The sequence below is a fragment of the Lactuca virosa genome, chromosome 3 (genome assembly GCF_052849685.1).
Source record: "Lactuca virosa cultivar CGN04683 chromosome 3, Lactuca_virosa_CGN04683_v6, whole genome shotgun sequence".
Classification (NCBI taxonomy): domain Eukaryota; kingdom Viridiplantae; phylum Streptophyta; class Magnoliopsida; order Asterales; family Asteraceae; genus Lactuca; species Lactuca virosa.
In genome coordinates, this window is record NC_136428.1 from 125,761,356 (window position 1) to 125,833,444 (window position 72,089).

At 35.8% G+C, this 72,089-nt stretch overlaps 3 protein-coding genes, 1 non-coding gene and 2 pseudogenes across 4 annotated transcripts; 3 read left to right on the top strand and 3 right to left on the bottom strand.

Moving 5' to 3' along the window:
• Positions 1–1,454: 1,454 nt before the first annotated feature.
• Positions 1,455–1,561, bottom strand: LOC145168275 (small nucleolar RNA R71). The gene has a single exon (XR_013741842.1). It is a non-coding gene; the product is annotated as a small nucleolar RNA R71 (small nucleolar RNA).
• Positions 1,562–12,937: 11,376 nt separating this feature from the next.
• On the top strand, positions 12,938–19,562 carry LOC145164011 (uncharacterized). Its single transcript, XM_079082743.1, has 4 exons — positions 12,938–13,238; positions 14,130–14,377; positions 14,477–14,780; positions 19,129–19,562. The coding sequence occupies exons 1-4, from the start codon at positions 12,938–12,940 to the stop codon at positions 19,560–19,562; spliced, it is 1,287 nt and encodes a 428-aa protein (XP_078938869.1).
• Positions 19,563–23,620: 4,058 nt separating this feature from the next.
• Positions 23,621–27,816, bottom strand: LOC145164012 (uncharacterized; annotated as a pseudogene).
• Positions 27,817–57,986: 30,170 nt separating this feature from the next.
• LOC145164013 (uncharacterized) lies at positions 57,987–60,262 on the top strand. The gene is made up of 4 exons (XM_079082744.1): positions 57,987–58,287; positions 58,384–58,437; positions 59,458–60,108; positions 60,207–60,262. Exons 1-4 carry the CDS (start codon positions 57,987–57,989, stop codon positions 60,260–60,262), a joined length of 1,062 nt encoding a protein of 353 aa, XP_078938870.1.
• Positions 60,263–64,459: 4,197 nt separating this feature from the next.
• LOC145164014 (uncharacterized) lies at positions 64,460–64,900 on the top strand. Its single transcript, XM_079082745.1, has one exon. The coding sequence runs from the start codon at positions 64,460–64,462 to the stop codon at positions 64,898–64,900; it is 441 nt and encodes a 146-aa protein (XP_078938871.1).
• A 2,132-nt stretch (positions 64,901–67,032) lies between these two features.
• Positions 67,033–72,089, bottom strand: part of LOC145164015 (uncharacterized) — a 10,946-nt pseudogene continuing 5,889 nt past the window's right edge.

The following is a 72,089-nucleotide window of genomic DNA, read 5'->3' on the forward strand; positions in this document are numbered from 1 at the left end:
TCCAATCCTATCTAATAATTTATTCTATGTTAAATTATGTATGACCATACATAGCTCTACATGAATTAGTTTAATATTAGTAAATTTGGAATTGAATTACTAATAATATTTAAATTGGTAACCAACGAGAATTGTCATAATTAATAATTAAACCATTGAGGGAAGGTGGATTCGAACTAACGGAAGTGTTTTTGTTAATCAATTGAATTGTGTTAAAAAATTAAGTTTATCTAGACTTGCAAAATTAGATAAAAACCTTTTTAATTATTGTTTGATTTTAGATTAATTTAGAGTAATTATTTTAGCTATTTAAATCCGTTCCCTGAGTTCGACCCCAACTTACTTAAACTACACTACAATCCGACTAGGTACACTGCCTAGGTGCATATTAGTTAGGATATAAATTTAAAATTAGTAGGTACTTTTGTGCACATCAAGTTTTTGGCACCGTTGCCGGGGAACAACTATTTTATTTGTTAATTTATTTGCTTTAGGTTAATCGATCCTTTTTGTGTGGTAAAACTTGCAAAAAGTTAATTTTCAGATTAGTTTTTGTTTCATTTCCAAACTCATGACATGAGCCTTAAGCTCACGACGTGAGTTAAGTAGTTTTTCATTTTTTTTCTTCGTTTTTCTTTTCTGTTTAGACTTTCTGCGACAACACGAGCTGGTGACTTTTACCACGTCGTGGTGACAAGTCAGTAGGCTATTTCTAGTTAGCTTTTCTTCAGTTTTACGTTTTTATTTTTGTTTTATTGCAGTAGTTCATGACCAGAGGTTCCAACCCGCCTTTGGTGCCACCACTTGAAGATCCAAAGTTGGCCCTTCACAAACAGACGAATAAGAACGCATGAGTGAACCAAACACCAAAGAAGTCACCTTTCAAGGACCTCAAATCAGTTTTTGGAAAGAAGACAGGAAAGAAAGTGGGAGAGTCAAGTACATCTTCAAAGGACAAAAGCAAGATTGAAAGCTTTGATTAAATATCTAACCCACAAGAATCTGAAATAGAATCTGAGCCTGAATTCGAAATAGAAAAGAGTGAACCCGAATACGAGCCAGAAAACGAGATGACAAACATTGCGGATATGTCCATGGGAGCATACAAAAAGCGGATAAGAGACGATGCTGGTCCTGGTTTAGTACAACCTACAATTCCTGCAACTGCCACATTTGAGCTGAAAGGACACATCCCTACTGCACTTAAGGATGTACCATTTTCTGGAAAGGATCATGAGGATGCGTAGAAGCATCTAGATGAGGTGAATGACATTGCAGACTATTTCAATGTCCCAAATGTTCCTAGAGAGAAAGTCTTGCTAAGGATGCTGCTGGTTACTTTTTGAGGAGCTGCAAAAGACTGGTTGAAGGCACTACCACCTGGTGCAATCACTAGTTGGGCACAGATGCGCGAGAAATTTCTAGAACAATTCTGCCCACCATCCAAGATAGCTAAACTCAAGAAGGCAATAGCCAACTTTAAGCAACAGCCAGGGGAGTTGCTTTATGAGGCATGGGAACGATATAAAGGGTTACTCAGAAACTGCCCTCAAAATGACCTCAACATACAACAAGAAGTGTCTATCTTTTATGACGGAGTGAATGTCATGACGGGGCAACTCCTCGATTCTCAAGGACCACTTACAAAGAAAAATCTGGGTGAAATCAAAGAGTTAATTGAAGAGTTCGCAAAACATTCTCATGAGTACCACAATCCAAGGAATGATGGAGTTAAAGGCATTGGGGGTGGACATTCTGAAGACATGGCTGCTGTACTAGCTATGCTTGACACTACGAATAGAAGAATGACAAAGATTGACCACTCAATTCATGCTATTAGAGTTGGATGTGAAAGATTCAATGGTCCACACTTGACCAAAGACTACCACTTAGATGATAACGGAAATAAAAAGGCTCAAGTTTGCTATTCTAGTGGGGATAAATATGATGAAGATTGAAGAAAACCAAAGAAGGAGTGGTTGCCATATGATGAATACAAGAAGCAAAAAGAAGAAAAATATTGGCAGAATGGCCGAGGATTCTACCAAAAAGAGCAACCACCAGCTGAAAAGAAAGTTGACTTAGAGACCATGCTTACTCGTTTTATGGAGGCTTCAGAAAAAAAGACATGATGAGATAGATGCAGCTGTAAAAGTTCAAAGATTGATGATGAAGGATCAACAATCCATGATGAAAGACCAACAGGCTATGATGATTGACCAGCAAGAATTATTAAGAAATCATCAAGCATCGATCCAAAATCTCGAAGCCCAACTTGGTCAACTAACGACTTTGGTGAATGATAAATTATCTCCAAAATTTACCGATAAGAAGACTCAATCACATGTCATGATGATCGAAACCGAAGAAGAGGCTATTTCTAAGTTCTTAGAAGCACTAGAAGTGGAGCCACAACTGTCCGAACCAAAGTCGAAAAAGTCGAAAATCGACGAGAAAAATTATGATGAAACACCGAACTCACGACGTGAGCATTCTAAGCTCACGACGTGGGCTGGGTCTGAATAGAAAAATTCAGCAAATCTTCCGGCTTATCATCCTCCTTTACCGTTTCCATCCTGAGCTAATATTCATCCACTGGAACAGGAGCATTTGGAATTTATAAAGCAAGTGAAGGGTATTCCAAAAAATACTCCTTTCATTGAGTCGTTATCTAGAGTTCCTGAATATACAAAGTTCTTACAAGATTTAATAGATACTCTTCACCAATTAAAGAAAAATTCCAAGGTGATTCTTAGTGAGCAAAGTTCTAAGGTGGTATTGGGAGAGTTACCAAAGAAGATGGGAGACCCTGGACGCCTTACTCTTCCGTGTGAATTTGGAAATAATTTGAAGACTTATGCTTTAGCTGATTCTGGGGCTAGCATAAATTTAATGCCTTACTCATTTTATCAAATGCTCAATATTCTAAAGTTAAAGGCTACAAGAATGACAATTCACATGGCCAACCGTTCAGTGACACATCCTAGGGGCATTGTGGAAGACATCTTGGTAAAAATTGGGAAATTCATTTTTCCAATTGACTTTGTGGTTATGGACATGAAAGAAGATAATAATGTTCCAATTATTCTTGGTCGCCCTTTACTAAATACTGCTCGAGCCTTGGTTCACATTCGCGAGTCCAAACTAACTTTGAGACTTGGAGATGATGAAGCAACTTTTGGAATAGAAGATGGTTTTCAAGGGAATGATGTTCAAGGTGAAGTCTTCAACATTGATGAAGAAGATGAACTTGAAGAGTTGGAGAAGCTAATGGAAGAAGAACTTATGACAATTCAACAAGTCCAATACACCAAACCGAGAGCATCCGTTCCACTGGTGTTTGAAGTTATTGCTTATAAAAATCCAACTTCTTGGGTAAGTAAGGAAAGTGAAGATTTATCGAGTGACGAGGACGAGGTTACTTCCGAGGAAAAGAGTTTAGCTGTGGATGAAAAGATGGTTCCTGTAGAGCTGAAGAATGAGGAAAAAGTGGAGAATAAATTTCATGAAAATAAAGGGATTAAACGAAAGCTCGAAGAAAATGAGGTGAAAGTTAAAAAAGAGAACACTAAAAAGGCGTATATTCAACGAGTTCAAGCGTACAAAAGGAGATGGAATGAGAAAAAGATTCAAATGGTGATGGACACTCCGGAAAACTCAACGTGAGGCGACACGGAGTCCGGCTCATGACTCCAACAATAAGAAGCGCTTCTCGGGAGGCAACCCGAGCTCGGTTTGAAATTTATTTTCGTTTATGCTTTAGTTTAGTTTTTTCATTTTTAGTTTTTTTAGGATAATTAATCATCTAATTGTCTTCATAATTTAATTGGTAAAAAAATCAAGTGTAGGGTACTTTCAATTTAACTGGTAAAACAAATAAGGGTTTTAAAAAAATGGAATTGTTAATTAGGCTGTGTTTTACGCCCAGATAAGACTCACTACGTGAGCCCAAAAAGCTCACGATGTGAATCCATATTGTAATACGGGGTGGGCCAGATTTATGTGATCTCATTTTTTTATGGCCCAACTTGTGTTCAAATCGAATTGGCACAACTATTAAGCCCAGACTGACTCACGACTTTTGAGCCTGAAAAGCTCACGACGTGAACTTTAAAATCATGTGACCACTGATTAAACAAATCATAAACACTTTGACTCCCATTTTTACCAAACTCACGAAGTGAATTCATCTCCTGGTCCCCCCACACCCGTTTTCGGCCATATCCTTCACAAATAACCTTTTTGCTTACGTAATCTTCAACTTAAGGTAAACCACTCCTACCTTTAGTGTTTTATTTTGACCAATTTGTTTGATTTAGGAGTTAAGGTTTGTGATATGTTTGAATGTAGAAATTATTGCCCTAAATATGTGATTCCTCTACTGCATGTTGCTTAAATGTTCTTAGAATTGACTTATAAGTAAACCCCAACACATATTAAGGCCCGATTTTCGCTGTGAACTGCGAACTCACGACATGAGCCTATGCTCACGACGTGAGTCCTGGGTGTTAGACTCACTGTTTCTGCTAATCTGCCTAATATTTGGAATACTTTGTTTGGTGTTCTTTGTTTATTCTCTTGCATAAAAATGGCTCCAAGGCTAGATGTTCAAGTTTCTCAAGGAGGGGTTGCTAATTTACACCAGTTTTATACATTTCCAACAAACATATCTCGGGATGTGCTTACTAGATAGAACATTAGGTTGGGTTGGCTTTACAACCGGGAATTTGCAGTAGCACCAACTATCAACTGGCACAAGCTTAGGGAAGTCGGACTCCTTGACCGGTTAAACCCATTTTTTACTAAAACTTTTGCGAAAAACGGGATTTCATTCACATGTAAGGGGTGGAGTAACTTATTTGCAATTCCAGAAAAAGTGTATAAGGAGCTTTGTGTAGAGTTCTTTTCCATAGTAGTGTTTCAAGAGAATATTCAAGACCAGAACTTCCCGCATGCATTGGTTTTTCGGTTGGGAGGGGAGTATAGGGAGTGTAGTTTGGTGGAATTTGTTTGGAGGATGGGTTTATATGAAGCCCATGAAGCGATGGCTCCCGTTTTTTCTGCATTTTTGCGGGAAGCTGCACGTACATATTTTGAGGGAATGTTGGGACACGAGTTTTGGGGCCATATTGCTTTAGGTATTTTCAACTCGGGCGTGTCTCCAGAAAGTAACATCAAGTCCCCAATTCATCGTTTGATCCATCGACTTATCACATTCTCCATTCATCACAAAAAACATGGGGACAAGGTGACCAAGATAAATCTATTTTTCCTATGGACTATTTTGCAGCCAGGAGTATGTTGCAACATTCCCTACTTCTCAGCCCGTTATTTAGCCGAGTACGCGGTGAGTTCCCGACCCGGGAGCCCGATTTGTGGTGGCCACTTTCTCACCCGTCTAACAAGATCATATGGCTTGATCATTCCCGGAATTACGAGGACACTTACTTGTAATGAAGGGAATGAATTTTCTTTAGGATATCTTGAGACCATGCGAGTTGTGGTCAATATGGGTTCCCATTGGAGGATCCTGAATAATGATGATGAGGGTGTCGAGCAACCACCTGAGGAACCCGAACAACAACCAAGGCCTAGGAGAAGGAATGTTAGATCCCGAGGAGAGATGGAACAAGCACAATAACTCCCTCAACAATTTGAGGGCGGAGTACCTACCGACCCGTTTCAAAGTCGGGTGGGTACATATCTTGATAATCTTTGTAGCGGGGTGACTTATAATACCCAAATCGTTGAAGCCATGTTCTCCCACATGAATGCGGTGAGACCACCTACGGTGCCTCCCCAATGCCCGTATATTCCCACATGGGAGGAACTGTGGATGACCAGAGGAGATGGAGTCGGGACGAGTGGAGCAAATGAAGATGAAGAAGATGATTAGTTTATCTTTTTAGTTTATTTAGTTTCTTTTATTTATTTTTAGTTTGTTTATTTGATTTTAAGTTTATTTGGGATTGTAAGACTTTGAAGTTATTATGTTTCTTTTACTTCCTTTGGTTTTTATTTTCAGATTTTGCTAGTAAATACGGGAAGGGATGTCGAGATATGAGTGCGTATACGTTTAGCCGGGTATTTAGAGTCGAGACCACAATCAAAAATAAGTGCGGAGTTAATCGAGAGAGAAGCAAGTTAGAAAAAAGAATCACGTTTAATAAATTTAGAAGGGTCTTAATTTATTAAGACAATTGGTTGAAGTGCGCATATTGAAAGAAGAATTGGAGGAAATTATTTGTTGTGCATCCAGTTCTCACGACGTGAATCCTTAATACTCACGTCGTGAGTCATTAATCGATGGTTTTCCAGAATGCGCATTTATGCGACTTCATGTCGTGAATTCTAATACCTCACCTCGTGAATCTCTAATTTCCACAAAATTGAAGACCATTGTTCCATATTCAGTACATGGGTCACCACCATCCTTCTTGGACATATTATGAAGCTTTTTATGACTTATTTTCTCAATTATACACTATGGCATATGCTTTCCCACATTGTTCTTTATGCTTTGGAGATTTTTCTACACCACGTTTGTTGAAGATTGAAGACTTGATTCCAAATTTTTGTCGGCATATTTGCGTATCTCATTTGTTAAAGATCCAAGTTCCATATTAGAAGAAGTTCGTATTCAAGATGCACAAGTTATCCACACATTTGAAGTTCGATTAAGCCACTACTATCCCAGGGGAGTCTGTTCCTTTTTTCTCCATTTTATTGCTTTTAAATTATTTTATGCATACAATGAGGTTATTGTATGTAATAAGTATGGGGTAGGGGGTAGAAAAAGTAAATTGCTAGAAAATTAGTAAATTTAAATTTTTAATAGATTTGAAATAATAATCTTAATAGATTTGAAATAATAATCTCATAATTAAATATAGTAATAATTTGAACTTAAGTTGCTAGTGTTATATAGGATGATCCGATGAGAGCTCAAATGTTTAATTGAGCCAACATATGTTATAGTATATTTGTGGCTTCCCAAATCTTAGTGAAAAGTCATGAGTTATGAAAAGGTAATCTGGTAGTTTATATGGAACAATATGTTTTGCAGCCTGTACCGGAAATCTATCCAGGAAAGCTTATGTAGTCATTGCACATAGACTAATACATTTAGCCAATAAAGGTTGAAGTTAAGCTCTCTTGCTTAAGCATGTAGGATTTGAGTCAAAAAAAAGTTAGGTACATGTGAAAAAAAGAAAAAAGAGAGAGAAATTACCAAAAAACTGTAAGAATTTTGGAGCTATCAAGTATGAAGATCAAAAGATCAAAATTCTGAAGTGAATCAAAAAGTTGAAGATACCAAAAATCAAACAAAAAGGTGGTGAATTCAAAGAAATAAAAGATCAATTATTCAAAGAAGTGAAGAATTCCAAGAGCTCCATTATGGTTTCAAAAATTGTAATTCTTCTAGATTATGTATGCTTGGGTAGCTTCACCAAAAATACCTTGAGGTTAAGAAAGATTTATGAGGATGGATTCGGAGGATTGCAAAAATGAGTGTCGTATAAGCTAAGGGGTGAAGGTTCATAAGGATTGTGAGTAGCTAGGATTGGGGAAGTTTTTAGGAACCTTAGACACAAATATGCGCATTGAGGTCTTGGTATAATGGCTGAGTTCAAAATGGATTGTCTTATGTGATACTGGTGATGAAAGTTTAACTTAAAAGATTAGTTTGGCTTGGGAGCAAGCAAAAGATAAGTGTGGGGTATTTGATATTGCCATATTTATACATATTTTTAGGCAATATTTAATTACATTTTGATTAATATTTTGGTTATTTGCATAGATAAATGATACTTATAAGGTTAAATTATATTTTGCAACCAAAAGAAGACATTTTGACGAAAAGGGACTGGAAACGTTAAAGATCGGAACTTTGGAGGATTAAGACTTAAAAGATGAAAATTCCAACAAAACACGTATTCACTTAGTAAGAAGTAAAGGCTCACCACGTGATTGTGGACTTTCCAGAAGATAGACATCGCGAAGCAAGAATCCTTGTTGAATACAGATAATTACTTGACTCACGACGTGAGACACTTATCCTCACGACGTGAGTCGGGCGAAATACAAAACTATATAAATCCTTGAACTCTACGACTTTTAGGAGGTTGGCTGGTTAGAAAAGGTTTCCAAAAGTCGAAATCAGAGGGTTATAAGGCTAAGAAATTGGGTATAAAACCAAGGAAGAAGAAGAAGAAGTTCATAATACTTTCTAGATATGTACTTTACAATGTTTTTTATTATTACTTGTGTTAGTTTATTTGTTAGTATGAGTAGCTAAATCTAGTTGCTTCTGTTAGCTAGATGAAGCTGGAACTCATGGTTTGTTTATAATAACTTAGAGTTTTCTTGTTGGTTAATGTCTTGTGTTTGATTGATTATACCTAGCATGCTTAATTTGATACTGGATTGCTTTAAACTCTTATTCTGTGTAGTTAGTGACCATTAATCTTCATGAATTTGAATACCTAGTAATTTAGTGAACATTAGATTATTAGAGCTAAGATCAAACCAATCTTAGATAAGTAATTGAAATATTGAATGTGCTAGAGAACTCATATTATGACCATAATTGTGTTTGTAAACTCAATCTTTCATAGCTCAATCCTATCTAATAATTGATTATGTGTTAAATTATGTATGACCATACATAGCTCTACATGAATTAGTTTAATATTAGTAAATTTGGAATTGAATTACTAATAATACTGAAATTGGTAACCAACGGGAATTGTCATAATTAATAATTAAACCATTGAGGGAAGGTGGATTCGAACTAACATAAGTGTTTTTGTTAATCAATTGAATTGTGTTAAGAAATTAAGTTTTTCTAGACTAGCAAAATTAGATAAAAACCTTTTTAATTATTGTTTGATTTTAGATTAATTTAGAGTAATTATTTTAGCTAATTAAATCCGTTCCCTGAGTTTGACCCCGACTTACTTAAACTACACTACAATACTAGGTACACTGCCTAGGTGCATATTAGTTAGTTAAGTTAGTTAGGATATAAATTTAAAACTAGTAGGTACTTTTGTGCACATCATATGTGCTTGTCTGTTGGTTGTTTATGAGTTGTGAGTATGTCGACATATGTGTGTGTGTGGTTGAGTTGAGGTGGTCCTGCTTTATGCTGAAGGCCAACAGAACCAGGGCGGCCTGGATAGACTGAAGGCCTTGAGAGGCGGTCCAGTCAGGCCGAAGGCCCGGCGAGCGGTTCAGATAAGTTGTAGGCCCTGCGAGGTGGTCCAGACGTGCCGAAGGCTCGAGAGCGGTCCAGATAGGCTGTACACCTTGCGAGGTAGTCCAGTCAGGATGATGACCCAGTATGCGTGTTGTTATGTTATCTGTTTGAGTGTTGTTACTTTGGGGGAACTCACTAAGCTTTGGTCTTATAGTTTTGGATTTTGGTTCAGGTACTTCGGATGATCGCGGGAAGGCGAAGGCTTGATCGTGCACCTCCTCACATTCTATTATTTTGATTTCTGGGATACTCTGATATGAAACTATTTTGAAAACATTTTGTAATAAGTAATGGTTTTTGGATGCTTGAGAATGTTTTAAATTTTTATGAATTTTATGGATGTTACAAAAAAATATGATATTTTTCCTTATGTGAAAATCGTATTTGTGCCTTGTAAAAAGTTTTGTATTTGTACGCCTTCAGCTTAAAAGAAGAATGTATGTGCGTAGTACATATCGAAAAGCATTTATAAAATTAAAGTTTCTATAACTTCTAAACTTATAAAAAGTGTGACTTGTCATTTGATTTTATTATCCAAATATGAAGTGTATAAGTAAATAACCATACTTATAAGTGTAGTGTATAAGTAAATAACCATACTTATTAATGTAGTGTATAAGTAAATAACCATACTTAAATGTGTTTTGCACTAGAATTTCACTATTCGATGTTATAGTGAGCCCTTATAATCGAGCTATCGATTGTAATGCTGCTCGCCACAACGCTTCTTCGGACGTCGTTAAAATGTTAAGACAATTGTCACCCTTGACCCGTCGGTAGTTGTGGTTGTAGCTAGCAACCATAGGTGGGGGTTGTCAATTCCATATAGATCTATACACAACCCTCCTGCTCATTTAAGATTTAGCGATTATAAGGTCGGGACTTAGCGTAATGGTTGAAGAAATGTATCACATAACCTGTCGAAAGTATGTTATTCTAGGTTGTAAATGAAATCAAAGTTTTTCCATGTTCAGTGTATTTTACTAAATGTGTGTTGGTTACCCAGTGTGTAATAGTATTACCCAATGGATAATGGTACTATCCAAGGGGTAATAGTTTTATCCAATGTGCAAACACAAAGTTTTAATCTTTCAAACTTACACTTTTGGTAAAAATGTTGGTTTGAGGTTATCCAATGTGTAATTGTATTATACAATGGATCAAAGTATTATCCATCATACAGTAGATCTAAACTTAAAAAATTATGCATATAAAGAAATGAAACTTGTGTACTTCCTTTGAAAATATGAATATATGTATATATTTTCATAACTAGAACAATAACATGTATGACGTAGTATTACCCAAAGGTTAAAATTTTTATCCAACATATATTAGATCTAGACTTAGAAATCTTATCTAACATGCATATAAGAGGGTAAAACTTGTATACTTTATTTGAAAATACTAATATGTGTAAATATACTCTTATAACTATGATATAATCATGTATGATGTAGTATTACACAAAGGTCAAAAGTTTTATCCAAAATATACTAGATCTAGGGCCTTTGTGTAAAGTCTTTGTCCAAAATGTAGTTTGTTAGCATGACATGTAACCTCCCCCGAAAGTGTAAATGAGTGAAAACTAGTAGAAAAGGGGGTATGAACTCACATTGATGATTTTTCCTTAGAAGATGATGAGAAGATGAGACAAGAATCAAGTCTTGAAAGATAACACCTTCTTGAACTTTAAGATCTTGCCTGGGGTTTTTGGTTCAAGATTATGAATAAGATAACCAAAAGAGGATGATAGAGGGATGATAGAATCTCAAAAATATGAAGAAAACTTACCCAAAATCCTTGATAAACACTTGCCAAAAAGCCTTGAGTTAACTAGGGTGTTCTTGGATAGATTAGAGAGAATGAGAGTGAGTTTAAAGGTGGAATGACGGTGGGAGGGCCTTTTGGACGTAAATAAGAAAGAGGGAAGGAGGGTGGTGAGTGTTTTGCATGAGGAAGGGGCAAGGTAAGCCCTTTCCATTTGTTTATTCAAGTTAAGGTTTTTTTATTATAAAAATCAAGGTATGGCTTCTTGATTATTTTAATATAAAGAGATCATGATGATGTTGGGAAGATATGGAATGGTTGGGAGAGATGGGGCAAGATTTGTCTCTTATTAGTTTTATAAAAACTAAGCTCTTTTATAGAATGCTTGGTATTTTTATAAAAGTGTGGTAAAAGTGTTGTGTAAATTGAGTAATTTATAAGGTATAATAACTACTAAAAATCATGTTGTTTAATATTATTAATAATAATATTAAAAGCTTATAATTTAATTGTTTTCCCAATACGCTGTATAAAATATGAGCGTTAAAATGTGATAACTTTCGTTTTCTCGATGTATGACCTTTTTCGGAAAAAAAATAATCGGGCTATAAAACTAAATACTAGGTCATATTATGTTCCATACGTTTACGGATTTGTGAACATGTATACATCGTGTTATGAATATTATTTATATGAAAAAAATATTTGTGTGATTTATCAAATTTGTACGCAACCGTAGGCTATTATTCGGAATTAAGGCGTTTACTCGATAATTGATTCAAAATGACGTATGTAGTATTATAATATCCAATAATACATTAAGAAAAGTTATGAAATTTACATTTCACTATTTTAACCTAATTTACGCTTCAGTTTACTTTTGTCGACCAAAATTGATGGATGTCACATCATCCCCCTATTAAAGGTATTTCATCCTAAAATTAGTTCTAGATACGGGGCTATTAGGGATTTGGAAAAAGTTGGGGGGTACTTCTGTTTCATTTGATCCTCGCGCTCCCAAGTAAACTCAGGTCCTCGATTAGCGTTCCAACGGACCTTTACTATTGGAATGCGACTTTGTTTCATTTGTTTGACTTCCCTATCCATGATTTCGACTGGTTCTTCCATGAAATTCAGACTTTCGTTGACCTCGATCTCGTCTAACGCAATGGATTTTTTTACATTAGAGTAGGTTTAATTTTTGAAAAAAATATGTAGATAGTATAAGTGCGCCAAGCCCAATTTTTGTTTATGTTGTTCGACTAAGGCTTTTAGTGGCACTAGGCTAAAATATTCATCAACTCCACCGGCCCACTATAATTATTTATTGTTGTCTTTTTTCAGCCACACATCAAGAAAGAAAGAAAAAAAAATCAATTTTCCTCTTGCCATTTATCTTCCTGTCTCCTGCCAAGAAACAACAATTTATTCCCCTCTTCTGTTGCCACTCTCATTCACCAAGAAGAAGCCGCCAACTACAAAACCTCATTAATTTCAAGCTTATGGGCCACAAAAGACATTGAATATGTGGATTATTCTTTGCTTTCTTTAAGGTATTTTTGTAACCTAACTCTTATTTTTTATTTTTTTTATGATTACAAACCCTAATGTCCTAGATGTATGTCGATGTGATTATGTGAATCACATGATTATAGTTACAACTTTTAAACCTTACAATATTAACTTAGTTTATAAATTATGAGTTTCAATCTTTAATTCATGACATTTTTTTATGTTTATTTTTAAAGTTGGAGTATTAATACAATAGACTTGTAATTTATGAAGTTTTATATTTTTAGTTTTTGTTTGTTATTTGTTAGATTAGATGTTTAATTTTATATAGCTTGTGAAAAGTAAATAAGTAGATTAATTGATATCGTGTGTATTTCGAATTTGGACAGAAATATGGTAAACTATTTCGACAAGATAACATCAACAAAAAGGAAAACACCATGTCCATCTTCATCAACATCGAAACCTAATATTGGTACTTCTGTTCCACTTCCTCAAAGTAAATCCAATTTTACACCGCCTATTAATGTAGTTGATTTGGATATTCTTCCTTCGGATCCCTCCAAAAGACCAAGAATCTTGAGTTATAATGTTAATCAAAGAATTGAAATAGGACTTCGATACTGGCTTAAGGGACCTTGTCAACCACGCGGCCATAAATTCCCGAAAACAAAAATTGGGAATAAGTTTAGAGGTTTTGTCCATGCATGGTTTAATCAATATGGTGTTTGGCTAGAGTATAGTATCAAGTAGAATAAAGCATTTTGTTTATGTTTTTACTTATTTAGAGATCATATTGGAAAACAAGCCGGTAATGATGCATTTGTTACTAAAGGGTTTGATGGTTGGAACAAATCGAATAGACTTTTGACGCATGTCGGTGGGGTTAATAGTTTTCATAAAAGAGCCTTAAAAATTGTGAAGATCTAGTGAAACAAAATCAATCCATTTCGTTTGCCTTTGATAAGAAAGTGAGAGTGCAAGGAAAGAGTATCACATTCGATTAAACGCTTCCGTTGAGGTGTGTAGACATCTACTTAATAGCTCATTATCATTTCGTGGGCACGATGAGGCGGAAACGTCTTTACATAGAGGATAATTCTTGGAAACAATTTAAGTAGTTCGGAGCATTCTTGAAATTCGAGATGTGCCACCAAAGTGAAAAGAAAACACCTTCCATCCAACATTTAGCCTTGCCATAAAGCCGGAAAGAGGCAAACCAAGACACCCAATCATCAAAGGAATCAATCACAATATCATACAGGTTCCACCATCTAAAAAGTTGCAAACAAAGAACCTTAGAAAGATGACAATTGAAAAACACATGATCTCTGTTTTCAATGTCAAAATCACAAAGAAGGCACTGTATTGACGAAACATCCAAACCCCTATTTGCTAGGTTACTCCGAGTAAGGAGTTTATCCAAACCAAACACCAAGAAAACACGTTAACCTTGATAGGAACCAACTTGCACCAATTGGTCGCTGAAGGAGATGACAGAAGTGACTTCAAATCAATAATCAAGTGGTTTCACCGAAGATTCGAAAAGATATTGTACATTGCTTTTCGTAAGAAATACTTAAAGCTATCATCCAAGAAATTGGTGATGATATGTTCGCATTATTAGTTGAAGAGTCGAGTGATGTCTCAAAGAAAGAAAAAATGGTCTTGGTTTTGCGATATGTTGATAAACTTAGGCTTGATAAGGAGAAATTTGTAGGTGTTGTTCATGTAACGAACACATCTTCAAAATCTCTTAAATATTCCATAGACTTGTTATTTGATCAACATGGATTAAGTATGGAAAAAGTAAGGGGACAACATTATGATGGGGCAATAAATATGAAAGGTGAATTTAATGGTTTGAAAGCTTTAATTTTAAAAGATAATCGTTCAGATTTTTATGTGCATTGTTTTTGTCACCAACTTTAGTTGGTGGTTGTATCGGTTGCAAGAAATCACACTGGTCTTGGAAACTTTTTTGACATGTTTTCCCTTGTTGTGAATGTGGTTTGTGCTTCTTACCAACGAAAAGATATGTTTCATGAAGGTTATAAAAAGAGAGTGCAAGAAGCAATTGGTATCAGTGAAATTGAAACTGGGACAAGATCAAAACAAGAGCTTTCACTAATACGAGCTGGAGATATACGTTGGGGTTCTCATTATAGAATAATGTCAAGTTTGGTTTATTTATTCTCGGAGGTTCTAAAAGTCCTTGAATATGTTGAAAAGAAAGGTAAAAGTAGATTTAGTCAGAGCCTAGCACATGGTGTTACTTTGTATTTCGAAAATTTAATTTTGTGTTTTACTTACACATGATGTTGCACATTTTAGAACCTACAAATTTGTTTCCTAAATCTCTTCAAAAAAAAAGATCAGGACATAGTTGAAGCGATTTCCTTGGTAAAGATTGTCACACCCCGCTAAAGCGGAAACACGGGATGAGACAGTACAACGGGTCTCATAGCAAAAGTTAACAGAAAACACCAACCATAGTATTAAAAAGAATTACAAATTTACAATGGGGTTGAACAACTTTTAAAAGAAATTACAATGTAATTGAAATACAACACATGCGAATGCTCCTAAAAGTGATGTGTCCCTAAGTGCCATCTTATAGACGAGTTCCTGAAAAAGCATGTAAAATGAGCGGTCAACTACCGAAATAGTTGGTGAGTTCACATATTAAAAATAATATTGGTTTCATGAATCGAAATCAAAGTTTTGATAAAAGTTTCCATAAATAAAAATATATTATAAAAATGAGTAAATAAGTTTGCATAAACAAAGTTCGTTGTCATCATGAGAGATAAAGTATGTTGCCCAAATGAGATGCAACGTTCATATTCTCATGGGAAATAAAGTTCGTTACTAAAACGAGTAAACAAGTTTCATTGCTATAATGAGCAATCAAGTTCGTTGCTACAAGGAGTAAACAAGTTCGATGCTACAAGGAGTAAACAAGTTCGTTGCTAATACAAGTAAATAAGTTTGCATTAATAAAAGTCTGTTGTTATAATGAGAAACAAAGTTTATTGCTATAATAAGTAACAAGTTTGTATGTATATGCGCAAAAAATGAGTTCACAACCAATCCTATGACTGATGCCCTATCAAGATCTATGGTTATCGTTCCATAGATGAATATGGTATCATGCACTCAAGCAATCGGGCGAGTGAGAAGTTGTCAATTCCTAGTAGCGCTATCCATAATGACCATTGGCTCAAAGAGTTAATGGTTGGAGTAAAGTGGAAGGGACTTAAGACGATAAGGCCTCATGATTCAAGTTGCATAAAGATACATAGCAAAAAATAGCAATCAAGTTTGATACAAATCAATTTAAATACAACGAAACAATAAATAGTTTTTCGGACATGATTTTCCACCCCAAAACTTAAAACCGAAAATAGGGGGAGGCGTGAATACTCAAAATGCCTTGAGATAATGCAAATGGTGCCTTGAACTACGCTTCACTTGTACCACTATTGGTTTCTACAACGATGTTACACACTAATGACTCTCTAATCGAAATCTAACACTAACATACTTAATTTCTACAATAAAATTATGCCAATATTTTGTCAAAATTTTGATATTGATAAGTTACAAACATTTTTCTGTGAAATTTAGATTTCTATGAATCAATTTGTTGTATAATAAATTCAAGTGGAAATCCCCATTATTGAAATGTTAAAATTTAACTTTTTAGGTGGTGTTTCAATGATTAGTTATTCAAAAACTAAATCAATTTAGTTCCAAAATTTTCCAAACTTTGCATTTTAATTCTAACTGAAGTCAAAGATCCCAATATAAATTTTCTTGAATTTTCGATTTGTCTAACTATTTTTTTTACCATTTTAATTTCTTGAATAATCATAAAATCATGAAAAATAATAAAAAAATAAAAAAAATTACCAAACTTCAAATTTTTGTTCTAAAATAACTAAAGGGTTTCCAGATAAGTTTTCATGGATTTTTGATATGTATAACCATTTTTCCAATATTTAATTCTCTAGATAGATATAAATTCATGAAAAATATCAACCAGTTACGTAAATTCCCCAAACTTTGTGCACCACTGATATGAAACATATATAATCAGGGTAACATAATAAAATGTATTTTGAAACAGCTTAACATGATTTGTCTGATTTTTTTGTATTTATTCTATCAAAATAGAGACAAAATGGAAATCAGTTTCAAAAATTCTCCAAACTTTTTTTCTATTGTTATTACACATATGAAAGCTGGGAAAAATATAAAAGTTGGTTTCCAAGCAGTTTAAATATTTTATTTGTTTTATTTACTTAAATAAGCATTAATTCGTGAAAAATTATTAAACAGTAGGTAAAATTCACTAAACATCTTATTTATGATTTACATGTAATATAAGATATTCTGATGAAGTTTCATAATTTTTGGATAAGTGTAGCTATTTTTCATCAATTTAATCACTTATACATTCATTAAATCATGAAAAATAAGAAATTGTCTTGGAAAAATCTGGAAAATTTTTCATGGAGTCTCTATGATTTCTAGAAGATACGAAAATTATGAAGTATGGCTTTGGACATTCATAACTGTATTTTACATTTTATTTCCCTTCAACAAAAATAAATGTGAAATCAATAGAAAACAATCATAGAAATGCATGAAACTTCATGAAACGTCTTTAATCAGTGCATAAGTAATGTCAAAAATTTACCAGTGTTTATTGACCAAAAAAATATTTTATGTGAATTATTGCTCTATTTTCTTACAAAACTTACAATAAATCAAGAAAAATGATTTATTTTCTGAAAATTTCCAAATCATCTTATTTTGTTGTTTGGATTCTGGGAAAAATTGTATTTGAATAGAAAAAGGTTTTAGATATTTATTTATGAATAAATCTTTTATAAGCATTCTTAACAATGTACTTTGATAATCAAGCCTTTAAGCTTGATGTTCATCACATGCATTATGATTTGAAAACCATATATGAACTTGTTTTTTTCAAAATGATGTTTCTAAATGAAAAACTTGAATGCATGTGGTTTTGGATCTTTAAAACTTGTAAAACTTAAGTTGATGGATTTGGTTTAGGTTTTGATCATTAGATTTCACCTTCTAACAACATGCATGTTGTTTTCATGTTGTTAGAAGGTGAAATCCTACCACCATCATCATCAAATTTGACATGCATGAGCATGAATGTGAATAATCTCAAAGAAAAGTGTTTATGGAGAAGAAAAATGCGAGAAAACTTGATATTTTAGAAAGAAAAGTGAACAAAATGTAAGGAAATTGATTTTACCTTGAAGATCAACTTCAAATGATAAATATTCTTGTGTAAAATGAGGGATATTTGCTGGATATTTCGTGGGGTTTGGAGCTAATTCATAGAGGTAAAGAGTGGGGGTTTTAGAGAGAAGAAAAGAGAGAAAAGAGAGATTATATCTCTCTCGTCGTCTCTTTGGGGTTATACTCCACCAAAATATAGAGATTCTTATTAACTCATGAAGAATTGAATGTAAAAATCTCTACCAATGATATTGTTTTTAGGTTCGTCATTTGTAGAGGAAATGAAGAGGGAAGATTTTAGAGAGAGAAAGAGATAGGTGGAGTGAATGGGTGATCAAAATGATTAGTATTGGGAATGAGAAATGAGGGGAGAGAGAGGATTCCGAATTTGAGGGAGTGAGAGGAGATTTCATTTCATTTTATTTATTTATTTTGTATAAATCCCTAAATTTTTATACAATTTCTTTCAATTTATATAAAATGTGAATTTTATATAAATTTTGTTTATAATTCTTGGATTTTTAGCTTATAAATGTAAAGTTAATGTTAATGAATTAAATTAATTTCTTTGATTATATTTCCACATTTTAAAAATATTAATTTGATATTATAGTGTTTATAAAAAGTTTTATGGGATTTTAATATAAAACTTTATAAATTTAAGTTTTTAGGACTTTTAGGGTTTTGAGGAATTTTGTAAATCTTTGGATATCAAAATAAATTGAATCTTTAAGACTTCAAGTTATTTTTGTGTTTCCTAACTCTTGTTCAAGTTAGATATAATATTTGTAATTTATTTTTATCTGTTTATTGGCATTTTATGTAGTGATTCCGAGATTCAAGCGAAATTGAGGAATCAAGTATACTAATCCTAGATTTCAACTTTGACTTAAGTTTCTATGAGACTTTGACCTAATTTTTACTTATAGGTCAAGTTCATGATGTGTCTACATGATTCATGCAAAGATGTTCAATTCAAGGAATGACCCGAACATGGATAGTCATTACAGTTAAGTAGTTGTAGAATTCACATACCAATGTGAAATCTATGTACACTATTCTTCGATTCTACTTGTTTCCAAGTTTCTAGTAGGTTATAACTTAGCTTCTAGTTACCAAGTCTAGTATGTGTCGTGCCTATACGTGCAACTAAGTTTATTCAAGTCTAGAACTGTTTCGAATTTTGACGGTTGTCACAGAGATAACAAAGAAAAAGTTTAGAGACTAGGGTTTTGAAAATCTTCTAAAGGAAGAATATGCTTTTTGTGAAAAGTATGAAATTAAAAAAGTGTATATGTCAGAAAATTATGCAAGGATCCAAAGTGAAAATACTGACATCAACAATCAACATTATTATACAGTTGATATCTTTACCATGGTTCTTAATATGCAACTTCAAGACTTTCATGATCGTTTTAGCGAGATAAGCACTAAATTGCTTACAAATATGGCGGCTTTGAGTCCTTCTTACTCATTTTCGCAATTTCACGCATCAAAGTTAGTGAAATTGAGTATGTTATATCCAAAGGATTTTACGGAGGTGGAAATGAGGAATCTTGCACAACAACTTGATTTTTATTATGATGTTGTAAAAGAAGATGTTAGTTTTTCTAATTTGAATGGAATCGCCAATCTTTCTAGAGTCATTGTAGAAACAAGAAAATACATTTCATATTACTTGGTGTATCGGCTAGTAAAGTTGGCATTAGTTTTGCCCAGTGGCGGATGCCTTTAGGCCAGGGGAGGCCATGGCCTCCCTGGTTTTTTAAGTTGTTAATATCTATTTATATGCTGGAACTGTTCATAAGTTATTAAAAAGAAAGACATCTATGGAGAAACCAGAAAGAACAAGCCACCACAAACATTAAAAAAACTAGAATTTTTCAAAATACGTATAATTCCTAATTTGTAGGAAAACGCAACTACCAAAAATAAAAAGTTTCAATTATTAGCTATTTAATAACCTTAATAAAAACTGAAAAACTTAACCCTCGACATCATATGTCGGCGCTAAGCTTCTCACTTCATATCCTTTCCTGTGGGTTTTCTCCGGTCTCAGCATCTTCATGAATCGTTGAATCATGTCCCGCTTTTGATCTCAGCCACTCCGTCTGCCTTAGAACCTACGGGATCCGGTTCACCTCCACACCAGGTTTTCCCTTTTTTTCTTGGTCTTGTTTCTTTTCTTGTTAAAGACCTTTAAGGAATTAGGGTATCCTGTTATAAAAAAAACGTATTGTGGTCTCTTGAGTCTCTCTATGCTAGATTTCTTTTCTATATTGCTTTGGACTTTCCTGTAGATGCACTCTATAGATTTTTACTTTTTACCTAATGCAATGTTTTTATTATTCTTTATATTTGTATTTGTACTTTGTTTTAATGTTTAGTTTTCTAGCTATTAGTTTTATGAGACATAAATAAATAATTAGTAATAACATATTTTTGGGTAAAAGAAAATCACAAAAAGTAAGGATGATTTTCAAAAAGAAAATGGGCTAAAAGAATTAGATCAAACCTAGTCGATAGCATTAAGAGACCGATTTATGTACAAAAAGTATAAGGTTTTTATATGTTATAACTTTATTTCAGACGTACGTATATAATTTGTTTTTGGGTTTTGGTTTCGGCCCCCTTATAGTAAGGGTTGTGTTCTGCCCCTGGTTTTGCACTTTGCAACCGCAACATGGGAAAGATTTTTTTTGGTTATGAAACTTGTGAAGTCGGATTTGAGAAACCGGATCGGTGATGATTTTTTGAATGCTTCTTTGATTTGTGCAATTGATAAAGAAGAATTGGTGAAGGTTAAAAATGAAGTTGTAATTGATCGTTTCCAAGATATGGCAACTCGTAGAGGACAATTATAAACTTATAATATGTATTTGAACATGTTTTTGTAATGTAACTTTGTTACTCTTATATGAATGCGTTTTGACCCGAATCGAAAAAAAGTTATATATTTTTTGTGCCCCCAATCTATAAAAATCTTAGATCCGCCTCTAGATGAATGAAAAGGGACATGAAGAACCTCCATAATTATCAAGAAAATGTGATGCATAATCAATCAAGAAACATACAAACAGTGTTGGTGATAAATAAAAGAAAACACAAGAAAATTTGCAATTGATTTCAGGTTTTTTCCGTTGGGAATGCAAATAAGATTTATGCTTGGCCGCAAAATTTCCATATCCATATGTATCAATGGAAGAAGTAGAAGTTATAAGTCATCTCACAAGTTTTCTATTGCTTAGTTGAGTGAAACTTCATGTATTCAAGGTAAACTTGTTCAATGCGGATAAAATGAAAGAAGATATAATAATTAAGTATACATGTGTTATGAATAATTTCTTTTATAATCTTATAATATGCATATGTTTATCAAATAATCTAATAAACATTATATAGTCTCTACTTTCTGTGGGTGGCTTTTTTCTTGATCGAGGTACTGATTATTTAAACGGAAATTATCAGAAAATTCTCAATATTTTTGGAAAAATTTCAATTTAGTCCTTTTTTTTTAAATAGAAAAGTCCCGATTTTTTTTTATTTTGGCTCAAATTAACAAAAAAGACATTTTTTTTCTTTTAAGAGGAAATGATATATTATCGTGTAAAGTCAAATAATCGGACTTTTTTGTTCAAAATTTTTTTTGGGACTAAAGTGAAATTTTTCCGAAAATATTAGGACTTTTATGACAATTTCCCTTATTTAAAACATATAAAAACATAATCATCGATTCAACTAATAAATGTTTTTGAATCCTACAACATTTGAAAAAAAAAATGTCAAATGTAAGTATTATATTTGAAAAAAAAATGTTGTCGAATTTTTGAAGATTACCTGCAAACCGAATAGATAAACAAAAACCAAAAAAGATGTTACTGAAATGTAAGGGGTTTTTATCTTTAAATAAAAGAGTTTAGCTTTTGAACAAAAAAAAAATGCAATAATTAACCCTATTTTCTACTTGATGATACCCAAACTCCATTCCGTCCCTCTGTCCAATACCTACCCGGATCAACTAAACCGCACAGCTCATAACTGGGAGCTTGCTCGTTGATTTCCCATGCGGTCGCCCACAATCCTCCTTCGTTCCCCTACTCGTGATTCCCAAGTGCAGAAACGGCAACCAAATCATCTGAGTCCTTTATTGATCTTACAAATTTGTTTTCAATCTCACCTGAATCCATCCAAAATCGCTAAAAATTTATTCATTTAAACGGATTGGTGATTTTCATCGGTATGAATATCGAATCATTTCCATAGTAGAAGCAGAGCTGTCGAAGTCTGCATCACTGTTGAAGTGGATATTAATAAAACTGCTTGTTTAAAAATGTGATTTTATTGCATGTTAATTGTTTGTTAAACTGACTGAATGAATTTTTTTATTCGAATTTAATGCCACATTAGTTGTATGGTTTGTTCAGAGGACGATGTTCAGAATTCATTAAGTATTAGAAAACAAAAAATATTTAAAAGAAATAAGTACCCCTCACCAAATATTTGTCAATTCTGACTAAAAAAACCTACTTGCCCAATACAATATGAGAGTTGTAATGGTTCCCAGGCAATCGCACTTTAAGTTGACCTAAATTTGCTTTTTAATATTGCTAGTTAATCTTCTTATGACGTCTTTTCAAAAGAAATTGTTCAACATTAAATATCATGTCTTTGAAAAAAAACGTTTGATGCCCATCAATGTGGAGAACCTTTGTTTTAGTTCGATTGCAGTAAAATTTTTCATAAATTAAACAATTTGCAGTATTTTTCATGATCTATAGAGGATCCATGAAACTACGGGTGCCATTGTGGTTCTCCCAATAGTCATGGAAGAAATATTGAGATGAAGAAGCTTTTATATATATTTGCCTTAATTGGTATGAATAGTTTCGAGGATCCATCAAACTACGGGTGCCATTTTGTAAGATTGCATTATCCATACATATATGTAAATGTACGTATGAGCCTAAACCTTGCTTAGTGCATTAATGGCTATGATAATTTGTTGTTTATTGGTCAACTTTTGATGGTGATTCTTCCGAATTAAGATCTCTACAACTCACGATTGCAATCTCAACCTATTCATTTTGCAATATTCAAATATTATATAACTTGAATAAAAATATCAAGGCAACATGATATGGCATGACATGGATATAACATTAATTGATTTTATGTATAAAAAAAGTCATGTTTGACCTCTGGGACAAAGAGAGTAAGCAGAACGATGGGTACCCTGTTAGCTTTTCTAGTGCTACATATTCTATTCCGTTTAACAACCCAATTGTGTGTAATCAAATTTAAAACACTATAAGCAGGATAATTGAAAAAGAGACAGGAACAACTTTCTATTAAGAGTTAAGATGAATTGTAACTGATAAAATATGTAAATATTCTCTCTATATATTGTTTAATGTTCTATTGGTGTTTGTATTTGAGCCTTCATCTATTTGACATAAGTTATAGAAAACAATTTATTGTATATAATTAATTTACTAATGTTATTTTTGGTACATTTTACATTTACGGGAAATCCAAGTAATGGTAAAACTTGTTAAACTTCACATAAAAGAGTATAGTACGACAAATTTGTTCTTGACTAATACTAGATTTCCAGAAGTGAAGTTCTAAAAGGATAGCAATCTTCACTGACTTATTTGTTAATGTACTACGTAATGATTTAAGAAAAAGATATGAGAACTTTCATAACAAAAAGGCATTTAAACAAATACATATTATCAGGATGCATGTAGCGAACATGACAAAAAAGCAAATAACATTGAAAGTACAATAATATCAAGCCTTCATCAACAGATTTGAAGCTTGGCGCATTGTTGGCCTTTCTTTTGGATTCGAGTTCAAAAATGCTCTTGAGAGATTCAGTACCAAATTCACTTTTTTCTCGACTTGTGGTGAAGGTAGTGGAATACGACTATCTCCAACATTTGATGACACCAGATAATCAGCAGACAATGTTGGTAGTTCACCAGGATGCTTTCCCATTATCACTTCTAGTGCAATAATCCCAAAGCTATACACATCACATTTATCGGTCACGACCATTGTATAAGCAAGCTCTACATCCAAGGATACATGAGATAAGAAGAAAAAAGAGTTATATCAACCTCACAAGATTCTAACATAGATACATATATGTACATATACTTATTCATATATATCACGAAACTTAAGAAAATGTAGAACTAACATCAGAAAATCAATTTACCTGGCGTGATATAGCCATAGGTGTCTGCAATTGCGGTCCAATTGGATGAGTCTAGCTTTAAAAGCTTGGATGTGCCAAAATCAGAAATATGTGCCTCATAATCAGAATCAAGAAGGATGTTGGCAATGGAAATGTCTCTATGAATTATAGGAGGTGAGCAGTCGTGATGCATATAATCCAAACCATTAGCTACAGCCTTTACAATATTTACCCTTTTCAACCAATCTAGTTCTGTTACTAAAACATCACTTCTTAAGATTGATCCAAGGCTTCCCTTTTCAAGGTATTCATCAATCAAAAATGAGTGGCGGGCATGTGCGCAATATCCATAAAGTTTTACTATGTTTCGATGCCTTATGTTTGTTAATGCTCGTATCTCATTAAGGAATCCATTATGATCAACATTCTCACATGATGAGTGAAGTTTCTTAACAGCTACAACATTGTTAGGTTGTAGCTAGGCTTTGTACACAGTCCCATATCCTCTGGTCCCAATAGAGTATGCTTCATCAAATATATTCGTTGCTTTCAAGATGTCATCATACACTACTCCTCCATTGAAACTTGTTATGGAGAAATAATCACCTTCTTTGTCCAATGGTTTCTGTGGAGAAAGTCTCTTTTATTTTCGATAAGCAATGAGGCCACACATGAATAAACCAAGTAAAAGTACCCCGATAAGAGGGAGCATAATTACTAGGATGAGTTGATGATGAAAGGGATCATTTTTCTTCTTCAGGATTTGACTTGGACATAATTTTAGTCCTGTAAAATTTCCACACAAACCTGGATTACCTTGTAAGGATGCATTCACAAAGTTGGAGCAAAGCGGAACTAGACCTGTGAGCTTATTTATGGACAGGTCAATGTCAATCCCACTAGGCAAACTTGTAAAATCGTTAGGAATTGAACCAAATAGTCTATTGTGAGAAAGATTCAACTTTTGTAGATTTTTCAAACCTTGAACTTCAGATGGTATCTCTTCTGTGAGGAAATTCTGAGATTAACAACTTCTGTAAATTGAACTAATTTACCAATTTCGGATGGAATTTTCTCACTAAGCTTGTTATTACTAAGATTCAAGTAGTGGATATGCACTACGAGGAAAAAGATAATTAGCGGCGACAAAAGTACATCAAGGATAGATCAAGTTGACTAATACTTGTTGGTATTGACCCATTCAATCTATTTGTAGATAGATCAAGTACTTCAAGGAGTTCTAAAGATCCGAGCTGTGGAGGTATAATACCTAAAAGTTGGTTATTAGCCAAGGACAAATTCAACATACTTTTCATCTTCCCAAACTCCTTTGGGATTTCACCTACCAAATTATTGGAAGAAAGATCAAGCCTTTGTAGTTGAGTTGAATGTGCAAACTCTGGTGGTATGTTACCACTGATGTTGTTATAGGCCATCACTATGGTTGTTAAATTCTTGCATTTACTCCAATTTTGAGAAAGCTGCCCGTGAAAATTATTGTGACTGATATCAAGAAAGTTTAAGCGTGGATAGATACCAAAGCTATTGGATATATCTCCATTGAATTGATTATGATCAAAACCAGCCCTAATTAAGCTAGGACAATTCCGCAAGCCTCTTGGAATAGGCCAGTGAGTTGATTACCAGTTACTATTAACTTTTCAAGCTTTCCCCCGTGGCACAAATCTTCAGGCAAATGGCCAAAAAAATGATTATGTGACAGCTCAAGCACGTCTCCCTTTCCCAATCCTTGTGGAATCGAACCAGATAATTGATTGTCATGAAGAAACAGACCCTCTATGTTGCTGAGGTTTAATGAAGGAATGAGACCAAAGAGAGAGTTGATTCTGGTCCAGATGAAGGTAAATCAAAGATGTCAAATCACCGAAAGATGAAGGAATAGAACCACTAAGTTGATTATGAAACACAGCAAGATAAATGAGAGACTTCAAATTCCCAAGTTCAATAGGAACGTGACCAGAGAGTTGATTTTGGAACAAATGAAGGATTTTCAAAGAAGTCAAATCACCCAATGATGAAGGAATAGAACCACTAAGCTGATTGTCACTCATTGCAAGACCAATGAGAGACTTCAAATTCCCAATTTCAATAGGAATGGGACCAGAGAGTTGATTGTGACTCATCGCAAGATCAGTGAGAGACATCAAATTCCCAGGTTCAATAGGAATGGGACCAGAGAGCTGATTTTGGTGCAAATATAGGATATCCAAAGATGTCAAATTACCCAATGATGAAGGAATAGAACTACTAAGTTGATTGTGGCTCAAATCAAGACAAATAAGAGACTTCAAATTCCCAAGTTCAGTAGGAATGGGACCAGAGAGTGTTGGGAAATTTAGGGTTTGTGGTGGAGATCTGGATACCAACTTGGATTGTAATATCACTTTACGAACTGATATTTCTACCTTATGCCTGGGTTACAAGAAATTCAGCCTAGGATAATCCAAGTGGACACTTACATTTCTAGACACAGAAAACGTAAGCCAATATGCTAAAGGGTTCTATGAATGTGTGATGAAAAACGAGAGCTAAAGAACGTCCCCTTTCTGGAAAGGAAGAGTTGTTTATATATAGAACACGATTAGGGTTTCATTAGGGTTGGGCCGTCATTAGTTCCTTTGGAAGCAAGTAATATTAATCCGGATTAGGGTTACCAAAACTAACGAGTTTCGTTAGTTTTACCATAATCACCCTCAAGAAATTGAGTTTTCCATTATGTTCCCACATGCAAAATTTGGTGAGGTTTTGGGGCGCTGCCCCTCGACCCTGCCCGCTGACCTGGCAGCGGGACCTTCCCCTTGGACCCCGCTAGGGGCGCTGCCCCTTTAGAAACCTCGGACCCCTGACTAGTCGTCGAACCGGCTTATGAATCGATCTTATACATGCGTGCACTCCGCACAACCCCGTACATATATTAGAGTATAAATCATGAAGTCCCTTAGCTCACTTGTTAGTTCCAGTTACTTAAAATGACATGGTGACACTAAAATCACCAACAGAGAGTTGATTACGGTGCAAACGAAGGACATTCAAATATGTTAAATTACCCAATGAGGAAGGAATTGAGCCAGATATATTGGTTGAGTATAGGTACAAGGTGGTTAGCTGGTGCAGGTTTCCTATTTCAGGTGGGATTACACCAGAAAACTTATTCTCTGAAAAATCAAGATAGATAAGTTTGGATAGGAGTCTAATTTCTGCTGGGATGGGGCCAAAAAACTTGTTGACATTGAGCTGGAAATGAGTAAGATTGTGTAGCAATAAGAATGAAAATTGATGAAGCCTACCCTTTAAGCCAGATGTACTGAGGTTTAGCCTCTGAATGCTCTCATCAGCATTGGAAACTACTCCAAACCAAGAAGTGCATGGAACTGATGCACTAGAATTTAAATGGAGGGGAACCCATGAAGAGAGCATGGATGAGCTGGAAATGAGTAAGACTGTGCAGCAATAAGAATGAAAATTGATGAAGCCTACCCTTTAAGCCAGATGTACTGAGGTTTAGCCTCTGAATGCTCTCATCAGCATTGCAAACTACTCCAAACCAAGAAATGCATGGAACTGATGCACTAGAATTTAAATGGAGGGGAACCCATGAAGAGAGCATGGAGTTGTTTGGTATTTTAAGACTTGATTTCCATTTAAGAAGAGCATTGGTTTCTTCCAAAGAAGAAGAAACATAATTTGGTATGGGGGAGAGTGTGATGGTTAGTAGAGCTAGAGAGAAAAATAAGAAGTTTGAAGAAGACATTATTTGCTTTCCCATGTTTTGCTTTTTGAACAAGGATTATTTGCATGTTCTTATTTATACTTGAGCTACCCTTTTCTCTTCTTTTTTTTTTCTTTTCAAAACCGATAATTTGGGCAATGCCTTATTTTTCCATCAGGAGTGCGTTCAACTTTTAATGGTGTTTCTATTGGAAGACAATTGTATCCTACGTGTAACATCATTTCAATCGATTTGGTACACATTTATATTTCTTTTTACATGTGAAACTGTGTATAGTTGGTTCGAAATGAAACTGATTTCGATTACTATTGTCTCAAATTACGTACCATACAAATTTTTAATAAATTCTGAATTTAATGAATTGTAGAAAACTTACAACCGTGAAACTTATACAATGAATAAGTCTTTATGAAAGAAAAAGAAAACAAGGTTAATATTTGAAGGTCAAATCTTATTCATTGGCTCCTTGCTTCAAATTATGTACTGTACAAGTAACCAAAGCCCACATTAAGGAGAGAGCTTTCTTCGTTTTACTCTTCTGGGCCAACCAAATCCTATGAATTGCTTCAATCACTGGTGAATGAATGAGTTTTCTCTATATATGGTGTCAAAGAAGAAGCTTGAGTCACTTGTAAGTTTATGAAGCCAGACCTTCCTTGGAGGCAAATGTACGTTAGTATATAAATTATATTTAGTTTGTATATTTATTGATTATACAAATAACAGTGAATGGAGAAGTTGCATGGTACAAGTGAGTGAAGCATGCAAACCAGATGGTAGAATCGAATACCTGTGAAGAGCCAATGCAACATTGAGCCAAGCTAAGATTGTAAGGAATACTAATACCACACAATGCGGTGATGGTGAGGTGGAGCATTCACCGCACCAGGAACACCACACCCTGAGGTGGAGCCAATCCTCCCCCATATTAGTGTAACCCTTGAACAAACATAACCTTATCAACAACAAACCAAACTAATACATAATGAAAATATCGAAACGATTGAATTTCCACTTAGTATCATACACTTGCAAATACTCGAGAATCAGGGTGTTCTAAGAATTGAACCCATCAACCCATTTGAATACCAGAAAGTAAAATACATACTAGTTTATTGAATTTCTAGCATAATACAACTTGACACTATTATAAAGCCGTGTGTCCCAATCCTCTCATGATCGTATCAAGGTCAAGTCCACAACCTCTTGAAATGCGGCTACACTTCACAATCACGTAGGTAACTCCTTTCCATGTATATGCACATACATCTATCAAAGGAATTATTAAGAAGTTAAACTTCAACCTGGCTAACTAGCAGAACCGAACACATACCTGGGATGAGTACTTCATGTGTTCCAATCTATAAGTATGAGCTTTCCACATTGAATTCAACTCCTAACATTATATTAGGGGGGAATTGGGTGTCTCATCATTATAGAATTAAATGGACTTTAATCCCATCCCGATTACAGACTTGTGCACTAAGTCTCTTGTCAGACCTTTAGTCAAGTGATCTGCCAAATTTTGTTGCGATTTCACAAACTCAACCGAAATCACACCATTCATGATTAGTTCTCTAATCATACTATGTCTAACACCTAGGTGTCTAGACTTGCCATTATAAACCTGGCTATATGCCTTAGCCAAAGCCGCAGCACTATCACAAAGGATAAAAATAGGTGCTATCCGTTTAGACCACAAAGGAATCTCATAAACCAAATTCCTTAGCCACTCTGCTTCTTTACCAGCACCTGCTAACGCAACAAACTCAGATTCCATTGTCGAGTTTGTAATACAAGATTGCTTCTTGGAAGCCCAAGAAATGGCACCTCCCCCAAGCAAGAATACCCAACCAGAAGTTGAGGAATGGTCCTCCATGTTGGTAATCCAACTTGCATCTGAATGACCTTCTAAAACCGAAGGACTCCCCAAGTAACTCAAACCATAATTCATGGTTCCCTTGAGATACTTAAACACTCTATTCACTGCTTGCCAATGTTGAGCACTAGGATTGCTAGTGTACCTGCTCAACTTACCCACAGCAAACGCAATATCAGGTCTAGTACTTGTCATGGCATACATCAAGCTACCAATAGCCTTAGAGTATTCCAACTGTGAAATGGGAATACCATTATTTGGCATTAATTTCACACTTGGGTCCATAGGAGTACTCACAGGAGAACACTCGGTAAAATTAAATCGCTTGAGAATTTTCTCAATATAATGACTTTGAATCATTACCAATCCTTTGTTCATCCTCTTAATTCTTATTCCAAGAATTACATCAGCCTCTCCTAAATCTTTCATGGAAAACTTGGAGGACAACAATTTCTTTTTCTCATCCACTTGATTTTGGTCGGTACCAAAAATCAACATGTCATCTACATATAAGCAAATGATCACTCCAGCTCTAGTAGCATCATCAAATCTACTATAAACACATTTGTCACATTGGTTTGTCTTGAAACCAAAAGACAAAATCACCTATCAAATTTTTGATGCCATTGTTTAGGCGCTTGTTTCAGCCCATACAAAGATTTGACAAGTTTGCAAACCATATGCTCTTTACCGGGTATAATGAAACCTTCTGGTTGTTTCATGTAAACTTCCTCGTCAAGATCACCATTTAAAAAGGTTGTTTTCACATCCATTTGGTGAATAACCAGATTGTGGATACTTGCCAAGGCAACCAACAATCTAATAGTAGAAATGCGTGCAACTGGAGCATACGTATCAAAATAGTCAATACCGGCTTTTTGTCTAAAACCTTGAATGACTAACCGGGATTTGAATTTGTCAATAGTCCCATTAACATTCATTTTCTTTTTGAAAATCCATTTGCAACCAAGAGGTTTAGAACCCGGAGGCAAATCAGACAACACCCATGTATTGTTCTCAAGAATTGATGACATTTCATCATCAATTGCTTCCTTTCAAAAAGCACTATCATGAGACTCCATGGCCTCTTGATAAGTCTTAGGATCATCTTCAATACTATAGCAATAAGAGTATTCAAGATTAATTTCATCCCTTGAACCTTCCACCAAGTACAGTTGGAAGTCGGATCCGAAATTTTTCGCAACTTGACCTTTTTTGCTTCTACGAATATCTTGTGGTTCTTGCACGATACCACCATCTTGACTTTCTGAATTTTGCTCTTTATTAGCATCAAAAGTCAGATCCTTAAGCCTTTGAATCGATGAAAACCTCATCTCATCAAAAATTGCGTCTCGCGATTCGATAACAGTGTTAATTGAAACCGAATCATTAGGTTCTATTACATAAAACCTATATGCCTTGGAATGTTCAGCATATCCAATGAATATGCAATCAATTCCATGTTCTCCCAAAATTTTCTTTTTGGGCTCGGTAAGTTTTACAACTGCCCGACATCCCCAAACCCGAAAATAACTCAAATTCGGCTTTTTCTTGAACCAAAGTTCATATGGGACTGTTTTGTTCCTTTTATTTGGAACCCTATTTAACAAATAGCAGGCCGTTAACATGGCCTCTCCCCAGAATCCTTCACTCAATCCCAAGTAAGACAGCATCGAGTTTACCATTTCCTTTAAAACTCGATTTTTGCGTTCAACAATGCCATTCTGTTGAGGCGTGTAAGGTGTCGTGGTCTCATGAATGATACCCACTGACTGGAAGTATATGGGATCCATATATTCACCTCCCCTATCAGTCCTGAGACAATTAACCGGAATGCCCAATTGCAATTCCACCTCGGTTTTGTATATTTTGAATTTATCTAAGGCTTCATCCTTAGAGTGCAACAAATACACATAGCAAAACCGAGTGCAGTCATCAATAAAAGTGACTACATACTTTTTATTCCCTAAAGAAGGAGTGGAATGAAAATCACACAGGTCAGTGTGTACAAGTTCTAAAACAGCTGAATTTCTAGTGACACTAGGAAAGGGCTGTTTTGTCACTTTTGTAAGCATGCATGTTTTACATTTATCAGATGTCATATCAAAGGCTGGAATTAATCCATCTTTTGACATCTCATGCATCCTTCTAAAGTTGACATGACCTAATCTTACATGCCAAAGCATAGATTTATCAACATTAGAAGCAGACGATACAAATGCAGAATTCTGAACAAGTAATAATTTGTCAACAATATTCAAACGAAACATTCTATTATTTAAATATCCAAAGCCAACAAACATTCCATCCTTAGACAAAACAAACTTATCCGACTCAATAACTTGTTTAAAACCATCAGAATTCAAACAACTAGAGCTAACAAGATTCTTGCGAATCTTGGGAACAAACAAAACATCAAATAACCTAATTGTCTTTCCCAAAGTAAATTCAAGACACACGACACCTAAACCACAAATTGGAATAAAAGAATCGTCTCCCATTTTCAGCACCGAGCCATCTTCAAGCGGAGTTAATGTTTCAAACATCCGTTTATCCTTGCATACATGGTTCGTTGCTCCGGAGTCGATCCACCAAGCAACATCATCATCCTGCACATAGAATGATTCAGGGATAAATGAAACATAATAAACATAATTCTGATTAGAATTATCAAAGTTAGTCAAAAACTGACCTCCTTTAACTTGGGCCGAAGACCCGTTCACTTTCCCATTGGCTCCACTGTTTCCAGCACCATTATTGCCCAAATTCACACGACAATCACGCTTGCAATGCCCAACTTGATTGCACCTCCAACAAACCAGATCCTTTCTCTTTTTATTGGAGTTGCCTGGGACATGTTCCTGCTTACGTTTGCCATGTCCTTTGTGGTTCTAGTTCCTTGGTTTGTTTTCAACCATATGAACCGAGGTCTGTCCAGGTTCAACTTTTCCTTTGGGTTTTTCAGATTTGTCACTTTCCTTCGCACGAAGAGATTCTTCAATACGAATGTGACTAGCAAGTTGAACCAATGACGGTTCCTCCTTTTGATGTTTCAAGTTATGTTTGAAGTCTTTCCAGGACGGAGGCAGTTTGTCAATGATAGTGGACACAGCTATGGATTCATCCATATTCATTTTGTGCAGTTTAAACTGTCCGTATATGCCAAGGAGTTCATTGTACTGTTCAGTGACAGACCTTGAATCTTCCATCTTATAATTATTAAAGTCACTAACCAGAAACTTCTTGCTAGAAGCATCCTCAGTAATGTATTTCAGTTCAAGGGTATCCCACAACTCCTTGGCGCACAAGGCTTCACTATGGATATCAAATAAAGCATCAGACATACCGTTCAGAATGTGACCTTTGCAGATGTAGTCATCGTTATCCCACTTCTCTCTCTTTCTTGTCTCTTCAGCCGTCTCAACAACACCTTCCTCAGGCTCTGGTGGTCGTGGAGTAGTCAGCACGTATGCTGCTTTCAGAGTGGTCAGCATGAAGTGCATCTTTTTCTTCCAGCGCCTGAAATCGACGCCTTCAAACTTCTCCAACTTGGCAAACTTAGTGGTCATATCGCGGATTGAGTCACCCATCTCCAGAAACAGAAAATACCAGTTCGATTGTTGGGAAATTTAGGGTTTGTGGTGGAGATCAAGATACCAACTTGGATCGTCATATCACTTTCCGAACTGATATTTCTACCCTATGTCTGGGTTACAAGAAATTCAGCCTAGGATAATCCAAGTGAACACTTACGTTTCTAGGCACAGAAAACGTAAGCCAATATGCTAAAGGGTTCTGTGAATGTGTGATGAAAAACAAGAACTAAAGAACGTCCCCCTTCTGGAAAGGAAGAGTTGTTTATATATTAAACACGATTAGGGTTTCATTATGGTTGGGCCGTCATTAGTTTCTTTGGAAGCAAGTAATATTAATCCGGATTAGGGTTACCAAAACTAACAAGTTTCGTTAGTTTTACCATAATCACCCTCAAGAAATTGAGTTTTCCATTATGTTCCCACATGCAAAATTCGGTGAGGTTTTGGGGAGCTGCCCCTCGACCCTGCCCGCTGACCTGGCAGCGGGACCTGCCCCTTGGACCCCGCTAGGGGCGCTGCCCCTAGACCCCGCCAAAGGGGCGCTGCCCCTTTGGAAACCACGGACCCGGGGGCGCTGCCCTCGGACCCCCGACTAGTTATCGAACCGGCTTATGACTCGATCTTATACATGCGTGCACTCCGCACAACCCCGTACATATATTAGAGTATAAATCATGAAGCCCCTTAGCTCACATGTTAGTTCCAGTTACTTAAAATGACATGGTGACACTAAAATCACCAACAGATAGTTGATTACGGTGCAAACGAAGGACATTCAAAGATGTTAAATTACCCAATGAGGAAGGAATTGAGCCAGATATATTGGGTGAGTATAGGTACAAGGTGGTTAGCTGGTGCAGGTTTCCTATTTCAGGTGGGATTACACCAGAAAACTTATTCTCTGAAAAATCAAGATAGATAAGTTTGGATAGGAGTCTAATTTCTGTTGGGATGGGGCCAAAAAACTTGTTGACATTGAGCTGGAAATGAGTAAGACTGTGTAGCAATAAGAATGAAATTTGATGAAGCCTACCCTTTAAGCCAGATGTACTGAGGTTTAACCTCTGAATGCTCTCATCAGCATTGCAAACTACTCCAAACCAAGAAGTGCATGGAACTGATGCACTAGAATTTAAATGGAGGGGAACCCATGAAGAGAGCATGGAGTTGTTTGGTATTTTAAGACTTGATTTCCATTTAAGAAGAGCATTGGTTTCTTCCAAAGAAGAAGAAACATAATTTGGTATGGGGAGAGTGTGATGGTTAGTAGAGCTAGAGAGAAAAATAAGAAGTTTGAAGAAGACATTATTTGCTTTCCCATGTTTTGCTTTTTGAACAAGGATTATTTGGATGTTCTTATTTATACTTGAGCTACCCTTTTCTCTTCTTTTTTTTTTCTTTTCAAAACTGATAATTTGGGCAATGCCTTATTTTTCCATCAGGAGTGCGTTCAACTTTTAATGTTGTTTCTACTGGAAGACAATTGTATCCTACGTGTAACATCATTTCAATCGATTTGGTACACATTTATATTTCTTTTTACATGTGAAACTGTGTATAGTTGAAGAAAATGGGCTAGGAGGTGATTGGAATCATTCTGGGCTTGTGGGATATGCTTTGGAGGCCCATAATCTCAAAGAAGCCCATGTCAGACACCACCCGCGCAACCCACCCGCACAGCAGCACGCGGGTCGCGCAAGGCCCTGCAGGGCATTTCCGGGAATTCATGTTTTGAGCTATATGGGGAAGGTTGGGGCCTATCTTTTGCATACTCTTGGACATCCGATTTTTGGAGATTCTCTCTGGAGTTTTGAAGACTTTTGAAGGCCAAGAACACCTCAAGAACATCATCTTTTTACCTCTTGATTCTTGCTTAATGTTTGGTACAATCTTCTCTAATTTTGTTTCTTTGAGTTTAGCCATGCTTGGCTAAACTAATCATGGTTGACTTTTGTTGAATCCTTTGAACTTTTGTTGAATGTTGAAGAATCCATGAACATGTTCTTAAATCTTTATGGGAATGTTTTGTGTTTTAACATCTTATCACCACTTGTATGTTTTAGTTCATGAGTTTAAATGTGTTTGTGGTGATTAGTTGGCTAATTTCTTGATTAAGTAAAGGATCCTCAAATTAGCAAGCAACAAATGATTTTTGTGTTGTTTTTGCTTCACACAATCATAAAAACATTTCCTCCAACATGGTGGTGAAAGCATTTGATCCCTCTTGGATTTGGTGACTTTTTGGTTCTTAATGCTAGTTGACTTTCACTAATTACATGCTTAAAGGGAATTGTGACTTTGACTAAGGAAATTGTTATGAGCTTCTCTAACCATTTTAACAACTAAGAAAAGTCTAGGTAATCTCAAGCTTCTTGGATTACTATAGCCAAATTAAGGATTTAAATCAAGTATTGCACCATTGGATTCTAATGATATGTTCATCAAAAGTCAAAGTGAGGAAACCTTAAGTCAACCATCCTTCTCTTATTGATTTTACATCAAACTCCTATTTTTGTTGAAATTGTTTATTTAAATCTTAGTTTAATTCTAGTTTATTTCAAGTATTTCAAATAACCAAACCCCCCATTTTTAATTTATTGTCATTTTACAAGTATTTTTACAAAGAGATTTCTCATAAAGTTATAAATTGAACCAATCTCCGTGGATTCGATCCCTTTACCACTATACACTATTTTAGTGTGTAATATTTAGGGTTATTATTTTTGTTGGCCTCGACAACCACCAAATTTTGGCGTCGTTGCTGGGGATTGGTTTTGATTTAATCAGTTTGTTTCTCTATGCCTACATCTCATTGTGCAGGTACTCTAATTTAAAACCCCGAAATAAAAAAAAGTATGATTTGGAAATGAACACTCCTTGCAACGAAGACCAACTTTCAGAGCTAGCTCAGTTAGTTATGATGATTGAAAGTGACCAAAGTGTGCAGCCCACACCTCTTCTCTGTGATTTTTGTGCCCAAAATGGACATCATTCCGACACGTGTCCATATTTACAAGGAGAATGGGAAGAAGTGCAAGATAAGGGAAGCTACTACCGGTCAAACCAATGGAGTTATGATCAGCCTCAACATGATCAATGGTGGGACAACAACCAAGTTTGGGGAAATAACCATTACCAAAACCCATACCAAACATGGGGAAATAACCAATACCAACCAACTCCACTGTTCCAAGAACCCTATCCTTACCCTCCTCAACAAACTGAAACGCCAAGCATGTCCTTAGAGGACATTGTGAAAAGCATTGCCACTTCTACCCAAATTTTCCAAGAAACAACTCAAGCTAGCCTCAAAAGCTTAGAGCAACAAATAACACAAATTGCTCAATCATTGAGTATAGTGGAAGCTCAACACAAATTACCATCTGAAGAGAGCCCATGTCATAACTCATGTTGTATTCCTTTGAAAGATGAGAAAACTTTTGATGGCCCAAGATTGTTATATGAAGAAGAGGAAGAAGAAGTAGAAGTGGAAGAAGTTGTCAAAGAGGAAGAAGAAATTAAGAATGTTGTCAATGAAACTGTAAAGGAAGTAATATGGGTTAATGAAAGAGAGATTGAGCCACCCACTACCAATGAGAAACTAACTCTAGTAGTAGAACAACCACAAGATCCGGAAGCGATAAATTTGTCGGACCCTTCAAAGGATACCTATCCCGAGAAAGAAGACGCCCAACCGGTCACCTACTCAACCACCATGTCAAAGAGGGAAGAGTTGGTCACCTTACTGAACAAGTACAAGAAAGAATATGGTTGGATGATTGCTATTATCAAAGGTCTAAGTCCGGTATGGTTCTCCCGTAAAAAGAAAGTCAAATACAAGAAAAAAGTCCCAATGGAGGTGTGGAAATTAAAAAATGCAGACACGGGGCAAATTTGCAAGGTTAATGGACATCGATTGAATCCATTCAATGAAGGTTTTGATTCAAATGTCCAAGATGTCATTCATTTGGATGCCCCAAAGTGTTAAAGTGAAGTTTGGAGGCGTCTCGCCAAAGACGTTAAAGAAGGGCATTTTTGGAAAGCATTGTGTTTTTGTGTTTTTAATTTGAATAAATGAGTTTTGAAGATGCTTTTGGGATTAAAAAGAGTTGTTTTTGAAGAAATCAAGAGTTTCTAGGTGTTTGGGGCCTTCCAAAGCAAGAATAGGTGAAAAACGAAGAAAAATGAAGCGAAAATGAAGATCAGGATCAGAGGGTTGCGCGACCCGCGTGCTGTTGCGCGGGTGGGTTGCGCGGCCAGGTGTGATGAAGCGACATTGGCCCAAGACTTAACTGCAAGGTCCGCGCGACCCGCGTGCTACTATGCGCGACCCGCGCACTGTGCTGGGCAATTTGGGTTATTTTTGGCTATTATTTGACCAGGTGTTGACCAAAGGTTTTAATGAGTTGACCTTTTAACTTTTCTTGACCAACATTGACCGAAATTGACCCTTGTTGACCCATAGAGAAAAAATTTCAGCTTCCCTTCTTCTTCATTTAACCATCTTAACCTCCAACTCCATTCCTCTCAAGAACATAACTTTCCAATACCCACCTCGCCCAAAAAATAAGATTGTCGGAGTTCTACCGGTCGGAATTTCATGAAACCACCACAACGGACACTTTCCACCACCCGATCCTCTGATTCAGGTCATTTCTGCCCTTACCTTAAGCATTGAGGACAATGCTTGTTCTTAAGCTTGGGGTGGGGTATTTCCTTTTACTTTTTTCATGCATTTTTTTAATTAGGTAGCAAAACATTTTAGTTTTAAGCTATTTTGCATTCAATTTTTGTTATAAAATTCAAAAAAGATTTTATTTTCTGCTTTTCCATTTTTTATTTTTGCATAACATTTAGCTTAGGGCATTAGCATTCATGCATTTTTGTTGTCTGATTATTCTCACCTCCTTGGATGTCATGGAACAGGTTCATAGTTATTGTATCATTATTGGTCCAGGATCTTGTTGCTATCTCACCCATCGAACCGAGACCACTAGCTGCAGTTTGGGATTTCATACTTGGGATCAGATGCTGGAAGCTTAAAGGGGTAAGTGATTATGGTCAGGTAGTTTCATGAAGAATTATGCATGCAATACTAACAACTGTAGGACATACTAGCAATGGATGTTATTGGCCTTACGGTCAATACCGCCGAGAGGATCACACTTGATCATGTTTGAACCGTTAGGATGAAGCACTGGTGCTTGTCCCTGAGTAGAATCTTTATTCGGTCTCTTTACATCACCATATATTTTTTGCGATTTTCTTAGGATTTTAGAGAGTCTTTTAGTCCATCTTTGGACATTTTCATTATTTTTGAAAAATCACAAGTTTGAAGAGGAGCTTACATTACATCTTTATGCTCTACACATGGTTATTTTCACACTTAGACCATTCGGATTATATCACTAACCTTTCGGTTCCACTTTCACACTTTTAGGAACCAAATTTTGAGTCAAAAGGTTTTCTTCTTAAAAATTCTGATTGTTAGTATATTACCTTCAAGTATGTGTTATCATATTGATACCTCCAAAGTGAATAAAAAAAACAAAAAAAAAACAAAAATAAATAAAAATAATTTCCAAGCGGCGATTATCTTAGATGGGCGACCGGTTCAATTATTGATCAAACTTTCCTACATTTTGGTCACCCGACGTTTGATATTCATTTATTTAGGTTTGTTTTATTGTAAATAGATCGAGTTGTTTTTTGCAAATTGGTGATGTTAGGGAGACTGTCGAGTCGGATACTACGGGAGGTTTGGGCCAACACTAAGTGAACTGATTCCTACAACGGTGCCCGAGCGATGAAACCGAATCACATTTGAGAGTGGCCGACAGCCATGAGATCACGCAAGTTTCGTGATAAGAGTGTACACTTAAAGAAGAGCTCCACGCGAGCCCATCCAGCTACTTTCTCCCTACTACATATGTTCTTCATTGTATGCATGTTCTATTGGGGCTGCGGCTGACCATCCCTCCTTACTCACCTAGAGGAGTTGTCCTAGCTGCGGTTTATGGTTCCATTGTCATCGGATGAAAAAGTAATGAGATAATATCAAGATCAATTCTGACCATGTTGACTATCGGTGATCAGGTTCCGCGGTTCTATCCATTCTTTTTATTTTTCTTGGAATAGTTCATCCCGAGTTCATTTTAGTCTTGTCTTACTTGAGGACAAGTAAGGTTTAAGCTTGGGGTGATCTGATAGTTTCATTTTATTTACTTCTTTTTATAGTTTATTTTAGCATATTTCATCCATAATCTAGTTAATTTCCATGCATATTTTCCTTTTGTTATTTTATGAATATTTTGGGTACTTTCTAGTTTCGTGAGCTTTATTGCAGATTTCATGGAGACTAGTGGAGCGGGAATGTTCGGGACGTATGGAAAGCGATGGAAATTGGTGGACAACAAGGATCTTAGGCTTAATGGGTAGTGGAGATGATTCATGGAGTGGACTTGTCAATGGTTTGAAGGCTTGGAAGTGTTGAGCTTTAAATTTGAAAGGCACGGGAGAATTCTTGAATGTGCAAGATCGATGATTAGGGAGTGTGTGGAAGCTATGGGTGATTTGGAGAAGCCAAATTAGGTTTAAAATGAAGAAAAACTTGAAGAAAATGGGCTAGGAGGTGATTGGAATCGTTCTGGGCTTGTGGGATATGCTTTGGAGGCCCATAATCTCAAAGAAGCCCATGTCAGACACCACCCGCGCAACCCACCCGCGCAGCAGCACGCGGGTCGCGCAAGGCCCTGCAGGGGCATTTCCGGGAATTCATGTTTTGAGCTATATGGGGAAGGTTGGTGCCTATCTTTTGCATACTCTTGGACATCCGATTTTTGGAGATTCTCTCTGGAGTTTTGAAGACTTTTGAAGGCCAAGAACACCTCAAGAACATCATCTTTTTACCTCTTGATTCTTGCTTAATGTTTGGTACAATCTTCTCTAATTTTGTTTCTTTGAGTTTAGCCATGCTTGGCTAAACTAATCTTGGTTGACTTTTGTTGAATCCTTTGAACTTTTGTTGAATGTTGAAGAATCCATGAACATGTTCTTAAATCTTTATGGGAATGTTTTGTGTTTTAACATCTTATCACCACTTGTATGTTTTAGTTCATGAGTTTAAATGTGTTTGTGGAGATTAGTTGGCTAATTTCTTGATTAAGTAAAGGATCCTCAAATTAGCAAGCAACAAATGATTTTTGTGTTGTTTTTGCTTCACACAATCATAAAAACATTTCCTCCAACATGGTGGTGAAAGCATTTGACCCCTCTTGGATTTGGTGACTTTTTGGTTCTTAATGCTAGTTGACTTTCACTAATTACATGCTTAATGGGAATTGTGACTTTGACTAAGGAAATTGTTATGAGCTTCTCTAACCATTTTAACAACTAAGAAAAGTCTAGGTAATCTCAAGCTTCTTGGATTACTATAGCCAAATTAAGGATTTAAATCAAGTATTGCACCATTGGATTCTAATGATATGTTCATCAAAAGTCAAAGTGAGGAAACCTTAAGTCAACCATCCTTCTCTTATTGATTTTACATCAAACTCCTATTTTTGTTGAAATTGTTTATTTATATCTTAGTTTAATTCTAGCTTAGTTTAATAAATTCTGAATTTAATGAATTGTAGAAAACATACAACCGGAAAACTTATACAATGAATAAGTCTTTATGAAAGAAAAAGAAAACAAGGTTAATATTTGAAGGTCAAATCTTATTCTTTGGCTCCGTGCTTCAAATTATGTACTGTACAAGTAACCAAAGCCCACATTAAGGAGAGAGCTTTCTTCATTTTACTCTTCTGGGCCAACCAAATCCTATGAATTGCTTCAATCACTGGTGAATGAATGAGTTTTCTCTATATATGGTGTCAAAGAAGAAGCTGAGTCACTTGTAAGTTTATGAAGCCAGACCTTCCTTGGAGGCAAATGTACGTTAGTATATAAATTATATTTAGTTTGTATATTTATTGATTATCCAAATAACAGTGAATGGAGAAGTTGCAGGGTACAAGTGAGTGAAGCATGCAAACCAGATGGTAGAATCGAATACCTGTGAAGAGCCAAGGCAACATTGAGCCCAGCTAAGATTGTAAGGAATACTAATACCACACAATGCAGTGATGGTGAGGTGGAGCATTCACCGCACCAAGAACATCACACCCTGGGTGCGGTGATGAACCACTCGGGGGAGGGACTCTCTCTCTCTCTCTCTCTCTCTCTCTCTCACGCACACACACACATAGTTAACTATAAGATTTAAGTTCGAAAAAAATCCAACTATTTACCACTCCATAAATACCATCCAATTTTAATGACAAAGAAAGAGATTAAGAAAAAGAATCTCGGCTAGACATGATATTGTAGTTTGTTTTAATTTTGTATTTTTTTTAAGTTCGTGGTTTTTTTTTTCAATTTTGTACATTCTTTTCGAAGTAATTAAATATTATCATTTTTTTTTTGTTTTGTGTTTACTAACCATTGTCTTTTAATTAACTTTAGTTATTGATTATAATTATAGTTTTTTAATTGTAGTAAAAGTGAGGTGAATTGAATTGTAAGCTATTTCCTAGGTTTTGAGTAGTGGAGGAAAAATGAGGTGGTGCTGAGGTGACACAGGAAAGGTGAAAGGTGAAAAAAAAAACATTAAGAACAATTTGTGTCAAAATTGAGAACTCAGTGCTTGATTCTAGAAAAATACTTCACCACGGGGAGATTTTTGTAATTTACTCTTAAAAAAAAGAAAAAAAACAGAATCCAACTTTGTAACTGACGCCTGGGAAAATCACCATGAAAAGATCTTGATCCATCAACAAAACTTTCAGTCTTTTAATAAATGGCATACATTGTAGTATTGTACAATCACAACTTCCGGATGCTCATGCCTGATCGTTATGGAGTTATGCGAAGACAAGATGGAATATATATACAATTATACAAAGCGAAGTGGTGTGTGCTTTACTTCATAAATCAATGTTGCTTATCGGATGACTAAGTTACTTTAAGAGATACGTCAATTGTGATGGCCACTTTCTGAGATACCATAAAATGAATGGACCTGATGCATTCCTTGTACGTGTGAACTTAGGGAAAAGAAGATTTAGAAGCATTATTTCATCCATTTATCTTTGTTATATCACCTTCTGGGCCGTTAGTTCAAAAGCATAAAATCTTTAGTCATTAATTTTCTATCATGAACATCTAAAATAACGTAACATGCTAACATTCTGAAGATAATTAAAGAAAGGTGAAAAGCAACTTTATTTTTAAACATACAAGGATTTACTTTTTTCTAGTTTATATTCAAAAGTAAATCCACATACGGGTGCAAATAAATTAGATTTACATATTTGCAATGTTAATATCTTGTAAAGATCTTTTGTATCCACATAATGAAACAATGTCCTAGGTCCTTTTATATACCCAAATAACTTTTTTTTAACAGCAGTTTATTAAAAGAGGGCTTTCCACCCAGAATATAAAAAGCAAAATGTTGGTGATAATCTTTATCACAAAAACTTGAGTCCCACCCACATTGGCGGTGTCAAAAACTTTTAATGGACATTTAAAGTTTAAAGTTCCTCCAATTATTTGAATGGCAATTTGGAGTGTATTATATATGTTTTGGTACGCTTAGGGATGAGCATCGGAAGCGGGTACCTGACGCCTGTGATTTACGAAACCGATCAGGCGGTTCCGGTTCCAATTCTCATTTTTACGAAACCGATACCCGCTGGATTCCCGCCGGTTCCGGTTCCAATACCGGGTAGCCGGAACCGGTACCGACGGGTACCCGCCTTTTTCTAACAAAATATTTATTTAATTATTTATATATTGATGATTTTTTGTTTAAAAAAAGGAAAATAACTATTACTTAATTACGGGACTACCTTAAGTCGTTTTTAGGGTTTTATGATTCATTCTTCCAGAAAAACGCCGACACCAATTCTTCGCTTCACAGCTTCACTCTCGTCTTCAACTCGTCACTCTCGCATATCAGAGTATCATACTAGTCATCTTCGTCGGCTGTGGGTGGAGTGTTGTTGCCACCAGACATGATGGCAGCAAGAGGATTATCGACTGGAATGAAGAACCAGAGGGAGACGGAAAGCAGTAACAGCAAGCGACAAAAGTAGGTGGTAGATGTGACAACCCGAACCGTTTTCCGTTAAAGTAAGCCATTTTCCGTTAAATAAATTACGAATTTTATTTGTTCCGTTTATTCTTATGGTTTAGGAGATCGTTCCTATAAGAGTTGGAAAACAAAATCACGCGAAAACCCGAGTCACTTCAAAAATCAGTGAAAACCGGCCTGACTAGTGTTCACGGCCGTGAACCCGATCACGGCCGTAAACCCGTTCACGGCTGGTTGACCCCCCACCGACCATGAACCCCCCCCCCCTATATAAACGAACACCTACCCTTCATTTACACTTTTCTGGCCGAAAACTCTCTCATTCTCTCTCTTACCCCTCAACCGCAAACACCAAAATACCCTCTTTCCTTCCGAAAATCATCAAGAATCACCTTTGGGCGTTGTTGTGGAACATCTAAAACGCATTTTCATCGAATCTAGCAGTGTTTTTCTTGAGTTCACGGCCGTACACCCTTCAAATCTTCAAACCTTCAAGAGCCGCAATCTGTTCACGTCCGTGAACCCTTCAAACATTCATATTTCCTCCAAGAACACCATTCACGGCCGTGAACCCATCAAGGGGCTGTTCACGGCCGTAATCCCCTTTCACGGCCGCAAACCTTCCCAACTCGTGAACTTGGCTGAAAACCCGCTTTCTCCGATTCAATAGAGTCCCGGTAACATTCCTAAACCAAAAGCAAGTATTTTTCAAACACTATAAATAATGGTTTCGCTAATAAATGCATATGTGTATTTAATTGATATTAGGATCCCGTTAAGTGCCGAGTACATCAACCCGAGGGTCTTCATTCCCAGTTTCGTTGTCCGACATTTTACGCAACCAACAGTGAGTTCATACCCCTATGCTTTTATGGTTTTAATGTTTTCAGGGGGAGAGCACAAGTCAAACACAACTGATTGTGTGAATTTATACAAAAAGGATTTCAAAACACTACTTAAAACTGATGCAATGGATATAGTCATGCGGTTTCCACATTTCATAAAATTTTTTAGATATTTTATCCCTTTTGTATTATGCTGAGCATAAGGGAAGTTTTCAACTTACTGTCAAATTGCATAGTTTTCAGATTAATACATGAATCGAATACATAATATTCATGCAAACTATAATAGGTATAGTTTGGGGTTTCAAAATACAGTATTACAAGTTCAGAACTTATACAATGCTAAACATATAAACTATGACAGATTTTGTTTATGATATTCTCGGGTAACAAGGATACTTTTTTACATAATTATTTAAGTATAATTATTATTCTATAAAGTATACACACGGGTTTAAATACAGTGAATCAATACAAAATTTCACGTAAATTAGATTATACAGAATTGTGAGACACTACTTCAAAAATTGTACCCTTTGGTGTACTGAACTAAATCCTATCATAGTATAATCAGAGTCTCCTGGAGGGAGAGCGTGAGATTTGTGAATAGATCTATTCGGGAATGACAATCCCACACCTGAACTGCTAGCTACAGTTAGGCAGGCATGCCTGAGGTGACAAATGTCATATATCCGACACTTGAACGTCGTAAAGGAATCTAGGTCATATCAAGCATGGTTATACGAATAACACTAGTATAAACTAACATTTTTGTTTACGGAATTTCACTCTTCTTTAGTTTTATTTTCGTTAATAGAACTATTCCATAATACAACTGGAGGATTTCAGGGATTCCAATTCACAGTCATTATTTTAAGTAATAAAGACTAATAAATATATACTGGTGATATCCAAGGTTTTCATACAAAAATGGATTTTTACATTCAAAACCGTAATATACAATTCATCTGGTGATAATCAGGCATTCAAACTAATACTTCATGGAACACTGTAGCAAGCACATACATTAGAAAATATGGGATTTTCTTGGAAAACATACAACCTTTTTCACTGATTCATTAACAGAATTTCATTACAAAAGCATGCTTATGAACTCACCAGCTTTATGCTGATACTCTTTTCAAAATCGCTTGTATTCTCAAGAAATCAGTAGACAGGTACCTCAGCAGACTTTCGAGAAGACAGAGCATATAGAGTCACGTCTTTAATTTTTTGCTAATTTTGATGTATACAAATATGAATCAAACAGATGTAAATACTTTATTATATATTCAATGTAATGGTTGTGTTTACTTTGATTACTATGATGCAATTGTTGTGATACTTTACATGACGTCCTCTACCCCTGAACGTTTCTGCCGTTCGGGTTTGTGGGTGTGACAGATTGGTATCAGAGCTCTTGTTTATAGTGAACTAAGTATATCGGGCCTTACATGGTATACAACTATAAACACTAAAGGGGCCGAAGCGCTCTGAAACTAAAAGTATACTTTAAAATTTAAGTATTTTACAAAAATATACAAGTATACATATGTACAAGAAGCTATAACATAGTAAGAATTACATAAAAGTAATTAGGGCAAGTTGGACACTACTGTTAAACCTGAATAGTTATGTAGTCATATGTTGGGCCAATATAACCTGATCAACTATATTTGTCCGAGATATGACCAACATGTGTTTGGGAGTGACTGTGGTGTTGCGACAAGTCAAAAACTCACCAAATCATGCACTAATGAAGCACATAGTTAAAATACTATAGGAGTATTTTATGATTCTATAACACTGCACAAGTAGTACTAATCCTCACAAATGAAAGGCCTGCAATTCCTTGTTTATGATAGTAAACCTTTATCGTAGATCTCTGATATCGCAGTAGGGTTTAGATATATCTTGCTCGAAAATATCCAATTCATGATCAGAATAGAAGGCTTATCGTCATTTTTCCCTTGTATCTGTTAGAGAATGATGCCTCCCAGGAAGAGACCTAACAAGCATAACAACGATCCTCCATCGCCACCACCTCCTCAGTTAGATCCTGTCATGTTCAGGCAGCAGTTACAACCGTTGTGGCTGCTGCAATGTCGCAAATGAATCCGGGTGGCACTGGCGGATCAGGAAGTGGACCCAATCCTCGAAATCTTGACGGCGGCCAGGGACACCCGAAGGAGTGTTCCTACAAAGATTTCATGAATGTGAAGCCCAAATCTTTCGACGACAATGGAGGAGTCATTGCCCTAACCTGGTGGTTCGAGAAGATCGAATCATTTTTCGAGATTTGCGCATGTTCCGAGGAAAGCAAGGTGAAGTTTGTCGCCTGCACTTTCACTGATAGAGCATTGACTTGGTGGAATGGTCGGGTCAAATCCCTAACTCTTCCAATAGCCAATGCCATGCGCTGGGAGAGCTTAAAAGAGCTAATGCTTGCTGAGTACTGCCCAAGAGGCGAAATGCAGAAGTTGGAGCACGAACTTTGGAACCTGAAGATGAAGGGTTCCGACATTGCCACCTATACAGCTAGATTCTGCGATCTGGCTCTTCTCTGTCTGGGGATGGTCACCCCGGAAAGCAAGAAAATAGAGAGGTACATTTGGGGATTGACGCCCCCAACTCAAGGAAATGTCTTGGCTGCTAAACCTCTCACATTCGACAGCGCCAAGTGTTTAGCGCAAATTCTTATAGATCACGGGTTTGATCTTGATACAGTAGCAGTCGTTCCCGAACCACCAAAGGCGAGTGGTGGGAAGAAAAAGTTTTGAAACAAGCGTAAGGGCCAGCCTTCGCAGGAACCCTCCAAGAAACAGCAAGTAGTGGCAGTTCATGCTGCTACCACTCCTGCCGCTATTCCTGCAGCTCAAGCACCTGCCAGTAGATATGTTGGTACTCTTCCAAGGTGCGACAAGTGCAACTTTCATCATCACGAACCCTGCCGTGATTTGAAATACAATAGTTGTGGCAAGAAGGGGAACACAACTCGATTTTGCAAGACACCAGCCCAACCAACCAATCAGGCTCCTGGAGCGGGCATTGGTCAAGCCTGTTATGGCTGTGGGGAGATCGGGCACTTCAAGAGGAATTTCCCCAAGGCAATAACTGTTGCCAACACATGGAGAGTGCTAGCCATGGGCCAGGAGGAAGCAGTCGCTGATCCCACCATTGTTACGGGTACGTTCCTCCTCGACAACTCTTATGCATGCATTCTTTTCGATTCTGGTGCAGAGAGAAGTTTTGTTAGTCATGCATTTAAGCATCTTCTCAAACATAAATCCCAACCTTTAACCGAAACATTTACCGTCGAGATGGCTAACGGAAAGAAAGAGAGCACTAACGACGTATTCATAGGCTGTACCCTTACACTAAACGACCATTCCTTTCCAATCGACCTCATTCCAGTTTCCATAAAAAGCTTCGATGTCATCATTGGCATGGATTGGTTGAGCCCCAATCATGCTGATATCCTTTGTTATGAAAAAGCCATCCGCCTTAATTTTCCCTCTGGCGAAACTCTTATTATCTATGGTGATAAACTTAGCTCAAACCTTCGTATCATTTGATGCATCAAAGCCCAGAGATATCTGTGAAAGGAGTGACATGCATTCCTAGCCCATGTCGTTAATGAGAAGAAGGAAGTTAAAGACCTCGAGAGCACCCCCGAAGTCTGCAACATTCCTGATGTCTTCCCCGAAGATCTTCCCGGAATCCCTCCCGAGTGCCAAGTCGAGTTCCGTATCGACTTAATTCCCGGAGCTACTCCTGTAGCTAAATCCCCATACCATCTAGCACCGGCAGAAATGCAAGAGTATCCAACCAACTAAATGAACTACTCGGCAAGGGATTCATTAGACCAAGTTCCTCACCCTGGGGAGCCCCGGTCTTGTTTGTGAAAAAGAAAGATGGGTCCTTTCGGATGTGCATAGATTATCGTGAATTTAACAAGCTTACCATCAAAAACCGTTATCCTCTACCCAGAATCGACGACCTCTTCGATCAACTCCAAGGAGCCGGTTATTTCTCGAAAATAGACCTGAGATCAGGGTACCATCAGTTGCGAGTCCATGAAGGTGATGTTCCCAATACAACATTTCGGACTCGGTATGGTCACTACGAATTTGTAGTTATGAACTTTGGTCTAACCAATGCACCCGCAGTATTCTTGGATCTGATGAATCGGATGTGCCACCCTTTCTTAGACAGGTTTGTAATAGTATTCATAGATGATATACTTGTCTACTCTCGGAGTGAGGAAGATCACAAGCAGCACTTGAGCTTAGTGCTAGAAACATTAAGGGCGGAGAAACTATATGCAAAATTCACCAAGTGTGAATTCTGGATCAGAAAAGTCATTTTCCACGGTCACGTGGTTAGCGAGGAAGGAATACACGTGGACACTTCCAAATTCAAGGCGATTGAGAATTGGTCAGCACCGAAGACGCCCACAGAAATCCGTCAATTCTTGGGTCTTGCTGGCTATTATCGCAGGTTTATCTAGAATTTCTCCAAGATTGCCAAGCCTTTAACCACCCTGACTCAAAAGGTGTACCCCTTTAGTTGGGGAGAAAAGCAAGACACTGCATTTCAAACATTGAAGCGGGCCCTATGTAGCACACCTATCATGTCTCTGCCTGAAGGGACGGAGGACTTCGTAGTCTACTGCGATACATCCAATCAGGGCCTAGGCTGTGTGCTCATGCAGCGAGGAAATGTTATTGCCTATGCCTCGAGACAGCTGAAAACACACGAAGTCAATTATACAACTCACAATTTGGAGTTGGGAGCAGTGGTCTTTGCTTTAAAGATTTGGAGACATTATCTCTATGGAACCAAGTATACAGTCTTCACCGACCATAAGAGCCTACAACATATCTTCAATCAGAAAGAGTTGAACATGAGGCAACAACGATGGGTAGAGCTACTCAGTGATTATGAGTGCGAAATACGCTATCATCCCGTCAAGGCCAATGTGGTAGCAGATGCCCTCAGCCGGAAAGAGTATTCAGGTCGTAGAGTGAAGGCTCTGACCATGACCATCCATTCCCATCTGTCCGCTCAAATCAGAGAGGCTCAGCTGGAAGCCTTAAAACCAGAGAACATAGTGGATGAAGCATTGAGGGGAATGGAAAAGAACTTGGAGATCAGATGAGAAGGAGTTTACTATTTCATGAACCGGATCTGGACCCTAAAGTTCGGCGGTTACCGGGAGGTTGTCATGAACGAAGCTCACAAGACTAGATACTCCGTTCACCCAGGTTCGGATAAGGTGTACCTAGAACTCAAAAAGCTCTATTGGTGGCCAAAGATGAAAGCAGAGATCGCTACCTTCGTTGGCAAGTGCCTGACTTGCGCCAAGGTGAAGGTGGAATACCAAAAGCCCTCAGGTCTACTTCAGCAGCCAGAAATACCGAGTGGAAGTGGGAAAGGATTACGATGGATTTCATCACCAAGTTGCCAAAGACCCAGAGTGGCTATGACAGTATCTGGGTAATCGTCGACCGATTGACTAAATTCGCCCACTTCCTGCCAATCAAAGAAACATTCAAGATGGAGAGACTGACACGAATCTACATCCAACATATGGTTCGTCTGCATCGTGTGCCTATGTCCATTATCTCCGATCGGTATAGCAGATTCACCTCGAGATTTTGGCAGTCATTGCAGAAGGCTCTTGGAACTAAGCTGGATATGAGCACAACTTACCATCCACAGACCGATGGGCAGAGTGAGAGGACCATTCCGACATTGGAAGACATGTTGAGAGCATGTGTCATAGACTTTGGCAAGTCGTGGGACACCCATTTGCCCTTGGTTGAGTTCTCCTACAACAACATCTATCATACCAGCATCAAGGCTGCGCCGTTTGAAGCCCTCTATGGCCGTAAGTGCAGATCCCCTCTGTGCTGGGTTGATGTAGGTGACACGCAGCTAGCCAAAGGTCAAGTCCCCGATAGCACTCTCACATGCGAAGAAATTATCCGAGAAACCACAGAAAAGATCGTACAAATCAGAGAACGACTAAAAGCTTCAAGAGATAGACAAAAGAGCTACGCCGATAAAAGACGAAAACCCTAGGAGTTCCAGTTTGGTGATTTCGTCCTGTTGAAGGTCTCACCCTGGAAGGGCATGATACGCTTTGGAAAGCGGGAAAACTAAATCCAAGATACATAGGACCATTCGAGATCCTCGCTAGGATCGGTCCCGTAGCATACAAACTTCGTTTACCCCAAGAGCTTAGCAATATCCTTCCCGTCTTCGACGTCTCGAACCTTAAAAAGTGTCTATCCGACAAAACCTTAGTGATCCCTCTTGATGAGACCGAGATCAACGAGAACCTTAATTTCGTGGAACAACCAGTCGAAATCATGGATCGAGAAGTCAAAAGAATGAAACAATTCGCATACCGATAGTGAAGGTCCGCTGGAATGCCAAGCGGGGACCTGAATTCAATTGGGAGCGCGAAGATCAAATGAAACAGAAATACTCTCATCTTTTCCGAGTCCATGATTGTACCCTACTTTAGAATTTCGGGGGGATGATGTGACAACCCGAACCTTTTTCTGTTAAAGTTAGCCATTTTCCGTTAAATAAATTACGAATTTTATTTGTTCCGTTAAATTCTTATGGTTTAGGAGATCGTTCATATAAGAGTCGGAAAACAAAATCACGTGAAAACCCGAGATACTTCAAAAATCAGTGAAAACAGGCCTGACTAGTGTTCACGGCCGTGAACCCGATCACGGCCGTAAACCCGTTCACGGCTGGTGGACCCACCACCGACCATGAACCCCCCTATATAAATGAACACCTACCGTTCATTTACACTTTTCTGGCCGAAAACTCTCCCATTCTCTCTCTAACCCCTCAACCGCAAACACCAAAATACCCTCTTTTCTTCCGAAAATCATCAAGAATCACCTTTGGGCGTTGTTGTGGAACATCTAAAACCCGTTTTCATTGAATCCAACAGTGTTGTTCTTGAGTTCACGGCCGTACACCCTTCAAATCTTCAAACCATCAAGAACCGCAATCTGTTCACGGTCGTGAACCCTTCAAACATGCATATTTCCTCCAAGAACACCGTTCACGGCCGTAAACCCTTCAAGGGGCTGTTCACGGCCAAGAATAGTTCACAGCCGTAATCCCCTTTCACGGCCGCAAACCTTCCCAAGTCGTAAACTTGGCTGAAAACCCGCTTTCTCCGATTCAATCGAGTCCCGGTAACATTCCTAAACCAAAAGCAACTGTTTTTCCAACACTATAAATAATGGTTTCGCTAATAAATGCATATGTGTATTTAATTGATATTAGGATCCCGTTAAGTGTCGAGTACATCAACCCGAGGGTCTTCACTACCAGTTTTGTTGTCCGACATTTTACACAACCAACAGTGAGTTCATACCCCTATGCTTTTATGGTTTTAATGTTTTCAGGGGGAGAGTACAAGTCAAACACAAATGATTGTGTGAATTTATACAAAAAGGTTTTCAAAACACTTAAAACGGATGCAATGGATATAGTCATGCGGTTTCCACATTTCATAAAATATTTAGATATTTTATCCCTTTTGGATTATGCTGAGCATAAGGGACGTTTTCAACTTACTGTCAAATTGCATAGTTTTCAGATTAATACATGAACCAAATACATAATATTCATGCAAACTACAATAGGTATAGTTTGGGGTTTCAAAATACGGTATTACAAGTTCAGAACTTATATAATGCTAAACATATAAACTATGACAGATTTAGTTTATGATATTCTCGGGTAACAAGGATACTTTATTACATAATTATTTAAGTATAATTATTATTCGATAAAGTATACACACGGGTTTAAATACAGTGAATCAATACAAAATTTCACGTAAATTAGATTATACATAATTGTCAGACACTACTTCAAAAATTGTACCATTTGGTGTACTTAACTAAATCCTATCATAGTATAACCAGAGTCTCCTGGAGGGAGAGCGTGAGATTTGTGAATAGATCTATTCAGGACTGACAATCCCACACCTGAACTGCTAGCTACAGTTAGGCAGGCATGCCTGAGGTGACAAATGTCATATATCCGACACTTGAAGAACGTCGTAAAGGAATCTAGGTCATATCAAGCATGGTTATACGAATAACAATAGTATAAACTAACATTTTTGTTTACGGGATTTCACTCTTCTTTAGTTTTATTTCATTAATAGAACTATTCCATAATACAACTGGAGGATTTCAGGGATTCCAATTCATGGTCTTTATTTTAAGTAATGCAAACTAATAAATATATACTGGTGATATCCAAGGTTTTCTTACAAAAATGGATTTTTACATTCAAAACCGTAATATACAATTCATCTGGTGGTAATCAGGCATTCAAACTAATACTTCATGGAACACTGTAGCAAGCACATACATTAGAAAATATGGGATTTTCTTGGAAAACATACAACCTTTTTCACTGATTCATTAACAGAATTTCATTACAACCCAGGCTGTTCAATCACCACTCGTCTTTGTTCAGTTAGTCGCCTCTTTTCAATTGTAGACCATCCCCGCTTAATTGAAGGTTCAATATGCGACTACAAGTCTTTATCATGTCAGATTCTTACTGTTATGTAAATGTGAAGTTAATTTTGTAGATTCTTTAAGTTCTATTTTATAATATGTAAATATGTGAAGTTTTATACCGATACTTGAAATTTTGAGTATTGAATATGTTATTGGTTTAATATATCGATTGTAGTTATGCAATATGTAAATATGTTCATTGATTCTTGGTTATGTTCTATAGGACATTGATTGATCCAGTTGCACTGATTAAGGTACCGTTTGTTTTTTCGAAGCGAAAATGTCTGAAGTCTGCAGACCACCTCTACAACCCTCTAAAGATGGGGACCAAACGGATGCAGCATGTAATAAAAAGTTTGTTTGTTTTTTAACCTCTACAGACTGCTGCAATAAGTTAAAGTTAGCTGTGGAGAAGTTTGAAGCAGAGGGTCAAGTGTTGCGCCACCAACCGTTTTAGGAATAGATATATTATCAAGTGTAGAGATCATTGCACGTGAAGTTGAAGATAGTTTACCATAAGAAACAAAAGAATATATAGGGTAAGTACATGAACGCTTCCCTTTCCTTAAGGAAATGGGGACATCAAGGTTAATATCCTGCATATCGGAAGATGGTGGATCACTCATATTAGGAGGATCATCAGTACTTGGACGTGTAGGTGAAGATGGTATCGTATCGGGAGCTGTTGTAGGTTATCGTTGCCTACTATACACATGTATTACTGACAGTCTTGGAGGCTCTGATTACTCAGAGTTAGATAGCATGGGAGACTCTACAGTCGAGTCAGAAACAGGTATAGTGTACACCAACAAATCATCATTGTCTACTTGATCACGAATGCTAGTTATCGAAAAAAACGGTACATTCTCTAGAAAACTGACATAAATTATGTATGACCATACATAGCTCTACATGAATTAGTTTAATATTAGTAAATTTGGAATTGAATTACTAATAATATTGAAATTGGTAACCAACGGGAATTGTCATAATTAATAATTAAACCATTGAGGGAAGGTGGATTCGAACTAACAGATGTGTTTTTGTTAATCAATTGAATTGTGTTAAGAAATTAAGTTTTTCTAGACTTGCAAAATTAGATAAAAACCTTTTTAATTATTCTTTGATTTTAGATTAATTTAGAGTAATTATTTTAGCTAATTAAATCCGTTCCCTGAGTTCGACCCCAGCTTACTTAAACTACACTACAATACTAGGTACACTGCCTAGGTGCATATTAGTTAGTTAAGTTAGTTAGGATATAAATTTAAAACTAGTAGGTACTTTTGTGCACATCATATGTGCTTGTCTGTTGGTTGTTTATGAGTTGTGAGTATGTCGACATATGTGTGTGTGTGGTTGAGTTGAGGCAGTCCTGCTTTATGTTGAAGGCCAACAGAACCAGGGCGGCCTGGATAGATTGAAGGCCTTGCGAGGCGGTCCAGTCAGGCTGAAGGCCCGGCGAGCGGTTCAGATAAGTTGTAGGCCTTGTGAGGTGGTCCAGACGTGCCGAAGGCTCGAGAGTGGTCCAGATAGGCTGTAGGCCCTACGAGGCAGTCCAGTCAGGATGATGGCCCAGTATGCGTGTTGTTATGTTATCTGTTTGAGTGTTGTTACTTTGGGGGAACTCACTAAGCTTTGGTCTTATAGTTTTGGATTTTGGTTCAGGTACTTCGGATGATCGCGGGAAGGCGAAGGCTTGATCGTGCACCTCCTCACATTCTATTATTTTGATTTCTGGGATACTCTGATATGGAACTATTTTGAAAACATTTTGTAATAAGTAATGGTTTTTGGATGCTTGAGAATGTTTTAAATTTTTATGAATTTTATGGATGTTACAAAAAAATCTGATATTTTTCCTTATGTGAAAATCGTATTTGTGCCTTGAAATTTTTTTGTGTTTGTACGCCTTCAGCTTAAAAGAAGAATGTATGTGTGTAGTACGTATCGAAAAGCATTTATAAAATTAAAGTTCCTATAACTTCTAAACTTATAAAAAGTGTGACTTGTCATTTGATTTTATTATCCAAATATGAAGTGTATAAGTAAATAACCATACTTATAAGTGTAGTGTATAAGTAAATAACCATACTTATAAATGTAGTGTATAAGTAAATAACCATACTTAAATGTGTTTTGCACTAGAATTTCACTATTCGATGTTATAGTGAGCCCTTATAATCGAGCTATCGACTGTAATGCTGCTCGCCACAACGCTTCTTCGGACGTCGTTAAAATGTTAAGAAAATTGTCACCCTTGACCCGTCGGTAGTTGTGGTTGTAGCTAGCAACCATAGGTGGGGGTTGTCAATCCCATATAGATCTATACACAACCCTCCCGCTCATTTAAGATTTAGCGATTATGAGGTCGGGACTTAGCGTAATGGTTGAAGAAATGTCTCACATAACCTGTCGAAAGTATGTTATTCTAGGTTGTAAATGAAATCAAAGTTTTTCCATGTTCAATGTATTTTACTAAATGTGTGTTGGTTACCCAGTGTGTAATAGTATTACCCAATGGATAATGGTACTATCCAAGGGGTAATAGTTTTATCCAATGTGCAAACACAAAGTTTTAATCTTTCAAACTTATACTTTTGGTAAAAATGTTGGTTTGAGGTTATCCAATGTGTAATTGTATTATACAATGGATCAAAGTATTATCCGTCATACAATAGATCTAAACTTAGAAAATTATGCATATAAAGAAATGAAACTTGTGTACTTCCTTTGAAAATACGAATATATGTATATATTTTCATAACTTGAACAATAACATGTATGACGTAGTATTACCCAAAGGTTAAAATTTTTATGCAACATATATTAGATCTAGACTTAGAAATCTTATCTAACATGCATATAAGAGGGTAAAACTTGTATACTTTATTTGAAAATACTAATATGTGTAAATATACTCTTATAACTATGATATAATCACGTATGATGTAGTATTACACAAAGGTAAAAAGTTTTATCCAAAATATACTAGATCTAGGGCCTTTGTGTAAAGTCATTGTCCAAAATGTAGTTTGTTATCATGGCATGTAACCTCCCCCGAAAGTGTAAATGAGTGAAAACTAGTAGAAAAGGGGGTATGAACTCACATTGATGATTTTTCCTTAGAAGATGATGAGAAGATGAGACAAGAACCAAGTCTTGAAAGATAACACCTTCTTGAACTTTAAGATCTTGTCTGGGGTTTTTGGTTCAAGATTATGAATAAGATAACCAAAAGAGGATGATAGAGGGATGATAGAATCTCAAAAATATGAAGAAAACTTACCCAAAATCCTTGCTAAACACTTGCCAAAAAGCCTTGAGTTAACTAGGGTGTTGTTGGAGAGATTAGAGAGAATGAGAGTGAGTTTAAAGGTGGAATGACGGTGGGAGGGCCTTTTGGACGTAAATAAGAAAGTGGGAAGGAGGGTGGTGAGTGTTTTGCATGAGGAAGGGGCAAGGTAAGCCCTTTCCATTTGTTTATTCAAGTTAAGGTTTTTTTATTATAAAAATCAAGGTATGGCTTCTTGATTATTTTAATATAAAGAGATCATGATGATGTTGGGAAGATATGGAATGGTTGGGAGAGATGGGGCCAGATTTGTCTCTTATTAGTTCTATAAAAACTAAGCTCTTTTATAGAAAGCTTGGTATTTTTATAAAAGTGTGGTAAAAGTGTTGTGTAAATTGAGTAATTTATAAGGTATAATAACTACTAAAAATCATGTTGTTTAATATTATTAATAATAATATTAAAAGCTTATAATTTAATTGTTTTCCCAATACGCTGTATAAAATATGAGCGTTAAAATGTGATAACTTTCGTTTTCTCGATGTATGACCTTTTTCGGAGAAAAAATAACCGGAGTATAAAACTAAATACTAGGTCATATTATGTTCCATACGTTTACGGATTTGTGAATATGTATACATCGTGTTATGAATATTATTTATATCAAAATAATATTTGTGTAATTTATCAAATTTGTACGCAACCATAGGCTATTATTCGGAATTAAGGCGTTTACTCGATAATTGATTCAAAATGACGTATGTAGTATTATAATATCCAATAATACATTAAGAAAAGTTATGAAATTTACATTTCACTATTTTAACCTAATTTACGCTTCAGTTGACTTTTGTCGACCAAAATTGATGGATGTCACATCATCCCCCTATTAACGGAATTTCATCCTAAAATTAGTTCTAGATACGGGGCTCTTAGGGATTTGGAAAAAGTTGGGGGTACTTCTGTTTCATTTGATCCTCGCGCTCCCAAGTAAACTCAGGTCCTCGATTAGCGTTCCAACGGTCCTTTACTATTGGAATGCGACTTTGTTTCGTTTGTTTGACTTCCCTATCCATGATTTCGACTGGTTCTTCGATGAAATTCAGACTTTCGTTGACCTCGATCTCGTCTAACGCAATGGATTTTTTTTACATTAGAGTAGGTTTAAGTTTTGAAAAAATATGTAGATAGTATAAGTGCGCCAAGCCCAATTTTTGTTTATGTTGTTGGACTAAGGCATTTAGGGGCACTAGGCTAAAATATTCATCAACTCCACCGGCCCACTATAATTATTTATTGTTGTCTTTTTTCAGCCACACATCAAGAAAGAAAGAAAAAAAAAATCAATTTCCTCTTGCCATTTATCTTCCTGTCTCCGGCCAAGAAACAACAATTTATTCCCCTCTTCTGTTGCCACTCTCATTCACCAAGAAGAAGCCACCAACTACAAAACCTCATTAATTTCCAGCTTATGGGCCACAAAAGACATTGAATATGTGGATTATTCTTTGTTTTCTTTAAGGTAATTTTGTAACCTAACTCTTATTTTTTATTTTTTTATGATTACCAACCCTAATGTCAGATGTATGTCGATGTGATTATGTGAATCACATGATTATAGTTACAACTTTTAAACCTTACAATGTTAACTTAGTTTATAAATTATGAGTTTCAATCTTTAATTCATGACATTTTTTAATGTTTATTTTTAAAGTTGGAGTATTAATACAATAGACTTGTAATTTATGAAGTTTTATATTTTTAGTTTTTGTTTGTGATTTGTTAGATTAGATGTTTAATTTTATATAGCTTGTGAAAAGTAAATAAGTAGATTAATTGATATCGTGTGTATTTCGAATTTGGACAGAAATATGGTAAACTATTTCGACAAGATAACATCAACAAAAAGGAAAACACCATGTCCATCTTCATCAACATCGAAACCTAATATTGGTACTTCTGTTCCACTTCCTCAAAGTAAATCCAATTTTACAGCGCCTATTAATGTAGTTGATTTGGATAATCTTCCTTCGGATCCCTCCAAAAGACCAAGAATCTTGAGTTATAACGTTAATCAAAGAGTTGAAATAGGACTTCGATACTGGCTTAAGGGACCTTGTCAACCACGCGGCCATAAATTCCCGAAAACAAAAATTGGGAATAAGTTTAGAGGTTTTGTCCATGCATGGTTTAATCAATATGGTGTTTGGCTAGAGTATAGTATCAAGTAGAATAAAGCATTTTGTTTATGTTTTTACTTATTTAAAGATCATATTGGAAAACAAGCCGGTAATGATGCATTTGTTACTAAAGGGTTTGATGGTTGGAACAAATCGAATAGACTTTTGACGCATGTCGGTGGGGTTAATAGTTTTCATAAAAGAGCCTTAAAAATTGTGAAGATCTAGTGAAACAAAATCAATCCATTTCGTTTTCCTTTGATAAGAAAGTGAGAGTGCAAGGAAAGAGTATCACATTCGATTAAACGCTTCTGTTGAGGTGTGTAGACATCTACTTAATAGTTCATTATCATTTCGTGGGCACGATGAGGCGGAAACGTCTTTACATAGAGGATAATTCTTGGAAACAATTTAAGTAGTTCGGAAACTTGGTGAGGATGTTCGTGAAGTTACATTAGAAAATGATCCAAAGAATATTCTTTTTTTTAGAACGGATGGATATTATAAAAGAAAACCAAAAAAAGACTAGCAAGAAACTAGTCCAATAACAAGTACATCAAGAGCAAATAGCTAACCGGGGGTTTTGGAGCCAACCGACCCAATTTATGTTTTTCTTAGCCCTAGTCTTACACAAATAGAAGGTTTTAGTAACAAAATTATCAAACACAACAGGTGCCCTTGGACCAAAATTAGCAAAAATCGAAGCATTCTTGAAATTCGAGATGTGCCACCAAAGTGAAAAGAAAACACCTTCCATCCAACTTTTAGCCTTGCCATAAAGCCGGAAAGAGGCAAACCAAGACACCCAATCATCAAAGGAATGAATCACAATATCATCCAGGTTCCACCATCTAAAAAGTTGCAAACAAAGAACCTTAGAAAGATGACGATTGAAAAACACATGATCTCTGTTTTCAATGTCAAAATCACAAAGAAGGCACTGTATTGACGGAACATCCAAACCCCTATTTGCTAGGTTACTCCGAGTAAGGAGTTTATCCAAACCAAACACCAAGAAAACACGTTAACCTTGATAGGAACCAACTTGCACCAATTGGTCGCTGAAGGAGATGACAGAAGTGACTTCAAATCAATAATCAAGTGGTTTCACCAAAGATTCGAAAAGATATTGTACATTGCTTTTCGTAAGAAATACTTAAAGCTATCATCCAAGAAATTGGTGATGATGTGTTCGCATTATTAGTTGAAGAGTCGAGTGATGTCTCAAAGAAAGAACAAATGGTCGTGGTTTTGCGATATGTTGATAAACTTAGGCTTGATAAGGAGAAATTTGTAGGTGTTGTTCATGTAACGAACACATCTTCAAAATCTCTTAAATATTCCATAGACTTGTTATTTGATCAACATGGATTAAGTATGGAAAAAGTAAGAGGACAACATTATGATGGGGCAATAAATATGAAAGGTGAATTTAATGGTTTGAAAGCTTTAATTTTAAAAGATAATCATTCAGATTTTTATGTGCATTGTTTTTGTCACCAACTTCAGTTGGTGGTTGTGTCGGTTGCAAGAAATCACACTGGTCTTGGAAACGTTTTTGACATGTTTTCCCTTGTTGTGAATGTGGTTTGTGCTTCTTACCAACGAAAAGATAGGTTTCATGAAGGTTATAAAAAGAGAGTGCAAGAAGCAATTGGTATCAGTGAAATTGAAACTGGGACAAGATCAAACCAAGAGCTTTCACTAATACGAGCTGGAGATATACGTTGGGGTTCTCATTATAGAATAATGTCAAGTTTGGTTTATTTATTCTCGGAGGTTCTAAAAGTCCTTGAATATGTTGAAAAGAAAGGTAAAAGTAGATTTAGTCAGAGCCTAGCACATGATGTTACTTTGTATTTCGAAAATTTAATTTTGTGTTTTACTTACACATGATGTTGCACATTTTAGAACTTACAAATTTGTTTCCTAAATCTCTTCAAAAAAAAAGATCAAGACATAGTTGAAGCGATTTCCTTGGTAAAGATTGTCACACCCCGCTAAAGCGGAAACACGGGATGAGACAGTACAACTGGTCTCATAGCAAAAGTTAATAGACAACACCTACCATAGTATTAAAAAGAATTACAAATTTACAATGGGGTTGAACAACTTTTAAAAGAAATTACAATGTAATTGAAATACAACACATGTGAATGCTCCTAAAAGTGATGTGTCCCTAAGTGCCATCTTATAGACGAGTTCCTGAAAAAGCATGTAAAATGAGCGGTCAACTACCGAAATAGTTGGTGAGTTCACATATTAAAAATAATATTGGTTTCATGAATCGAAATCAAAGTTTTGATAAAAGTTTCCATAAATAAAAATATATTATAAAAATGAGTAAATAAGTTTGCATAAACAAAGTTCGTTGTCATCATGAGAGATAAAGTATGTTGCCCAAATGAGATGCAACGTTCATATTCTCATGGGAAATAAAGTTCGTTACTAAAACGAGTAAACAAGTTTCATTGCTATAATGAGCAATCAAGTTCGTTGCTACAAGGAGTAAACAAGTTCGATGCTACAAGGAGTAAACAAGTTCGTTGCTAAGACAAGTAAATAAGTTTGCATTAATAAAAGTTTGTTCTTATAATGAGAAACAAAGTTTATTGCTATAATAAGTAACAAGTTTGTATGTATATGCGCAAAAAATGAGTTCACAACCAATCCTATGACTGATGCCCTATCAAGATCTATGGTTATCGTTCCATAGATGAATATGGTATCATGCACTCAAGCAATCGGGCGAGTGAGAAGTTGTCAATTCCTAATAGCGCTATCCATAATGACCATTGGCTCAAAGAGTTAATGGTTGGAGTAAAGTGGAAGGGACTTAAGATGATAAGGCCTCATGATTCAAGTTGCATAAAGATACATAGCAAAAAATAGCAATCAAGTTTGATACAAATCAATTTAAATACAACGAAACAATAAATAGTTTTTCGGACATGCTTTTCCACCCCAAAACTTAAAACCGAAAATAGGGGGAGGCGTGAATACTCAAAATGCCTTGAGATAATGCAAATGGTGCCTTGAACTACGCTTCACTTGTACCACTATTGGTTCCTACAACGATGTTACACACTAATGACTCTCTAATCGAAATCTAACACTAACATACTTAATTTCTACAATAGAATTATGTCAATATTGTGTCCAAATTTTGATATTGATAAGTTACAAACATTTTTCTGTGAAATTTAGATTTCTATGAATCAATTTGTTGTATAACAAATTCAAGTGGAAATCCCCATTATTGAAATGTTAAAATTTAACATTTTAGGTGGTGTTTCAATGATTAATTATTCAAAAACAAAATCAATTTAGTTCCAAAATTTTCCAAACTTTGCATTTTAATTCTAACTGAAGTCAAAGATCCCAATATAAATTTTCTTGAATTTTCGATTTGTCTAACTATTTTTTTTACCATTTTAATTTCTTGAATAATCATAAAATCATGAAAAATACTAAAAAAATAAAAAAAATTACCAAACATCAGATTTTTGTTCTAACAAAACTAAAGGGTTTCCAGATAAGTTTTCATGGATTTTTGATATGTGTAACCATTTTTCCAATATTTAATTCTCTAGATAGATATAAATTCATGAAAAATATCAACCAGTTACGGAAATTCCCCAAACTTTGTGCACCACTGATATGAAACATATATAATCAGGGTAACATAATAAAATTTATTTTCAAACAGCTTAACATGATTTGTCTGATTTTTGTGTATTTATTCTATCAAAATAGAGACAAAATGGAAATCAGTTTCAAAAATTCTCCAAAATTTTTTTCTACTGTTGTTACACATATGAAAGCTGGGAAAAATATAAAAGTTGGTTTCCACACAGTTTAAATATTTTATTTGTTTTATTCACTTAAATAAGCATTAATTCGTGAAAAATTATTAAACAGTAGGTAAAATTTGCTAAACATTTTATTTATGATTTACATGTAATATAAGATATTCTGATGAAGTTTCATAATTTTTGGATAAGTGTAGCTATTTTTCATCAACTTAATCCCTTATACATTCATTAAATCACGAAAAATAAGAAATTGTCTTGGAAAAATCTGGAAAATTTTTCATGGAGTCTCTATGATTTCTAGAAGATACGAAAATTATGAAGTATGGCTTTGGACATTCATAACTGTATTTTACATTTTATTTCCCTTCAACAAAAATAAATGTGAAATCAATAGAAAACAATCATAGAAATGCATGAAACTTCATGAAACGTCTTTAATCAGTGCATAAGTAATATCAAAAATTTACCAGTGTTTATTGACCAAAAAAATATTTTATGTGAATTATTGCTCTATTTTCTTACAAAACTTACAATAAATCAAGAAAAATGATTTATTTTCTGAAAATTTCCAAATCATCTTATTTTGTTGTTTGGATTCTGGGAAAAAATTGTATTTGAATAGAAAAAGGTTTTAGATATTTATTTATGAATAAATCCTTTATAAGCATTCTTAACAATGTACTTTGATAATCAAGCCTTTAAGCTTGATGTTCACCACATGCATTATGATTTGAAGACCATATATGAACTTATTTTTTTCAAAATGATGTTTCTAAATGAAAAACTTGAATGCATGTGGTTTTGGATCTTTAAAACTTGTAAAACTTAAGTTGATGGATTTGGTTTAGGTTTTGATCATTAGATTTCACCTTCTATCAACATGCATGTTGTTTTCATGTTGTTAGAAGGTGAAATCCTACCACCATCATCATCAAATTTGACATGCATGAGCATGAATGTGAATAATCTCAAAGAAAAGTGTTTATGGAGAAGAAAAATGCGAGAAAACTTGATATTTTAGAAAGAAAAGTGAACAACATGTAAGGAAATTGATTTTACCTTGAAGATCAACTTCAAATGATAAATATTCTTGTGTAAAATGAGGGATATTTGCTGGAAATTTCGTGGGGTTTGGAGCTAATTCATAGAGGTACAGAGTAGGGGTTTTAGAGAGAAGAAAAGAGAGAAAAGAGAGAAAAGAGAGATTATATATCTCTCGTCGTCTCTTTGGGGTTATACTCCACCAAAATATAAAGATTCTTATTAACTCATGAAGAATTGAATGTAAAAATCTCTCCCAGTGATATTGCTTTTAGGTTCGTCATTTGCAGAGGAAATGAAGAGGGAAGATTTTAGAGAGAGAAAGAGATAGGTGGAGTGAATGGGTGATCAAAATGATTAGTATTGGGAATGAGAAATGAGGGGAGAGAGAGGATTCCGAATTTGAGGGAGTGAGAGAAGATTTCATTTCATTTTATTTATTTATTTTGTATAATTCCCTAAATTTTTATACAATTTCTTTCAATTTATATAAAATGTGAATTTTATATAAATTTTGTTTATAATTCTTGGATTTTTAGCTTATAAATGTAAAGTTAATGTTAATGAATTAAATTAATTTCTTTGATTATATTTCCACATTTTAAAAATATTAATTTGATATTATAGTGTTTATAAAAAGTTTTATGGGATTTTAATATAAAACTTTATAAATTTAAGTTTTTAGGACTTTTAGGGTTTTGAGAAATTTTGTAAATCTTTGGATATCAAAATAAATTGAATCTTTGAGACTTCAAGTTATTTTTGTGTTTCCTAACTCTTGTTCAAGTTAGATATAATATTTGTAATTTATTTTTATCTGTTTATTGGCATTTTATGTTGTGATTCCGAGATTCAAACGAAATTGAGGAATCAAGTATACTAATCCTAGATTTCAACTTTGACTTAAGTTTCTATGAGACTTTGACCTAATTTTTACTTATAGGTCAAGTGCATGATGTGTCTACATGATTCATGCAAAGATGTTCAATTCAAGGAATGACCCGAACATGGATAGTCATTACAGTTAAGTAGTTGTAGAATTCACATACCAATGTGAAATCTATGTACACTATTCTTCGATTCTACTTGTTTCCAAGTTTCTAGTAGGTTACAACTTAGCTTCTAGTTACCAAGTCTAGTATGTGTCGTGCCTATACGTGCAACTAAGTTTATTCAAATCTAGAACTGTCTCGAATTTTGACGGTTGTCACAGAGATAACAAAGAAAAATTTTAGAGACTAGGGTTTTGAAAATCTTCTAAAGGAAGAATATGCTTTTTGTGAAAAGTATGAAATTAAAAAAGTGGATATGTCGGAAAATTATGCAAGGATCCAAAGTGAAAATACTGACATCAACAATCAACATTATTATACAGTTAATATCTTTACCATGGTTCTTAATATTCAACTTCAAGACTTTCATGATCGTTTCAGCGAGATAAGCACTAAATTGCTTACAAATATGGCGGCTTTGAGTCCTTCTGACTCATTTTCGCAATTTCACGAATCAAAGTTAGTGAAATTGAGTATGTTATATCCAAAGGATTTTACGGAGGTGGAAATGAGGAATCTTGCACAACAAATTGATTTTTATTATGATGTTGTAAAAGAAGATGTTAGTTTTTCTAATTTGAATGGAATCGCCAATCTTTCTAGAGTCATGGTAGAAACAAGAAAATACATTTCATATTACTTGGTGTATCGGCTAGTAAAGTTGGCATTAGTTTTGCCCAGTGGCGGATGCCTTTAGGGCCAGGGGAGGCCATGGCCTCCCTGGTTTTTTAAGTTGCTAATATCTATTTATATGCTGGAACTGTTCATAAGTTATTAAAAAGAAAGACATCTATGGAGAAACCAGAAAGAACAAGCCACCACAAACATTAAAAAAACTAGAATTTTTCAAAATACGTATAATTCCTAATTTGTAGGAAAACGCAACTACCAAAAATAAAAAGTTTCAGTTATTAGCTATTTAATAACCTTAATAAAAACTGAAAAACTTAACCCTCTACATCATATGTTTATCAAATAATCTAATAACCCTATTTTCTATTTGATGATACCCAAACTCCATTCCGTCCCTCTGTCCAATACCTACCCGGATCAACTAAACCGCACAGCTCATAACTGGGAGCTTGCTCGTTGATTTCCCATGCGGTCGCCCACAATCCTCCTTCGTTCCCCTACTCGTGATTCCCAAGTGCAGAAACGGCAACCAAATCATCTGAGTCCTTTATTGATCTTACAAATTTGTTTTCAATCTCACCTGAATCCATCCAAAATCGCTAAAAATTTATTCATTTAAACGGATTGGTGATTTTCATCGGTATGAATATCGAATCATTTCCATAGTAGAAGCAGAGCTGTCGAAGTCTGCATCACTGTTGAAGTGGATATTAATAAAACTGCTTGTTTAAAAATGTGATTTTATTGCATGTTAATTGTTTGTTAAACTGACTGAATGAATTTTTTTATTCGAATTTAATGCCACATTAGTTGTATGGTTTGTTCAGAGGACGATGTTCAGAATTCATTAAGTATTAGAAAACAAAAAATATTTAAAAGAAATAAGTACCCCTCACCAAATATTTGTCAATTCTGACTAAAAAAACCTACTTGCCCAATACAATATGAGAGTTGTCATGGTTCCCAGGCAATCGCACTTTAAGTTGACCTAAATTTGCTTTTTAATATTGCTAGTTAATCTTCTTATGACGTCTTTTCAAAAGAAATTGTTCAACATTAAATATCATGTCTTTGAAAAAAAACGTTTGATGCCCATCAATGTGGAGAACCTTTGTTTTAGTTCGATTGCAGTAAAATTTTTCATAAATTAAACAATTTGCAGTATTTTTCATGATCTATAGAGGATCCATGAAACTACGGGTGCCATTGTGGTTCTCCCAATAGTCATGGAAGAAATATTGAGATGAAGAAGCTTTTATATATATTTGCCTTAATTGGTATGAATAGTTTCGAGGATCCATCAAACTACGGGTGCCATTTTGTAAGATTGCATTATCCATACATAGATGTAAATGTACGTATGAGCCTAAACCTTGCTTAGTGCATTAATGGCTATGATAATTTGTTGTTTATTGGTCAACTTTTGATGGTGATTCTTCCGAATTAAGATCTCTACAACTCACGATTGCAATCTCAACCTATTCATTTTGCAATATTCAAATATTATATAACTTGAATAAAAATATCAAGGCAACATGATATGGCATGACATGGATATAACATTAATTGATTTTATGTATAAAAAAAGTCATGTTTGACCTCTGGGACAAAGAGAGTAAGCAGAACGATGGGTACCCTGTTAGCTTTTCTAGTGCTACATATTCTATTCCGTTTAACAACCCAATTGTGTGTAATCAAATTTAAAACACTATAAGCAGGATAATTGAAAAAGAGACAGGAACAACTTTCTATTAAGAGTTAAGATGAATTGTAACTGATAAAATATGTAAATATTCTCTCTATATATTGTTTAATGTTCTATTGGTGTTTGTATTTGAGCCTTCATCTATTTGACATAAGTTATAGAAAACAATTTATTGTATATAATTAATTTACTAATGTTATTTTTGGTACATTTTACATTTACAGGAAATCCAAGTGATGGTAAAACTTGTTAAACTCCACATAAAAGAGTATAGTACGACAAATTTGTTCTTGACTAATACTAGATTTCCAGAAGTGAAGTTCTAAAAGGATATCAATCTTCACTGACTTATTTGTTAATGTACTACGTAATGATTTAAGAAAAAGATATGAGAACTTTCATAACAAAAAGGCATTTAAACAAATACATATTATCAGGATGCATGTAGCGAACATGACAAAAAAGCAAATAACATTGAAAGTACAATAATATCAAGCCTTCATCAACAGATTTGAAGCTTGGCGCATTGTTGGCTTTTCTTTTGGATTCGAGTTCAAACATGCTCTTGAGAGATTCAGTACCAAATTCACTTTTTTCTCGACTTGTGGTGAAGGTAGTGGAATACGACTATCTCCAACATTTGATGACACCAGATAATCAGCAGACAATGTTGGTAGTTCACCAGGATGCTTTCCCATTATCACTTCTAGTGCAATAATCCCAAAGCTATACACATCACATTTATCGGTCACGACCATTGTATAAGCAAGCTCTACATCCAAGGATACATGAGATAAAAAGAAAAAAGAGTTATATCAACCTCACAAGATTCTAACATAGATACATATATGTACATATACTTATTCATATATATCACGAAACTTAAGAAAATGTAGAACTAACATCAGAAAATCAATTTACCTGGCGTGATATAGCCATAGGTGCCTGCAATTGCGGTCCAATTGGATGAGTCTAGCTTTAAAAGCTTGGATGTGCCAAAATCAGAAATATGTGCCTCATAATCAGAATCAAGAAGGATGTTGGCAATGGAAATGTCTCTATGAATTATAGGAGGTGAGCAGTCGTGATGCATATAATCCAAAGCATTAGCTACAGCCTTTACAATATTTACCCTTTTCAACCAACCTAGTTCTGTTACTAAAAGATCACTTCTTAAGATTGATCCAAGGCTTCCCTTTTCAAGGTATTCATAAATCAAAAATGAGTGGCGGGCATGTGCGCAATATCCATAAAGTTTTACTATGTTTCGATGCCTTATTTTTGTTAATGCTCGTATCTCATTAAGGAATCCAGTATGATCAACATTCTCACATGATGAGTGAAGTTTCTTAACAGCTACAACATTGTTAGGTTGTAGCTAGGCTTTGTACACAGTCCCATATCCTCTGGTCCCAATAGAGTATGCTTCATCAAATATATTCGTTGCTTTCAAGATGTCATCATACACTACTCCTCCATCGAAACTTGTTATGGAGAAATAATCACCTTCTTTGTACAATGGTTTCTGTGGAGAAAGTCTCTTTTATTTTCGATAAGCAATGAGGCCACACATGAATAAACCAAGTAAAAGTACCCCGATAAGAGTGAGCATAATTACTAGGATGAGTTGATGATGAAAGGGATCATTTTTCTTCTTCAGGATTTGACTTGGACATAATTTTAGTCCTGTAAAATTTCCACACAAACCTGGATTACCTTGTAAGGATGCATTCACAAAGTTGGAGCAAAGCGGAACTGGACCTGTGAGCTTATTTATGGACAGGTCAATGTCAATCCCACTAGGCAAACTTGTAAAATCGTTAGGAATAGAACCAAATAGTCTATTGTGAGAAAGATTCAACTTTTGTAGATTTTTCAAACTTTGAACTTCAGATGGTATCTCTTCTGTGAGGAAATTCTGAGATAAATCAGCTTCTGTAAATTGAACTAATTTACCAATTTCGGATGGAATTTTCTCACTAAGCTTGTTATTACTAACATTCAAGTAGTGGATATGCACTACGAGGAAAAAGATAATTAGCGGCGACAAAAGTACTTCAAGGATAGATCAAGTTGACTAATACTTGTTGGTATTGACCCATTCAATCTATTTGTAGATAGATCAAGTACTTCAAGGAGTTCTAAAGATCCGAGCTGTGGAGGTATAATACCTGAAAGTTGGTTATTAGCCAAGGACAAATTCAACATACTTTTCATCTTCCCAAACTCCTTTGGGATTTCACCTACCAAATTATTGGAAGAAAGATCAAGCCTTTGTAGTTGAGTTGAATGTGCAAACTCTGGTGGTATGTTACCACTGATGTTGTTATAGGCCATCACTATGGTTGTTAAATTCTTGCATTTACTCCAATTTTGAGAAAGCTGCCCGTGAAAATTATTGTGACTGATATCAAGAAAGTTTAAGCGTGGATAGATACCAAAGCTATTGGATATATCTCCATTGAATTGATTATGATCAAAACCAGCCCTAATTAAGCTAGGACAATTCCGCAAGCCTCTTGGAATAGGCCAGTGAGTTGATTACCAGTTACTATTAACTTTTCAAGCTTTCCCCCGTGGCACAAATCTTCAGGCAAATGGCCAAAAAAATGATTATGTGACAGCTCAAGCACGTCTCCATTTCCCAATCCTTGTGGAATCGAACCAGATAATTGATTGTCATGAAGAAACAGACCCTCTATGTTGCTGAGGTTTAATGAAGGAATGAGACCAAAGAGAGAGTTGATTCTGGTCCAGATGAAGGTAAATCAAAGATGTCAAATCACCGAAAGATGAAGGAATAGAACCACTAAGTTGATTATGAAACAGAGCAAGATAAATGAGAGACTTCAAATTCCCAAGTTCAATAGGAACGTGACCAGAGAGTTGATTTTGGAACAAATGAAGGATTTTCAAAGAAGTCAAATCACCCAATGATGAAGGAATAGAACCACTAAGCTGATTGTCACTCATTGCAAGACCAATGAGAGACTTCAAATTCCCAATTTCAATAGGAATGGGACCAGAGAGTTGATTGTGACTCATCGCAAGATCAGTGAGAGACATCAAATTCCCAGGTTCAATAGGAATGGGACCAGAGAGCTGATTTTGGTGCAAATATAGGATATCCAAAGATGTCAAATTACCCAATGATGAAGGAATAGAACTACTAAGTGTATTTTGGCTCACATCAAGACAAATAAGAGACTTCAAATTCCCAAGTTCAGTAGGAATGGGACCAGAGAGTGTTGGGAAATTTAGGGTTTGTGGTGGAGATCTGGATACCAACTTGGATCGTGATATCACTTTATGAACTGATATTTCTACCCTATGCCTGGGTTAGAAGAAATTCAGCCTAGGATAATCCAAGTGGACACTTACATTTCTAGACACAGAAAACGTAAGCCAATATGCTAAAGGGTTCTGTGAATGTGTGATGAAAAACGAGAGCTAAAGAACGTCCCCCTTCTGGAAAGGAAGAGTTGTTTATATATATAACACGATTAGGGTTTCATTAGGGTTGGGCCGTCATTAGTTGCTTTGGAAGCAAGTAATATTAATCCGGATTAGGGTTACCAAAACTAACGAGTTTCGTTAGTTTTACCATAATCACCCTCAAGAAATTGAGTTTTCCATTATGTTCCCACATGCAAAATTCGGTGAGGTTTTGGGGCGCTGCCCCTCGACCCTACCCGCTGACCTGGCAGCGGGACCTGCCCCTTGGACCCCGCTAGGGGGGCTGCCCCTTTGGAAACCCCGGACCCGGGGGCGCTGCCCCTGGACCCCTGACTAGTCGTCGAACCGGCTTATGACTCGATCTTATACATGCGTGCACTCCGCACAACCCCGTACATATATTAGAGTATAAATCATGAAGTCCCTTAGCTCACTTGTTAGTTCCATTTACTTAAAATGACATGGTGACACTAAAATCACCAACAGAGAGTTGATTACGGTGCAAACGAAGGACATTCAAATATGTTAAATTACCCAATGAGGAAGGAATTGAGCCAGATATATTGGTTGAGTATAGGTACAAGGTGGTTAGCTGGTGCAGGTTTCCTATTTCAGGTGGGATTACACCAGAAAACTTATTCTCTGAAAAATCAAGATAGATAAGTTTGGATAGGAGTCTAATTTCTGCTGGGATGGGGCCAAAAAACTTGTTGACATTGAGCTGGAAATGAGTAAGACTGTGTAGCAATAAGAATGAAAATTGATGATGCCTACCCTTTAAGCCAGATGTACTGAGGTTTAGCCTCTGAATGCTCTCATCAGCATTACAAACTACTCCAAACCAAGAAGTGCATGGAACTGATGCACTAGAATTTAAATGGAGGGGAACCCATGAAGAGAGCATGGATGAGCTGGAAATGAGTAAGACTGTGTAGCAATAAGAATGAAAATTGATGAAGCCTACCCTTTAAGCCAGATGTACTGAGGTTTAGCCTCTGAATGCTCTCATCAGCATTGCAAACTACTCCAAACCAAGAAATGCATGGAACTGATGCACTAGAATTTAAATGGAGGGGAACCTATGAAGAGAGCATGGAGTTGTTTGGTATTTTAAGACTTGATTTCCATTTAAGAAGAGCGTTGGTTTCTTCCAAAGAAGAAGAAACATAATTTGGTATGGGGGAGAGTGTGATGGTTAGTAGAGCTAGAGAGAAAAATAAGAAGTTTGAAGAAGACATTATTTGCTTTCCCATGTTTTGCTTTTTGAAAAAGGATTATTTGCATGTTCTTATTTATACTTGAGCTACCCTTTTCTCTTCTTTTTTTTTCTTTTCAAAACCGATAATTTGGGCAATGCCTTATTTTTCATTCAGGAGTGCGTTCAACTTTTAATGGTGTTTCTATTGGAAGACAATTGTATCCTACGTGTAACATCATTTCAATCGATTTGGTACACATTTATATTTCTTTTTACATGTGAAACTGTGTATAGTTGGTTCGAAATGAAACTGATTTCAATTACTATTGTCTCAAATTACGTACCATACAAATTTTTAATAAATTCTGAATTTAATGAATTGTAGAAAACTTACAACCGTGAAACTTATACAATGAATAAGTCTTTATGAAATAAAAAGAAAACAAGGTTAATATTTGAAGGTCAAATCTTATTCATTGGCTCCTTGCTTCAAATTATGTACTGTACAAGTAACCAAAGCCCACATTAAGGAGAGAGCTTTCTTCGTTTTACTCTTCTGGGCCAACCAAATCCTATGAATTGCTTCAATCACTGGTGAATGAATGAGTTTTCTCTATATATGGTGTCAAAGAAGAAGCTTGAGTCACTTGTAAGTTTATGATGCCAGACCTTCCTTGGAGGAAAATGTACGTTAGTATATAAATTATATTTAGTTTGTATATTTATTGATTATACAAATAACAGTGAATGGAGAAGTTGCAGGGTACAAGTGAGTGAAGCATGCAAACCAGATGGTAGAATCGAATACCTGTGAAGAGCCAAGGCAACATTGAGCCCAGCTAAGATTGTAAGGAATACTAATACCACACAATGCGGTGATGGTGAGGTGGAGCA

What these genes read in the sequence shown, in the direction of transcription:
- LOC145164011 (XM_079082743.1), top strand. Translation starts at nt 12,938, where the DNA reads ATGGTAAACTATTTCGACAAGATAACATCAACAAAAAGGAAAACACCA. An exon ending in AATTGGGAATAAGTTTAGAG is followed by an intron (nt 13,239 to 14,129) that starts GTTTTGTCCATG and finishes AAATACTTAAAG; the next exon opens with CTATCATCCAAGAAATTGGT. An exon ending in TGAATATGTTGAAAAGAAAG is followed by an intron (nt 14,781 to 19,128) that starts GTAAAAGTAGAT and finishes TGTATATGTCAG; the next exon opens with AAAATTATGCAAGGATCCAA.
- LOC145164014 (XM_079082745.1), top strand. Translation starts at nt 64,460, where the DNA reads ATGTCGGAAAATTATGCAAGGATCCAAAGTGAAAATACTGACATCAAC.
- LOC145164013 (XM_079082744.1), top strand. Translation starts at nt 57,987, where the DNA reads ATGGTAAACTATTTCGACAAGATAACATCAACAAAAAGGAAAACACCA. An exon ending in AATTGGGAATAAGTTTAGAG is followed by an intron (nt 58,288 to 58,383) that starts GTTTTGTCCATG and finishes ACTTATTTAAAG; the next exon opens with ATCATATTGGAAAACAAGCC. An exon ending in TGAATATGTTGAAAAGAAAG is followed by an intron (nt 60,109 to 60,206) that starts GTAAAAGTAGAT and finishes TGCACATTTTAG; the next exon opens with AACTTACAAATTTGTTTCCT.